Source organism: Lepisma saccharinum, chromosome 26 (assembly GCF_977018435.1).
Source record: "Lepisma saccharinum chromosome 26, izLepSacc3.1, whole genome shotgun sequence".
Taxonomy (NCBI): Eukaryota; Metazoa; Arthropoda; class Insecta; order Zygentoma; family Lepismatidae; genus Lepisma; species Lepisma saccharinum.
Window position 1 is genome coordinate 46,375,698 of NC_139254.1, and position 72,089 is coordinate 46,447,786.

General features: G+C 36.8%; 1 protein-coding gene across 2 annotated transcripts; it reads left to right on the forward strand.

Moving 5' to 3' along the window:
- Window positions 1–230: 230 nt before the first annotated feature.
- On the forward strand, window positions 231–40,252 carry LOC145979441 (alpha-tocopherol transfer protein-like). 2 transcript variants are annotated; one of them, XM_083112342.1, is made up of 8 exons: window positions 231–439; window positions 5,375–5,561; window positions 13,552–13,711; window positions 17,007–17,259; window positions 33,617–33,727; window positions 35,371–35,479; window positions 38,418–38,584; window positions 39,919–40,252. In XM_083112342.1, the coding sequence occupies exons 2-7, from the start codon at window positions 5,414–5,416 to the stop codon at window positions 38,567–38,569; spliced, it is 933 nt and encodes a 310-aa protein (XP_082968468.1). In that variant the 5' UTR covers window positions 231–439; window positions 5,375–5,413; the 3' UTR covers window positions 38,570–38,584; window positions 39,919–40,252. The 2 variants fall into 2 exon arrangements, with proteins under 2 accessions (XP_082968468.1, XP_082968467.1); XM_083112341.1 differs by having other exon boundaries at window positions 38,418–40,252.
- The last annotated feature ends 31,837 nt before the right edge of the window (window positions 40,253–72,089 follow it).

Consider the following 72,089-nt stretch of genomic DNA (forward strand, 5'->3'; position numbering starts at 1 on the left):
AATATGGTATTTGGCAATTTCCCAGTGAGAAGGAAATATCTTCATATATTGATATATTTACCAAGTAGGTAAAATTTAGAACCAATACGGGAATTTCCCTCATTTCCATTCAAGCAACATCCCCTTGGAAACAACCTTGGAGATGCGGCCTTGAGGAGCTGAAAAACCGACATTATATAACAATGGTGAGAGAAAATCTCTGTGTATCGTTACGGAATAAGGTTAGAAATATCGTTTTCGAACATAAAGGATTCATAATAATTATCAAAACGTTCTCACCGTGTCAGCCAGGAAACTTAAATTACGTGTACATAATTATCTGTCCAAGACATGTTATGTAATTTACAAGTTCCTCTACATTGAAAAGAAACAAATTCTGATTGCAGAGAAGCAGTTCTTGAACTAGAGTGATCTCGGTGATATCATTTTAACATTTCAGGTAAGTCTTGTTTCACTTCTAACAATTTGATTGTTGTAAATATTGGGATATCTAGTTTTCCTTGCCAAATTAACTCTAGCTTACTAGTGTCATACAAAAAAACTTAACTATACCCTGTCCCAGCTAACTGTGGAGCAGAGCCGCGAATAGTGGAAAAGAAAGAGGAGGGAAATCGAGTGGCGAGGAACAGCGTTGCCAACCCTACTGTGATTACCGTACATGTGTGGAAATTTCATGGCATGTACGTACTTACGTTCCATACTTTGTACGCTTAATGTTCTGTTTGTCAAAATTTGCACTTTTATTGATTGATTGATTTGGTGTATAAAGTCCACTTTATGCACAGTAAGGCTAATCGGGAATGGACCTACAGTTTAAAGTGGGATCCGAACAACTATGTGCCTCCACCGGGTATCGAACCCGGGACCCCTTGATTACAAGGTGACGACGCTACCACCAAAATTTGCCCTTATTTATTTATTTATTAATTGAACTCCATATAGTCTCACGCCACCCTGGGTATTGCGAGAACGGCTGTAAATAGGAAGAAATGGCGTAACACGTATTCCATGATGTTCAGGGGGTAACGTTTTGAAGCCAACCATTCCCTACCCGGGGAAGGTTGGAGTCGAATTTTTTTAAATAGCAAGGGGGTCGAAGAATATGTCGTTTGAGAGGTCTTAACATAACAACAATAATACGTAGCTCCAATTGACAATGGAGGGAAATCAACGAGGAACATGACCAGCATTGGACAGGACTCCAACTCCTACAGTAGTAATCCTAGACAACAGTGGAAGCTGGAAATATGTTCCTACACTGTAGCATGATTCGGAGATATTCTAGCGGTGTCTACAAATACGTAACCCCCCACAAGAGATGGCAAGCGTCCGTACACAAAACCGCATTTCATCGCGCTTCCTGAGATTGCTACCAGGAGAACAAGGACCGACATGTATAATCGCAACTCAAGTCAAATGGTGAAGGAGGCACGTAGTTACATGTACAATGTCAACTGAATGCAAGTGGGAGGGGGTGGGGTACAAGGTGTTACAACACGTGCACCACTAAAAGTCAAATTGAGCTTATTTACTATTTACAGAAGACGTTCGAAATGAGCCATATTCACTTGTTTGCAGGAGAATGCAGACGGAGTATCGAACCAGACCAAGTAATCAGTGTTACCACCGCGATGAAGATTTAACAGGACTATTCTGCTTGTGTTCTCCTAAGCAAACAGACCGGACCGCAAAAGTTCGAAGTGACTTTGAAATACTGGACGTACAAGAGTTGGAGAGTCGTACACACTGTGTTCTACTAACGTGTTTCCTGTATCTTCCGTTACCGTGGTTTTATTTGTGTGTGTGTATTGGTGGTTAAAGTGTTTACAACTACGAGAAAAATGAATGTTGCCGGTAGGGGGCGTTCCGGTGCAGACAAAGTGTATTTTTTTTCTTTTCGGTGAATGTGGCAGAAAGTACTGTGCCACTGCTAGACGATTTAACGAATTGTATCCCCACGACCTACAGTAGTGTTAACCATAAGTATATTTCAGACCTTGTGAAAATATTCCGTGAAACGCAAAGCGCCAATGACAGTTCATGTCCAGGACGACTCACATCAAGCAGACAACAGTGTTGGAAGTTATAGGACGCCTGACTATAAACCCTGAAACGTCTCTCAGACAAATAAAAGAACCAAGTAACATTCCACGTAGTACAATCAGTAAGGTGTTAAAATTACACAAATTTTATTCTTACAAAATGCAAATAAAGCAAGAACTAGGAGATGATGATTTCGATAGAGGAATTGAGTTTTACGAAATTATGTGCGACAGGATTGCTAACAACGAGAACTTCTTACACAACATCTGTCTCAGTGACGAAAGTTCTTTGTTCCTAAATTTCCTAAATGGCTGTGTTAATAAACACAATGTTCGAGTACGGGGAGATGTTAATCCCCATGTTGTGAGGGAAGACCATACACAAAGACCTGAGAAGGTTAATGTGTGTGCAGGTATTTTAGGAAACCACAAAATTTGACCCCTATTTCTTAATGGAAATTTAAACGGTAATCTATACCTGCAAATTCTACGTGACACAGTGGATCCCTTGGTAACGAACCTTGTAGAAAACTCAGTCGATGTCAACGGTGTGCCCGGAATTTCATGCGAACAATATCGTTTTTCAGCAAGATGGATGTTCTGCACACTGATGTCCTGTACGTGAGTATTTGAACGAACATTATCCCAATAGGTAGATACGCCGGCGTGGTACCATCGAATGGCCTGCAAGATCGCCTGATTTGTCTCCGAACAATTTTACCTTTGGGGACACCTTAAATCTGTTGTGTTCAAAACAGAACTTAGTAGTCTTGCTGATCTGCAACAAAGAATAAAAGCAGCCTGTAGAGACATTTCAGCAGACACGTTCAGCAAAATTCGACGTGCATTTCATACTCGTCTCTTGTACTGCCAAGAAATGAATGGGGCTCATTTCGAACATCTTCTGTAAATAGTAGGTAAGGTCAATTTGACTTTTAGTGGTGTACGTGTTGTAAGATCTTATAACAGCCCCCCCCCCCCATTTGCCTTTGCCTTGAGTTGTCATTGTACATGTACCTACGTACCTCCTTCACCATTTGACTCGAGTTGCGATTGTGAATGTCGGTTCTCGTCCTCCTGGTAGCAATCTAAGGGAACGCGATGATATGCGGTTTTGTGTACGAACGCTTGCCATCGCTTGGGGGGGGGGGGGTTGTACGTATTTGTAGATACTGCTAGGATAACTCCGAATCATGCTACAGTGTAGGAACATTTTTCCAGCTCTCACTGTTGTCTAGGTTTAGTACTGTAGGAGTTGGAGTCCTGTCCAATGCTGGTCTGTTCGACATTTGATTTGACGCCATTGTCAGTTGGAGCTACGTATAGACTCCTGATTTGCTGTATTATTGTTGTTATGATAAGACCTTTCAAACGACATATTCTTCGACCCATCTTGCTATTTCAAAAATTAAGTCGACCCCGCCTACCCCCTTGTTGCGGGCCGGGTAGAGAATGGTTGGTCTCAAAACGTTTCCCCCTGAACATCATGGAATACGTGTTTCGCCATTTTTTCCCATTTACAGCCGTTCTCACAATACCCAGGGTGGGGTGAGACTTTATGGACACCCTGTATATACATGCACATACACATACACATACACACATACATAAATATATTTAAAATGTATTTAAAATTATTATTTTATTAGGAAATTATATGATAAAGGTCAGGACATTGTGTTAATAGTGGCTTTACTGAGGTCCCTTAGCTTCATACAAAATATGTCAATGGTATTATTCTTGATTAGCAATTTATTATAACTGGTGCACATTCTCCACAATGGAGATTTCTTTTTAATTTCTGATATAGCCTTCTTTACAAGAAACACTTCATTCTTAAGTCTAGTTTTCCACGACGGGATTTGAAAATGTATCTGGCAGAGTAGATGTTCAACATCAACTTCGTGATTTAAAAACCTCCACAAGAATACTATTTCATATAACGTTATTCTGTGACACAGTTTTGTAAACCGACATTCATATATTAGGTTGTCGTAGTGTTCAAATGTGGGGTAAACTTTCTGAAATTTGTATTCTAAAAATCTAAGAAATATTGATTGGACTCTTTCGATTGCTTCACTGTATTTGCTGTGTCTGTATTCCATATAACAGATGCATATTCGAGTTTTGATCTTACATATGAATAACACAAACTTATAGTCTCTCTATACTCTTGAAATTCCTCCCCATTGTAAGAATAAACCCAAGGTTCTTGAACACTGCACTAATTATTTGTTCTACGTGTTTATTAAAGGTAAGATTTGAATGAAAGAAACCCCTAAATCCTTGACTATACAATTTCTTGCTAGAGTATGGTTGTATATTTGATTCTGAAATTCAACTGGGTTTTTCGTTCGAGTATATATTACAAAATGGCATTTATTGATATTTATTGTTAGTGTTGTATCCCTGCTACATTAAAATGTTTACTGTGAACGTAATTTCAGCAAAACAAATCTGATAAAATTGAAGAACAGGAACCTCTTTCCATATCGTATGCTTGTTACTCAGTGCATCGAAATTGACTCTATATGCGTGGACTTTGTTCAATATGCGGTTTTAAGTTCACTTTATACACAGGAAGTCTTATCGGTACAGGGCCTACTGTTTAAACTGGGATTCCAACCAATCTGCCATTTATCTCCACCGGGTTTTGAAACCAGTGTTGCAAAAAAGGTAGGATAAACAATTAAAAATCAAAATCGATACCTTTTATTTGCCTTGAAAGGGATTTCTAAAATACTAGGTCATTCAAATATTACAGGGACTGATTTTTAAAAATAACTTGCCAAGCGCAGCAGTTGTGCACCTTGGTTGAGTAGAACCCCAACCACCACCCTCTTTCCTGCGCAGGTTAGAACCTGCTCAGTTGTGTCTAAGTGTTGCTAGAGTGATGAGCGAACAGAAGGTGCTGCGGAGCGTGGAACAATGCATTGTGATCAAATTTCTCGTTGGAGAAAACGTCCAGTCATCTGAAATTTTGCACAGACTCAAACAACAGTATGGGGAAGAGTGTCTCTCACGAACCAATGTGTTTGAGTAGTGTAAGTACTTCAGTCCCGGTCATATTTGAATAACCTAGTATATATAAATCTTAACGTATGTTTTGCATTCTTTGAGGGTTCATAATGTGATTTCATATGCTTAGAATTTACATTATAGTCATATAGTCACACCCAACTGTATGATTTTCGTATCAATGATCGTTCAAAAATGGCTGTTTTTTCACCAAAAGCAACGTTGTAACGATCAATCCTTTATGTAATGATTGTGGATCAGAATCATTTAAAGTTGATATAACTGTCGCACTAAAATTTTTGTTTCATTTTCAGCGAAGTAACACTCATATTAGCTTATCCAGGAAAGGGACAATGGATAAACTAGTGTACGCAGACCTAACTGAAGAAGAGGAGAAACGCCTCCGGAGTCTATTCAAAGAAGACCCGGAGCAAATCCGGAAGGACTTGGAGTATCTGAGGGAGTGGTTGCAGAAGCAGCCTCACTTGCCACACGACATGGGTAACATTTTCGATAGTTTATTTACTAAAATAAACAAACACGATATCTATAAGATAAGAAATTCACCATAACCATGGAAACCTGTAACAGTGATTTATGTAACTTGCCTTCAATAAATAAATTTGTTAGGATTACATGGAGGAAAGAATGTTTATTTTTTCTGTGGCGAAAAGATGATAAAGTGATCGTGAAAATGCGAATGTGGTAAATTAGTCGAAAACCTAAGAAGGTGTGTATATATATATATATATATATATATATATATATATATATATATATATATAGATAGGTGTCAAGTCGTGCATTTACCCGAGGATACGCAGCAGGCCATTTCCATACAGAATAAAAATAAGGTATTTACGTGTATTGTCATCGGCAAATACAATATTAGAAATATTTGTAAGTTGATAATTTTGTTTTATTTTACAATAATGCGTAAAAGTGCATGACTAGGGGTATGACTCAATAATTATATGCCGAGTATTATAAATATTTGGGCATAATATAGAGCCATGCCAAATGTATCGATATTTATGGAAGTGATTTATGTTCAGAACTGAAAGTGTTCCGTGATCTCTTACTTCAGGAAATTAAAACAACAGAACGTGACCTACAATACACTCGGTATCTTTAAACTTCCATTCCAAACATTTAGAATTTTGCTAACAATAGCTGTTAATGTCGCTAGTGCTGAGAGAAGTTTTTCAAGGATTAAATTTATCCAAATTTACTTGAGATCAAGTACGTCGCATTGAGAAGAGAATTTCCTCGTCTACATATTACGGAGAACTCAGTGAAAACTTTGCATCGAAGAAGACAACAAAAGTTGGATTTGGTAGACAAACTAATAGATAATGCATACTGAAAATAGAAGTCATAAATGTTACTAGTTTCACATTACACAGAATATGTAATACATATCTGTCTATTACATAGGGAATCGACTTTCAGAATGTAAAAGAGTAAGATTTTGGGTTGTAAAATGATAAAACTTGCACCAAAATTTTAATACATTATTCTGTGTGAAAAATATAATGGAGGGATATATAAATCACTTAGATCTCGAAATGAACAAATTTCGTTATAGGCCCTGCGATTGTTATGTGCCCTAGACCCAGCATCTTTTGCCACAAAACCTTATCAGAAGGTTATAACGTATCCATTTATTGTATCAGTAGCTGAAATATGTTACATTTCAATGAGCGAAAGTATAGTAGAGCGTGAAATTCGAATTTTAGATGTTTAGGGTGGAGCTTAAGGAACCTTATACATTGCACATGGAACTAATGACGGAATGGGGAAGCAATGCTCGAAAGAGTTCACTGATTGTGATATTTTGTGATCACTGATAGGTTGAGGGTGACATACGGTGTTGCCTTGTGGGGAATGGTTAAGGACATGGCGTACCCCTCACAACCGATAGACATAGCGTGATTGAGACTCATTGGGTGAGCTGCATCTTGCGGCATCCTGAATTAAAGTGAATAAATATAGTGTGAACTTGTGTGCTGCTACGTACGTTGTAACATGATTCCATTGAAATGTTTAAAAAAAGACTATATAAATGTCTATGAGCATAGCCGTAACTTGTCGGACCAAGGGCGGTGCCCCCCCCCCCCCCGCAACCAAAATTTTCAGGTTCATGAAAATTTACGAGTTAATGGTAATTTCGTTAACCTCCTGGAACCTGATGTAAGAAGTATTTTTTTTTCAAATGTAACAGTTATATTTATCAAAATAGTCGTGGATGATATTTTTATGGGATTGAAAACTTTTAGATTCTGAAAAACTAAATATGCTGACCAAGGCAGTAATTTATTTTATTAAACACATAAACTAAACGTAACGTTTCAACTTTCTAGTAAGGTCTTCTTCAGACTCTGTATCAAGTACAAAAGTACAAAACTTTTTCATAATCATGGAAACAAGGCTTAATGTTGTTAAAATTTTAGATTCTGCCCTCCAATGTTAACAATATTTGGTCCCAAGTTTTCTTCTGCCCCCCACCTCCCAATTTAGACCACAAGCTACGCCTATGTCTATGAGAGTTACAAAAAGGCATGAGAATATCGTGAAATTAAACATATTCATCGGAATCGAAGAGTTCTCTTGCTTTCTGTAGGAATTTGCACAATCGTGGACGTGGCAATATCCATGTGTCAATACACATATCAAGCCAATTGACCGGCAGGAGCATATGCTAGTGCAACATAACTACGTAGTTTCCCTTCGTTTTGTAGTGGCAGCGTACTGCATGAAACATACTGTGTGGTGCCGGTGGTTCAACGATTGTACCTTGGTTAAGATGCTCTCACTGTGTCCATCTCCATATTACTGGATCTCACTTGCTAGTTGATAAAGATTTCTATTGTTACACTTGAGTGGCCGCGGTGGCTGAGTCGGTAACGCGTCTGACTACCATGCTCAAGGTCCCGGGTTCGATCCCCGGCCGGTTCAAATCCGGGAACTTTTCTAACGGTGGAAGCGTCGAATAACATGGGTACCTGGGGGAAATCCTGGGGGGTAAAGGCGGTCAGGGGCGTGATGCTGATCACATCACCCCCACTCACGACCGGATCAAGAAAGTGTGGGGCGTTACCCCCACACCCCCTATACGCCTTCATGGCGTGGTGCTATGCATAGGGCAACACTTTACTTCTTTACTTTACTTTATTGTTACACTTGTATGTGTGTGGGAAAATAAGAGTGAACTGACAATCTGAAGGTCCCTGGCTGATCAAGGTGGAAAGCACTTCGCTTCAATCAGCAGACTTTCACAGCATCAGCAGCTGCTTCGTTTCTTTGTATGCTTACTCTGAAAGAGATGACTTAACCGTCGAAAAATTTCACCTCACTGAATGGTGTCCGGAAGATAGAGCACCTTGAAGGAATTTGAATAATAAATTTCTTTCATAATAAATTTTCTTTATTCAGCGGGCAAGGTACAGCCAAGGGCTGCTCTGCCAGATCAATCAATCTCACATATCGGATTATATTCAAATCACAATATGTATTGTCTTGTTAAAGTCACCACAGCTCATATGCAACACCTTTTTTTCCACGCGCTTCTCGTCCATCGGTGTTCTCAGCAGGCAAAGCTGGCTGGATACCCTAGGTCGCTCTTCTTCCGACTGACCAGTTTCCAGGTAGAAACGGCCGCCCAAAAGAAAAGGAAGATTTCTAACTCTACCTCCCTTAACCCCTCTCCCCGCTGCAATGGTTGAAAGCCAGTGCTTTCAGGTCCCGCAGTCTATCTCCTATAGGACAGATAGGGGATTGGTGCCTCATAGATTTTTTTGTAAATCCTCTAAAGAACTCAGGGTAAAATTTTCTGCAGTTCTCTGTATTTACACAATATTTTACACGTTGTACAATATGTATGTACTATAATATGGGATGTAGTTTTATTATTTATGAAATGTGAACGAGTGTGTTCAGATGGAATATATAATGATTAAATTACAAATATGTGCTCGGGCTCTCTCTCACTCTCGTTTTAGTTGTGTTTTATTTAAATATACTACTCTTGTCCTCTAACAGTCATAAATACGGATGTATTTATTTGGGCAAGAGAACGCGCGTTCATATTGTTGTTGGATTGGTTAATTTACTTCGCTTTTCTGCCACATTTGGTTATTGCGAAAATGAGGATGAGTGATGATATGATGAAATTAATGAAGGGACCTCATATGAACAATCCAGGCCAGGATTCTAACCGTGATGAGTGCGCATTCTTGTCCTATGTGTTGTACTCTGCAGTGAATAATGAAATAATTTGTAATGAAAAATGTATCTCAGAACTCAAAAAGCCAAATGAATATTATTGAAGAAACTTCAAGAAAGTGTGTTTTGTTTCCTGTTTTGTTTCTCTGTGCATAAAGTGGACTTAAAACACCAGATCAACCAACTGTGCGGGAGTGGTTATCACAGAATACTACGACACCAGGAGTTCCGGGTTCGAACCCCGTGTGGGCATGGGTGTTCTTTGTGTTTGTACCTTCATTAATTTTATCGTATCATCTTCGCAATTAACCAAATGTAACAAAAAAGCGACGCTAAGTAACAAGAATGAAATGAAATCTTTGATTGATTGCTTGATTCGGTTTATTTTATTTCGTTTTCCCGCCACTTTTGGCTAATCACGAAGATGATACGATAAAATTGATGAAGGGTCATACAAAGAATACCCATGGCCAAGCTGAGATTCTAACCCAGGATCTCTGGCTTAGTAGTCAAATCAAATCGTTTTTTATTTTCGAATGTGGGTGAGGTTTACGTGTACTTTTTTTTTAGTAATCATTCATCATTTTGTAATATTTTCCTTTTATTGACATTCTTTTTTTAGGAATACTGGGCCCTAAAGTGGGGAGGGGTGTGACCCCCCCTTGAGCACGCCACTGACTGCTACCCCAATTGTCGACGTCAAAGCACGTCACTGCACCTAACCCTTGTCAATATGATAATATATATGAGATGAAATGAACTTATGGAGCTGTAAGCTAAACGAAAAAAAAACAGAGTTACAGAATGAATGAGGACTCTCAGCAAAGAGTGAAATTCAGCGAAGTACAGCGTTCTGCCATGTAGATGGAACAATAAAAGTGTAAAGGAAAGCTGCTTGCAGCAGGGATAGCGGCCGAACGGCCGTGCTTTGTTCGGAAACAGGAAGAGAGGGGAGGTGAGTATGGGGGTGAGTTCTGTATAGCTTTGCATGTATGCGTGTTGATTCAGTAGTTGGGGAGGGTGTGGAAGGAATTTGCTGGAAATTGTTCTGTGGACATGATGTAGCTGCAGGCGAAGTCAAACCTGGGAATGCGAACTGCATGTACATTGTTTGCGTGGTAGTGGGAAAAGTTGAAGGGGATGTAAAGTACAAAGACTGCAGATATTTAGCGTGACTGAATGCTTGCTCTAATCCATTCTGGTCTTCCGTCCTTCGTGTCTAAATAAGGGATTCTTGTCTGTACAAAAGTTTTATTGGATAGGCAAGCAATATATTTCGATCTCAATTCTGATATAACGTAATGTGGCCTGGGGAATTGTTGTAAAGCCATCTGTTTCTTGGAAATAACGTAAGCCTAAGTCGGTTCAGTCAACGTTTGTTTACGTTCAAGTAACATTTGCACCGGCTGACTTGGCATATAAGATCCCATAAAAAGATTACATATTTCTGTTTTGATCTGGTCAAAGGTCAAAGTGTTAAAGTTTTGTCTAGTCCGTATGTCTTGGAAAGAAGTTAATGTAATGTCAGACAAAAATAAAGGTAGCATTTTTTTATGATCTTCATTCCAGTTCAAGGTCGCTTTACTCGTAATTCTAGCAAAAAAAGTTTTCTACGTCACTAGGATTTTGACCACTGAAGGAGCTGGTGTAAAAGGCTTGTGGAATGGTAACCGACATTGTAAGGGTGCGTTTAATTTGTCTTACTTCTGGAGTATTGGTGAAAGGGTCGAGTGGTTTACGGGATCTTTTAGGAGTTGTAAGTTTTTGTACAAATTGGGGGTATGCAAGTTGTGGTGCTCGTGAGCGAGTTATACGGGGTGAAACATCCGGGGGGGGGGATTGGGGGGGTTCAATAAAAGCGGAAGCTAGTTCTAATATGTGATCTAAGGATTGGTCAAGGTCGTCATGTAAACTGAGTTGCGAACTATTCATGCGCGTTGATTTCTTTCGTTTTCAATTTCAACAAAAAAAGGAGAGAAATAAAAAAATAAGGGGGATTTAATACAAAGAAAAACACCTGCGCCAAACAAACTTCAGACTATTTACTCTAGTTTCAGCATTTTATGATCAGCTTAAAGTGGTGTTGGGCGGTTTTATTAATTAAAAACAGTAAAAAGTTTCATAGGTTGGGACATAAAAATGTTAGTATTATGTACGGAAGGGTACAAAAGCTACACTATATTCAACATTTCCATCATGAAGTCGTTGAAGAGCTATTTAAAAGCCCGTATCTTTACCATGAAATGTTAGTCGGGGGACTAAAATTTATAAGCAAACTATGAAGTGTGGGGTATTATTTTAAACCTTTTGACAGAGTGGGTGGGAGGGAGGGATTACAATTTTGGTAACCTAAACGGTAATCGTGTCTCCGCCATGAAATGTTTGTTGCGGGTTGAAATTTCTAGGTAATTTGTCCTGGAGTGTACACAATTATGATTTAGCCCAAAGCATCTGCACCATGAAGTAAGACTCAATTTATGCTAGGGAATCTTAGAGTCACAAGGGATGTAACTAATTATGCAATTCGAGAGGTTTCATTTTACAATGTTGATTTGCCTTATTTTGCCAGGAAGAAGAAAGAAGAGGAATGACAGAACTGATTTCTCTCCACACTTACCTAGATCCATGTAATGTCCTTCATTCGAGGTTCAACTTACTGAGGTGTCTCGCACCAAAAGTTATACGCGCCTCTAACTATAACGATCCCACACTCACTGTACTCGATTAATTCTTAATACCAACTGAGACTGAGTATTCCCTTGCAGGAGTTTTTACTCCCTCCCATAACCTTTGTTCTTACCTCTCGATGACAGGACAACGCCTCTATACCCACAGGAAACCAGGCTGGAATTGCATATATAGCGGTATGCGGCTGGAATCAATGAAGCAAGCTATTCCTTGTGGAATGCGACATTGTCAATGAGTGGTCGGATCGTTTGTTAGAAGCGGAGATATGGAAAAGCATATATTTTACAGATTCGGCTCTGCATCTCTCTTCAATATATACTATATTCTAACATATGGTGTATGTATGTTCTGAATTTCTGATAGCACTGTAATGAGCAGTGGATGCAAAAGACAACAAATCTGAATTAACATTGCACATATCACTTGTTGAACACAACATTGCTTAATTTTGCAAGCTAAAATCACAATTCGCATCTCTGTAATATTTCTATCCCGAGCTATATGGAGAAAGACGTGCTACTTCAAATAAAATTACACCGTCTTGAGCCTGAAATTAGAGGATGTGAATTAAATCTGTAAAAATTTTGGGCACAAGAAGGACACGAGAGCTCGAAAAGACTTCCGTTAGGCACATCAGAAACTTCAAGAAAGCATGATGAAGAAAATAGGGAGGGACAGTTTTTATTTAGATTTCTAGGACTTTGTTTGTCAGTGTGAAAGAGTAAGTAATATATAAATAAACATATAGATTAGATAGATAGATAAAGATAGAGGGAGAGAGAGAGATAAAATGAAAGAAAGCGCCGAAGGGAAACTTTACATGATGCAAAAATATGATCTCTGTCAGAAACATGCCTGGGGAAGAAACATGATCATCCTAGGTATTGTACATACCAGGATGTTTTTTCTTGCATCTGAAAAGCACATTTTAAAACGTCAGAGAAGAAACCTGATGTAATCCAGTTGAATTTCAATTTAATTACTCGAGCATCTATTTATATCCAAATAATGTCTTAACAAATATCAAATATGTCCAAATGCAAAAAAAATGTAATTTCACATACGAACAAATTAAAACACAAAACAGAAGACATTATATTACAGCGAAAACATCAAAATGTGGTGTCTCTTGGAAAGACGTAAGTATGTCTAATGTACTTACCAGATATTTCTTCATGTCTGCTGGATATTTTGAACTTCGACACGAGCATCCGAGATAGTACTTTTACAGGATAGCGCTGGAGATTCTGCTTTAAATGATGAGTAATGTAACTTTCAAAATGGAATGAGGAATGCTGGAAGTGTGACATATTGAAATCTATATCTATAGAGTTGTTATTTTTAAAAATCGGTGTTGTTTTAAGTTGTGTCTAATATTCCAAATTCCTAATCGTGTATCATTTTACTCGATCAAAATTTGATTAGTATGTTTGTTAGATTTTCGTGAGTGTTCTGATTATACTTTTGGATGGCAATGTCATAAAGTCTTTGCCATTGATATGGATAATTACGTGACTTACTAATAAAGACAGAAACATTTAATATTATTGTGTTTGTAATTCAATTAGTGCATTTCCAGATAACACCATGTTATTAAACTTCCTTCGTTGTCGAAAATACAGCTTAGAGGACACCAAAGAGAAAATAGATGCATTTTACACTTGCAAAGGAATGGTGCCTGAAATGTGTGCGAACATGGATCCTCTGTCACCCGACATGAAACTTTCAGTGAATAATATGTGAGTATTAAACACTATTAAATAATACGTACTATTCCCAAATATTAAAATATTCCTTCTTCATTGTTCTGCCATAGTCTCATCCTGGTCATTGGTAAATTATTACCTGCTACCATAGCGCTTGTAAGTTTAATAGTCCATTCAACCAAGGACAAAAAACGTCAAATGTATAGAATAATTCCGTAAAAGTCCCACCCCTCCCCGCGGTGTTTCCCCCAGTGACCCCAAACATGATTTTCGCAGATTCTCAGTTATTTACCTACATATTTGTAACAAATGATCGTAGGCAGGTAATATTTTTTCTTCAGTTTTAAGAGACATTATTTTGAAAATCTAAAAAAGAGTGATATTTCGATAGTTGTATTTTTTGATCACAGTGATTTTTTTATATATTGAAGTAGGCAATGAGAAATTAATATTGTGCAAATTTGAGACTGAAAAAAATTCCCTCCCCTGTAGCAAATGTTGAAATTCGAGATCATACATATCCTTCATTATTCATGCAATGTGAAACATGAATAAGTTCGGAGTGTTGTATTATTGGAAGGCAACAACACCCCGAACTTTTGTTTTAATATACTGTTAGTATAAACCTCCCTGCTTGCATACATTCAATTGTTTTGATAGGGCATTGTTGCTTTCCATTGTTATGTGGCAACAAAGAGGGTCCAAAATGCAGTTTTAATCTGTTTTCTGTTTTCTTCAGTTTTAAGAGACATTATTTTGAAAATCTAAAAAAAAGTGATATTTCGATAGTTGTATTTTTTGATCACAGTGATTTTTTTATATGTTGAAGTAGGCAATGAGAAATTAATATTGTGCAAATTTGAGACTGAAAAAATTTCCCTCCCCTGTAGCAAATGTTGAAATTCGAGATCATACATATCCTTCATTATTCATGCAATGTGAAACATGAATAAGTTCGGAGTGTTGTATTTTTGGAAGGCAACAACACCCCGAACTTTTGTTTTAATATACTGTTAGTATAAGCCTCCCTGCTTGCATACATTCAATTGTTTTGATAGGCCATTGTTGCTTTCCATTGTTATGTGGCAACAAAGAGGGTCCAAAATGCAGTTTTAATCTGTTTTCAACCCTTTATCTTGGTTAAGCAAGAGTATCCTAAAGATTTGTTAACTGGTCATGAAGCTCACTATTAGGACACGCTACCTGATACAGCACATTAACTTTAAATCAATGCACATGGTTTCTGTTTTTACTGGTAATAATCAGTGTTAATAACAACATTAATAATTAACTATATAATGATTGATTAATTGATTTGGTGCTTAAGTCCACTTTGTGCACAGTAAGGCTAATCGGGACTGGACCTACAGTTTAAAATGGGATCCCAACCACTTGTACCTCCATCAGGTATCGAACCCGGGACCCCTTGATTACAAGGCGACGACGATACCACTGCGTCATCGGGGAGGCCCAACTATGTAATGAAAAAAGGTGTGTATTGTGGATTTGTGGGAGATAAAGCATGAGATATTTTCTGCACGGCGTTGGACATGCAAAGGCAATTATCTTTATTTTCATTCTATTATTAGCAGTGATTCTCTATTTTCATTGTCTCTATAAAAAACACTCATAGAAACTAATTCCATTTTTTCTTCTACCACATCTGTCGCTGCTTTTTTTGTTTAATTCCCCTTTATGCATTGACGTTGATAGATAATAACTTTTGAATTTTACATGGAATTGAAACATAAAATGTTGCCGCCTTTGAAGGAGTCGAACCTGCGACCCCCCTTTAATGACAAAGCGATAGTGTCGGCCATCTTGCTTATCTTGCCTATTCTTTATACATTAAAGCTAATCCGTACTGGGGCCCACACGGCAAAACAACTTTTCTTTATACATTAGTGGTGAAGTCTTTGCATTATAATCAAAGGGTTCAAGGTTCGATATCCGTTGAAACATCTTTATGCATTACGGTTAATCGGGACTGCGTTAAGGAAACACCAACATTAGTCCCCAGTGAAAATAGAAGCTTCGACCTCTTGGTTGCAAAACTCCAAAGTCAGCCATTTTCTCTTTGTGTATCAAGGTTAATCGGTAATAATAACTCACTTTTTAAAGAAATCAATGTTATTCTTCAATTTGAAACTCGAACCCAAAATATCTTCAACACTAAACAACTTTTTGAATATCTGTTCGTGAATAAATACTACTCGGTACTGATAACACACTTCTTTTTTATTTAAACAGAAAATCAATATTAGGCAATTTGACAACATTTGGAATTGAACCCGGGACCTCTAAATTACACCATAAAGACCCCCTATTTTCAATTTTGTTCATTTCCTCTTTGTGCACAAAAGCTAATCAGGACTTTTAACCAAATAGAATTGAATTCTCAATTTTTCCAATATTGGGAATCGAACCCGGAACCATTTGATTAAAACATCAACTTTAACCATTTTATATTTAAACTCTTATCTATATCACGTGGGCGGAAAACATTGTTCGCGGCGCGCCCGCGACTACGCCGCCGCCGCACACAAAACACGGCCGCCATATTGTTTTATGAGAATACTATTTATGCACTGATGGGCTAATATGGACCTAAAATGTTGGCAAATAACAATTGACTCCATACGACTGCGTACAGAATAGAATCCGGGACCTCTTTATTCTGAGGCGACAACGTAACCACTAACACAACTCCATTTTCGAACACTATCATCTTGTTGGGTTTATTTACACATAGGCTAATCGAGACATTTCAATATTGACGTCGCCGCCTTGTAATCAAAGGGTCTCGGGTCCGATACCCGGTGGAGGCACATAGTGCCCACTTTAAACTGTAAGTCCAGTCCCGACTAGCCTTGCTGTGCATAAAGTGCTCTTAAAAACCACCAAATCAATAAATATTGACTCTACCAGGAATCAAACCCTCGACTCCCTTGTTTAGAGAGCAAAAATCTTAGCCGCTAGGCTTTCGGCTTACAGCGCCACCTTGAAATCAAGTTTCTTCATGTTCCTGCATCTTACACGCTGGGTGCGCTCGCATATCCTCCACACACACACACAAGTATACGCATGTGTTAGGTTAGCATACACCAAGATACAACATCACAGGTTTATTACCCCTTCCCGCTTCCGACGTCTTCAAGGTGAACAGACACGTCAACTTTCTGCTGACTCAACAATATAGCCGCTCATTCAGGGCTGTCACGGGATGTAACATAACACCAGACACATCGGATTTCTGCTGACGTTTAGGAATGAAGTGCTGCCATTCTACTTGTTCAATATTTTAATTGAATTTTTAATATTATTTCAGGGTCGCTTGCGCTATTCCCGGGTACACTCCAGATGGATATAGAGTGTTATTGTACTCTTTACAAAATGTCGATCCCAAAATCTACGATTATGACGTAATTGCAAAACGCTCAGTTTGCAGTTATCTCATTATGTTGGCTTCGGACACTCTACAGAGAGGACTCATAATATTAGTGGATATCAGTGCAATGAAAGCTGCCCATGCGGTGAAGATATCCATGGCACAAATTAGGAAGAGCTTGGTAGTAGCTCAGGTAGGTTTTATTTTATTTAACATGCAATGTGGAATGTTTTGTAAATACCAGAAAAACGATGATGAGATTTGAAGTCAGTCATTTATATCCCTGAAGATGAGAGTGACGTCAGCTCTCGAAAACTCGGAATTCTATCCGGAAATCACCTGGATGGTTGCTGGAGAAAACTTCTTCATCACTCGTCGCCAGGAAAGCTTCAAGAATTATGCCAGAAAAAGATTTCCAAAATTTTAGCATATTTCTACATGAAAACTACCGATGGTTATAAAAATAGTGGAAACACCCATGATCAGCAAGAAGGCATCTTTGTGGGCTGGCAACACTGTTCAGTTTGTACAGCTCGCGTTGGACTGTGAGTGTAGAAACAGGTTGGTCGACATGCTGATTGATTTCTGACGTCACTTGTATCAGAGTAGCTCGACGGTTCTTTGAGACATTCTCTTCAATGTTCAGTGGTCCGGATCACGGAGGATGCGTTTTCGTCCACTATTTTCCTTCGTTGACGATGTCTTGGCAAGAGTTGTGTATATTGTCATTCCTTTGGACACTGTTGCTCTAGATGCACATACACAAATGGCCATATTCATTACATTTGCGTCAACTAACCGCGCTCTAACAATCTTTCATCATTGAAAATCGAAGAAGTTCTTCATTTGACTCTCCATTCCGCTCTTTTTCTGTGTTATTGACTCATTAAAGTTGGACTTAAGAGCCACTAAACTTTCCGCACTATCCTTGACAAACTTCAGTAACAACGATTTCTCTGACTTCATAGAATTTGTGCGATGAGTCCAGCTCTTTCGTTCATAATGAAACCTGAAGTCAACATTCGCTGCTAGCAAACGTAAGATGTAAGAGATACTGAATTAATCAAATCAAACACACCCTTTTTTTCTTTGCTTTGAGAGTCTGACAGTTTCATGCATATTAAACTCCAGTTTTCATCACAAGCCTTAAGACAAGTTATCATTTCTGGCTTTTCCTTGGAATATACTTTCTATTTAACCAGCTCAGCTCCAAAATACCGCAAATGGGCCTACAACTTGTTCCTTGACGTTTCACTGAAAATGACGCTGTGACAGAGTTATATTTCATGATTTTGTTTAACACGGATTTTTCACAGATTTCAAATATTTCGGAAATTGTCCAGCAAGTCACTGGAAGAGCGATGTAACTGTGCAATATGTAATTCAGCATTCGATAACATGAATGAATCACTTAACCCTAGGATGCATGACACTTTTTTTTTTTTTTTTTTTTACAACTTTACATATGTGGGGTCAATTTGACCCCAATGCAATTATGCATTGAAATAAGTACGACAGAGTAAATAGTTCAGCTAATATGGTTTATTGATCAATAATTTATCTGAATATAACATAGGAAACAATTACCCTTTCTTTATTATTATAATTGTATTGACAATTCACTGTTCTACATATTAATGGTAGTGGGGTGAAAGGGGTGCTCCTTCCACGTAGTGCACCCAATAGTCAACCTCACTTCCACGTAGTACACCCTGGACTGCAGACTAACGAGGCTCTGGCGACTGGCCCCATGGCCAGTATAATTTTGTTTGTGTTGTCCTGTGTTTTGTCCTTCTTTGTGCTGAGTGCTCCTTTACATCCTCAGCTTTTAACGAAAGTCAGAAGATTTTAATATTTTATGATTTTAGTTATGCAACGTTAGAGTTGTTGTGTAACGATAAGGGGCTGGACCCCGTATAATGTGACGGGTGCAAAATAGCCTTAGTGCTGACGCACCCAAAATTTTAAATTCAAAATCAAAATCAAATTAATATTAATGGTAGTTACACTTCGCTCGCAATTATCAGAACTTCAGTTGACCGACCTGAGAAACAGTATTTTAGAGATAACACAATACAGCACTAAATACGATTTTATGTAGAAGATATAAATTTATAAAAAAAAATAAAAAAATAATAAAAAAGAAATAAATAGAAGAATGTGCCGGCCTCTCATGGCAATTAAATACACCTCACTCGCATTCTGAGCACACCACAATCACACTTCTGTGGAGCTTGCAAACAGGTTTCCCACACCTTCTGCAATGTTCCGTCGTCATCCTGTCCTCTCGTCTTGTGCAGACCTGGCATCGTACTCTTTTCTTTGAAGATCTATCCCCCAGTCTCTGTGTCTGCCTTACTTTCATTGCCTCGGTTACTGGTTTCTTCAGGTTCAAGCTTTGGCACCTCCCCCACATGTGAGGAAGAATCAAAACATTCGCCAACTCGATAAGGAACATACGGCGTCTGTGACTGACGCCCGAATGGTAATTAGAATGCTGTGACAAGTAGCATGTGTATGCATTGATAACGACTACGTTGATTACATTATAGAAGAGGGCCATTGGCCATCGACGTTTCTGTCTTCTGCAGGTGTATGTTTGAACCAGTTTGTCCATGGCGTCCACTCCACTCTTTGTTTGGTTGTAAAACTTTATGATTTCTGGCTTCTTCATCAATGTGTATGTCATGGTGCATGGTGCTCAGTAGAATGACATTCTTGTTTTTCTTCGGCGCGTAGCTTACCAAGGTCTCATTTTCATGGAAGGCGAATTCTGATGTGCAACGCTGTCTTGTCTTTATATTGGTGAGTGCAGGTGGAATTTCACGTTTGTTTTTCTATACTGTTCCAACAATGGATACATTTTGTAACAGGAGATCGATAGTCAAGTCATGACTTGTGAAAAATTGGTCAGTTGTGATATTTCTTCCAAAGTTCCGCAGTGTGTAGCACAGTTTCTTCACGACGTTGCTGACAAGGTTCTTTTGAACTTGCTCTCGTGGCTGTCGTCCCAAGTAGATTAGACCGTCTTTGGCGTCAAAGTTATCAGCATCGCACAACCAGAAGCTCTTGATGCCGTATTTGGCCGGCTTACTTGGCATGTATTGCACGAACTTGCATCTCCCACGGAAAGGCACTAACTGTTTATCAATCGTAAGAAAGGCGCCAGGTCCCATGATTCTGCGACAGTTTTTGATAAAAAGTGACCAGATATATCGAAATGCAGCCATGTGATCAGTCTCCAGACGTGCAGCGCCAGTATGTTTGTCATCAGATCAGAGCAATCTTCTGATGTCTTCGAAACGATTTACTCCAAAGGTTGCTTTGTACTTCGGGTTGGAGAATTTGTTGAGAAAAATCTCACGAACAGGAGCTCTCAGTTGGTCTCGATCCGCGCCAAATACATCTGCGCATGCGCACTTTGCAATGAGTCATGGCAGGGTGGGTGGTTGACCTTGAGATGATTGCGTTTAGTTTGGGCATAATTGAACATAATATGTAGGATCAATTTCCCTTTATGAATGTTTTCCTGCTGTTTTCAGGCTGGGGTCAAAATGACCCCACACATGGAAAGGAGGGATATTGTTACAAAAACGTTAAAAGTATAATTTAGAATAAATTGTAAGAAATTTATTTATACCTGTTCCTATAGCTGAAGTAGCATGGTAAGATGTCACAGAAAATCAGAATTATTTATTTAGATTTTATTATAATACCAGGAAATAAACAGACAGTGGGGTCAAAATGACCCCACACATGCATCCGAGGGTTAAAATATAGAAATACCGATATACAATATCAATACTATTGTCGATTTGCAAAATACTTCGTAAAAACGTCCTCCCCGGCTCTGCTGATATTAATGAACCAGGAGAATAATAATATTGGTGTACACGAAGGAAGCCGCTCAAACTATCACATGGAAGAAATCAGTTGTAATCTATTTAGCCGTTGATTATTTCTAATGACATCCTGATCGAACCAAGCAAATCAAGCGAAATCAAGAGAATAACAAATATTTTGAAAAAAATACGGTACACACTAATTCAACAATGCCCTACTTCCTACTTCAGAATTCTTCCATCCCTTCCTTCGTGCTCACATATTACCGCAGTCACTGCACGCTTTGTAGCAAACATCCCTTCAAAAATTCAAACTAACTCTCTAGCCTTCTTAAACCCGAAGGTTCATGGCTGCAGCAACACAGGCCTTCCATGTTTCCCTATCTTGAGCAAGTTCTATATACTCTTTTCCATCCCTACCGATCTCCCTTAGGTCCATCTCACATCTCAACGTTGACCCTCCATCTTCGTCTTGGCCTTCCTACAGGTCTCTTACCTTCAGTTTTCCCAACAAGAATCCTGTAAACTCCTCTTTCCTCTCCCATTCGTGCCACATGGCCTGCCCACCTAAGTCTTCTTGATTTAATTATTCTAATAATAGCTGGACATGAATACAAATTATGTAGTTCTAAATTATGTAACCTTCTCCACTCACCTGTCTCCTCATCCCTTTTAGGTCCAAAGATTTTCCTAAGGATCTTATTTTCAAATACTCTCAATTTATGTTCCTCTTTCAATGTAGGGGACCAAGTTTCACATCCATATAATACTACAGGCAAAATTACTGTTTTGTATATTTTAACTTTTAGTTTCTTAGATATTAAACGAGAAATCAAGAGTTTATGAAGAGAGAAGTAACATGCATTTCCTGAATTAAGCCTACTTTTTATTTCCTCTTTAATATAATTTTCATTTCTTAATATTACTCCTAAGTATTTGAATTTGGAAACTGGTTCAAACGAGTTGTTATCAATAATTAGATTTTGATTCTTACCTAACATTTGGTTTCGGCCTCTAAGCATATATTTAGTTTTCTCTTTGTTAACTTCCAAACCTATCTCTTTAGCAGTTTTGAAAAATATTTTAGCATTATTCTTAATTGTATTCACATCATCCTCCAGTAAGTCTACATCATCTGCATATGCTAACAACTGAGTCACACCATTTAATTTTAGTCCTTCTTTAGTTTCTTTTACCTTCCCTACAGCATATTCTAAGGCAAAATTAAAGAGCAATGGAGACAATGCATCTACTTGTTTTAACCCATCATGAATTGTAAATTTGTCAGACATATTAATACCCACACGAATTTTACTTTCTGTTTCACTAGTGCATATTTTTATCATACTAACAAGCTTCTTAGGTATTCCAAACTCTACTAATATATTATATAATTTATCTCTTTTGACCGAATCATATGCTTTTTTGAAATCAATGAATAGCTGATGGACATTTTGATTATATTCCCACTTTTTCTCAAGTGTCTGTCTGATGTGAAAAATTTGATCTGTAGTTAAACTGTTACGTTTAAATCCACATTGATAATCACTTATAATTTCATTAGAATATGGGGTTAGTCTTGTTAAAAGAATGTTAGATAATATTTTGTATGTTGTTGAGAGTAGAGTAATTCCACGGTAATTATTGCAGTTCATTTTATCACCTTTTTTAAACACAGGAACAATTATGGATTATTTCCACTGTTGAGAGATTTCTTCTTTATTCCATATTAAACAAATTAATTTATGAATTTGACATATTAACGAATTTCCACCATATTTAATTAACTCAGCTGGTATTAAATCAATTCCAGGTGCTTTGTTATTCTTTAGCCTTTTAATAGCATCTTTAACTTCAGTCAAGTTAGGTTCTGGAACTAAAGGTTCTGCTGTGTGTACTTCATTTACTTCTGATTTATCTCCTACATGGACATTTAAAAGGTCATTAAAGTAGTTCTTCCATCTATTTAGAATATCGCTTGGGTCAGCTAGAAAATCACCGTCTCTACCTTTTATCAAGTTTTCTTTAGGTTGCCACCCCTTTCTAAACTCATTTACACCTTTATATAAATCTCTGATATTTTTATTTTTGCTGTTTGTTTCAATTTAGTTAATTTTGCTTTTCAAGTAATCTCTTTTTTTACTTCTAAACGTGCGGTCAACTTCTCGCTTTATTTATTTTATATTTATTTCAAAAATTCAACAACGTTAAATATTATGTCGCCGCTTTCGCTATGTATAATTTTCCAATTCATTATGAAATGAAACACTTAGCACTGAAACAGGAACGACTTTTTGAGAGCGCTAAACAATTTCGCAACGCAATAACAGCCACAAAAAAAACAAACAAAAAAAACAGCTGACTGATTGATGTACTCTCTCTCGCTCGGGTTGATAATTCGGCTACTGCGCCACAAGGACCGTTTATATTGGCCAAGATACACTACGCAAAGGCAAAATCATGCAAGTTTAAAACAATTTTTTGCTCTCAGTTGCCCTCCTCCCCTTCTCCTCTTGCTTGTCCACGACCCCCCGTGACCGACTCTCTCTGATTGGCTTAAACGAACCACGAAATAGAAGTGCATCCTCGACTCCAATCAGGGTATCCACCTGCTTCTGGTAAAAGCAAAGGTGCGAAGCAGAGGCCGGGCGGATCTGGGACTGGCGCCCCAGGGGGTGGGTAGCCGCCATCAGGAGATTTTAAAGTGGTGTCGACGACTATTCTGCGTTCTCTCGAGGTGAATTAAAGTGTTGGACAGAAAGCCATATTGAGATATTTGAATTGTTAATTGTCGTTGTGTTTATCAAATGTGAAGTCAAACGTGAAGTCCTGTGTTGTGTCGCACTTGTCCTTTGTATCATCTTGCACAAATACGACCTAACGAATGTACAATATGGCTAGCAAGTTACAATCTAGCAGGATTCAGGTGGAGTAGTAGGTTGTTGCAATTGCAACGGATTTATGAAATGCTAACGGTGGGTTTAGAAGAGGCTAGAGCGTCAAGAGCAAGACCATGTGTTATGTGTTATTGGTATAAAATGTAAAGGATAGGATTAACTCCGATAAAAGCAAAAGAATTGGAACAAATTCTGAAAGATCCAGCCTAGAAAACCCATTGAGATAGAGAAGAATGGATGAGACGGAAGAAGATTAGGTGAAAATTTAAGGACAAACGATGATGAAGAAACCGAAAGTGAGAGGAAAGTGGGAACATCTCGATTTTACATAAATGAAATACAAGCTGGAATTGCTCGAGAGAACGTCTCTGCTACGACAAAGACATTATTGATAGAATTAGTAGGGAAGATAGCAGCAGCATATGAAGATCTTAACACTGAGAACCAAATTATCCACGTGTGAACTAAGAACTAAGACGTATCTTAGTGTATCTAAAAGAGGAAGTTAGAGCAATAAGAGAATCTAAGCATGATAGTCTAAAAAATGCAAATAATACATAAGCGGATAAGTTAAAACAAGTATCAGTTGAAGTTCCTAAACCATCAAGGCAAATAAAACCAACTCTGTTTGTCAAGTCAGGGGGGAAAAACCCCAAAGAAATACAGAAGATAACACTGGTCTACGTCCATTTTGCTGACTGGAGTCTGATGGTTGTTCTTTAGTAATTCGAGGGTGGTAAATCCAAAACCGAAATCCGTTTTTTTCTATCACGTCAGGTTTCGGAGGAAAATAGAAAATTATCTAATATTAGGGATGTATATTTAGAGCAATGAAACAACGTAGTCCGTAAAGAGGTCACAAGATGGCAGCACATGGAACATTATAGTGATTATTATTTAAATCAGTTATTCGAACATTGTTAACCTCAAAACAAAGGACAAATATTACTAACTTAGTAAGGAAAGCGTATAATGCATATTTCGGGATTAAATTGGGTGACCAAGGTAAATCCTGGGCACCTCATAAAGTATGCAGGACCTGTGTAGAAAAGAAGGAAAGAAATATGTTAGCGTCTGGAACAACCTTCATGTATCTGGACAGAGATAGGCATGTATTAAGATATTTTCAAAGGGACGAAGAATATGTGTATTGTACAGATGTGAAGGGACTAATTGAAGCTATGGGATGTACGTATAATGCAGAAGAATGGAGGCTTTTTATTGATAGCAAGAGGAGTTTGAAGTGTGTGTTGATACATAATGGCAATAAGTTAGCATCCATTCCTGTTGGCCACTCCGTACATTTGAAGGAAAGCTACGAAACAATGAAAGAACTGCTTCGAAAGAAAAAGGTATGCAAATGACAGTTGGCTTGTGTGTGAAGATCTCAAGGTCATTTCAATGTTACTTGGTCAACAAGCAGGTTTCACGAAATATCCATGCTTTTTGTATTTATGGGACAGTCGAGCAAGGAACGAACATCGGGTACGAAGACTGTGGCCTGCCAGGAAAAGCTTTGAAGTCGGGGCGAAAAACATCCAGAACAAGCCGCTTGTTGATCCTAAGGAAGTGTTACTTGCTCCACTGCACATTAAGTTGGAATTAATGAAGCAGTATGTAAAAGCTCTGGATAAGAATGGGGCTTGCTTTAAATACATTTGCTCAAAATGTCCTGCATTGACGCATGAGAAAGTAAAAGCAGGTATTTTGATGGTCCTCAGATAAGGATGCTAATGGAAGATGAAGAATTCTTACAAACAATTAACCACACAAAGAAAGATGTATGCTGTGCATTTTCTGATGTCATTACAAACTTTCTTGGAAACTTCAGGGCGCACAACTACGAGGTTCTAGTTGAAAATTTGTTGGTGACGTTTCAAAAGTTAGGTATGCATGTTGTGCTATTCTGTGGTGTATGTTAAGTTTAGCATAAGTACAGGCATCAGGTGCTGACTGTATGTGCTCGTGAAACAAATTGATCAATTTGCCGGAATTACCTAAACTTTTTGTTCATTAAGAACTCCCTATTGAGAAAATAGAAACGTATGTTTGTTAAACAACGTGACGTGATACTCTGATTGAACATCTGACTACGTCGCATTCTCTTTGCAAGTGCTGTTGGAATGTAGCCGGATATAATTTTCTGAAAATTTTGAAATGTGACTTGTCAAACAATGCAACTTAATACCTGTTATCAGCTCCGCCACCTTATGTATAGTCCTATAATTTCATTATGTGCAGATATCTATATGGAAAATTGTTGGAGTTTAGCCCAGTATTATAATATTGTGAAAATTTTCAAATGTGATTTGTGAAAAATTGTGACGTGATACACTTTTTCTGACTACATATTTGGAATCAGCGACCTCAAATTATATAGAATCAGTTATAATATGTAAGTCAGCAGAAAAAGAAATTTCATTATGTGCAGATATCTATATGGAAAATTGTTGGAGTTTAGCCCAGTATTATAATATTGTGAAAATTTTCAAATGTGATTTGTGAAAAATTGTGACGTGATACACATTTTCTGACTACATATTTGGAATCAGCGACATCAAATTATATAGAATCAGTTAAAATATCTAAGTCAACAGAAAAAGAAATTTCATTATGTGCAGATAGCTATATGAAAAATTGTTGGAGTTTAGCCCAGTATTATAATATTGTGAAAATTTTCAAATGTGATTTGTGAAAAATTGTGACGTGATACACATTTTCTGACTACATATTTGGAATCAGCGACCTCAAATTATATAGAATCAGTTAAAATATCTAAGTCAGCAGAAATCTTTTTTTCATATGTAGACCAGTGTAATTACTGAAAATGTCAATCCAACAAATGACAAAATCAGAATTACGAATATGAAGACAACAGAGAAGTTACTCATTGTAGAATTTGCAACAAATGAGGAGTTACAAGAAATAAGAATAACCCAATCTTGCAAACTAAAGGGTTATTAATGGAAACCACAAAAAAGAAAAATCCTCAAATAATGTTATATGACGTGCCAAAGACATAAAAAGACGAATACCTTAAGGAAGACATCTATCAATTAAATTTAGATGATGTAATGACAAAAGAAGAAATGGAAAATAACTTTAAAATTGCCTTTAAAACGGGACGGCGGAACGACTCAACAATGAATGTCGAATTGGAAACAACCCCTACAATAAGGAACATCCTGACTAAGAAAGAAAAACTCTATCTACCGTTCAAGGTAATAAGGCTTAAAGGCTATATAGCGCTTCCTAGATGCTTTAAGTGTAATGACCTCGGCCACGTCAGTAAGCATTTCAGAAACGAAACCACCTGCAGGAAATGTGGAGAATTGCATAATGATCAGAATTGTAACTTGGGTAATATTAAAATATGTTTACCATGTAAATTTAGCAAGAGAAACTGTAATAAGAATGTATGTCCAACTTATCAAGATCTAATGGACAGGGAAATATCTAAAATAAATTATGGATAACATAAAAAAAAAACAATTACAAGAAATTCAAACCAGATAAGAGTAATACAACATAATGCCCAAGGTGTCAAGCTGGCAATGCAAGAAATTATACATTACTTTACAAACAATAACATCGATATTGCGATGATACAGGAACCCTACCATATCAAAGGGAAGATTGTTGGACTTCCTGTATCTACTAAGTGCTTCGCTTACTCCAAGACACCAAAAGCAGTTACTTTAGTAACAAATGAGGGTATCCAAATTACCTGGAGAAAATCCTGCTCAACATCACACTGTGTGCTGATAAATGCTGAGATGGGCGGTAAAATCTCGAGTCTAATAAATATTTAGTGTCAGTTTAAAGACAGAATATCGCCATATACAGGGTGACTGGTAATTAGATGTATTCCCTGAAAGGGGTTAAAGTAGAGACAATTTGCAATAAATTTGACCATGTGATACCCCGTCCGAAAATTAGTAGTTTTCGAGATAATCGAGTTTCATGCCTTGCGACTTTTACATTTGGAGCCACATGACAAGACACCCGTAAACTCGCAAGAAGAGCTCAGGGAGAGGATCTTAACAGCTGGTCAACACGTCAAGGCCACCATCACATCACGAGTTACAAGACCAAATGACCCGTAAAAACCTGCGTGCCTGCATTCGTAACGGAGGTGCCCACTTTGAGCAAGACATGTAATGTTCTTTAATTGTATTGTTCATTGATTCCATTCACATGAAGATGAATGAAGTATTATTTCTTGTACACAAATGTGTATGTTAGCAACATTTGTACCTTGTTGGATAGCAGATGTCACAAGGAAGTAATTTACGTAATTTGTACGCTTCGTGTCATACCATTTTTGTTATTAATACGTTGCCAAGTAAACTAAGTGTGCATTTTTTTATCATCACTTGTAAGTTTAGACCCACCCGTTACTTACATGTGATTGTTATTTGGGAAAGACTTTTTTTCAATGAAGCACTTATTTGTTAGCTATCAGAAAACGCTGAAATAAGTTCCATACAATGAGCAGTTTTTTCTCAATTCATCTTTTTATGTGGAAAATTGTTTTTTTTTAAAAAAAACAATTGAAACTCGATTATCTCGAAAACTACTAATTTTCGGACGAGGTATCATATGGTCAAATTTATTGCAAATTGTCTCTACTTTAACCCCTTTCAGGGAATACATCTAATTACCAGTCACCCTGTATACAAATGATGGAGAGAGCAATTAGGCACCAAAATGGTTTACATTCACATGTCCTGATAAGTGCAGATGCCAATGCCAAATCTCCATTATGGTATAACTAGGAACTTGATAACAGGGGCAAGGAAATGGAAGACCTTATTGCAAGTAACAACCTTCATATTGCAAATAGAAAATCCTCAGTACCAACCTTTTGTAATAATAATGGTGGTAAATCGAACATAGATATTACTTTAGTGGATTACGAAGGCCGGCAGTTCATTAATAACTGGTGGGTTAAAGATGTGACCACCAGTGACAAGATAATGTCATGACAATAACATCAACATTGGCAACACCAGTTAACCAATTTTCAAGATAGAGCTCAGGAAAGAAAAATACAAGTGTGGCGTATGTATATCTTGAGAAGAAGAGCGATCACAAGGAAATTGCGCAAGAACTACCAGAGAGCAATTGATCCTAGAATAAACAAACCTATTTGGAAAAATATAGGAAATCCAAATGGAATTATCAAGACCTGTTGAAACAATACAAAATTAAACAATGGGCAAGATTACTCAAGAATCAGATCGTTAAAGATCCATGGAGTATCGCGTATAAAGTGGTAACTGAGAAACTAAGACAGGCATATACACCCACAACCTTAAAACGTCAAGATAATACGTACACAATCTCATGGAAGGATAGTCTGCTGTACTTAATGAAAAGGTTTCTACCACTTCACAGTGAAGCTGAAGACTCTGATATTCAAAGATACATTAGATATGAACTGCAGGAGACTTACGAGAATGATACATTAGTTGTACCATTTTGCTAAGGAGGAAATTGTCCTGACAATAGACCAACTTCAATTTAAGAAAGTCCCAGGGCCTGATGGACTGGTAAATGAAGTCATCAAAATAACTAAGAATGAGTTATTGGGAAGTCTGCAACAAGTTTACAACCAGTGTCTGGCAATTGGTAAGTTCTCAGAGGACTGGTAACTGGCCAATCTGATTGTCTTGATGAAAGACAAAGATAGAGATCCTGAAGAGCCGAAATCCTTTCGACCCATCTGCCTGTTGGATACAATGGGTAAAATATTAGATAAATTAATAGTTAAGCGATTGAACTAGAGAAGAGCATTAACTGGGGTGTCTGAAAAACAGTATGGATTCACCCATGGACGTTCAATAGAGGATGCAATACAACTCGTACAGACATTCGCCAAAGAGAATTCACATAAATATGTACTGGCCATCATACTTGATATAAGCGGCGCTTTCGATAATGTGTGGTGGCCGTACATATTGAAAATTGTAAGAGAGGCTCAAACACCCGGACCATTGAGCAACTTTATAAGGGACTACTTAGATGGCAGATCTGTCCAGTTTAAAGGACCTCAACAGACAGTTAAAAGAGAAATAAATAAAGGATGCCCACAGGGATCTGTTCTGGGCCCGGTTCTTTGGAACCTTACTTTGGAACCATTATTATACTCTCTTGAAGAATCCAAGGATGTGGCAGAAGTAACGGCATATGCCGATGAAATCCTGATTCTCATAGAAGCAAACAATCGCAGAGAGATAGAAGTCCATGCAGGGGAAACCCTAAGACTAGTGAAGAAATGGACCCTAACATCAAAAATGAAGATAGCAAGAGAAAAATCGCATCATGTTCTCCTAAGAGGGAAACTTCAAAGACCAGCTATTATTAAGGGAGCTAATAGAATTGTTAAAGTAGCTCCGCATATTAAATACCTAGGCATAACTTTGAAATCCCAATTTAAGCTAAGAATTCACGTTGAAAATGTAGTTGGGAAAGCAAAGTTTCTGCTTCACAATATCCTCAGTATGGGGAATCAAGCTTACAAACTTCCACAAGAAATATCGATGACATATTATAGATAGATCTTCTTGAGTATAATATGCTATTCAGCATCGGTATGGGTCCATCTCACTGACCAACAACAGGTGATTAATATATTGAGATTCTCACAACGGAATGTATTGATGAGAATATTCGGAGCCTTTAAAACCATATTCCTAACATCAATCATAGCGATTGCAGGAGTGCTTCCTATCGACTTGGAGGTTAAATGGAATTCCTTGAGGTATTGGTGGAAAAAAGGAAATCGCATGAAGACCAAACGAATTCTGGGTACCCAGATTAATACCCTTGCTGAAATAGACTCATGTTTATGGGATAAGTGGCAGGCAGAATGGAGTCAACAGCAAATCTCAGACCACAGGAGAAAATATCTTCCTGATGTGAGGATAATGAATAAGTTTTTCAAACCAACAAAGGGCATGGTCCATTTGATTTCTGGCCATGGACCATACAAGTCTTACGTGAAGCGATTTAACTTAAGTCACAATGACCAATGTTTGAAATGTGGCGTTGAAGATACTCCGGAGCATGCAATTGTTAACTGCACTAAGCATTCTAGTAATGAAATTGAGAGTCTAAGGCAAGGTCTTCTATAAGAGACCTTGGCAGCTTTCATCTGGAGACCTGAAAGGTTTCCAAGAATCAATAGGTTGGCAGAGAAAATCTCAACCTTAGAAGAGGAGAGCTACATCCCAGAATTGAGAGTGAAATGTAATGAAGACACAATTCAACTCACTCTATCAAGAAGGAAGAGTAGCAGTATCTTGGAAAAGAAATCCCAAGATCAAGAATTGGAAGTGTCTGAAGAATCCAGTGAAGTGAAATTTAATGAACTGGGCCCTACAGAATTAAACAGAAGGTAATTCTATGTAAAATCACTACGAGGGACTATATCAGAAGACTCAACATAGTAACTCTGGCTGGTGTTGGTAGACATAACAACCAAGGAACCGTAATGGCCGTTGTGGACCTCAATGGATAGTGTATTAGTGGAAGACTGTATGAGTATCCCAAAGTGAAGATTTGAAAGTAAAGTTTGGTAAGTTGGTCCTGAGTGTGATCACTCCAAGAAGCCTGGAAATGGACCATGGACTGGTGAAACTTCATCCACGGATCTGTCATGAACTTTACATTCAGCCATTGGATGACGTCCAGGAACCACAGATGTGGAAGACTAAATCCAAGTCGAAGAAAGGAGACTGAACAAGAAGACATCATCCGGTCTAGTAACTCCTCTCAATTTGGGAGGCTAAAGGATCTAAGGATCCACAGTATTAATCTTAATTACATATCAGTGTTCTGTGCTTAGTATACTGTATTATAATTCTTATATAATCATCATATTATTTATTCTATTTTATATCATATCAGATTCTATTATATGTTGCTAAGCAAGGACAAGGGATTCTAAATTGTTATTGTGATGTCTTAAATACTTTCACTAGAGCAAACATCATCGGAATTGGTCTGAGGACAATGACTGAATAAGTCAACCATTTCTGACATATCACTTTAATTATTATTTTCTAAATTATTTATATATGTTGTTTGAATTTATTCATAGTATTTATTATTTAATTCATTCTTATCTTTGTTCTGACACAAAAATTATACATAGAGAAAACATCCAAACAGTAAACACACCTTGGTCTTTTTAAGATAGGCACAAAGGTTAATTATCTCTCCACCATCACCTCCATCCTCCGTTCATCCTTTCCGTTGGGACAATACCGCTCCAGGTAAGATTATAGCTAGATTAACAATCGACGCCAATTACACCAGGAGAGAGGGTGATACGTGTGAGTGGCTAGAGGAGGCTGGAGGACATCGTCCCTCGGTGTCCCTATCCTGTTCCTATCATGCTCGAGACAGAATGAAACGGACAATATACCATTGAAATTTCCCTTTCCAAAAAGAATTTGATTGATTGATTGATTTAGTTTATTTTACTTCGCGTTTTGTGTCTCTTGGCTAATTTGCGAAGATGGGGATGAGTGATGAAATGATGAAATTGATGAATGGACATTCACAAACAACCAAGCCCGACCGGGATTCGAACCCGGGACCCTTGGCGTCGCAGCGCGATGTGCTAACCACTCAGCCACAGGGTTGGGCTTTCCAAAAAGAAGATACTCAATTTGCCATGATGTATGGGTTCCCTCGACTCCTTCACAAGATCTCCAATGGAATGGGTTTGCAACACTACATTTGCTAACACAACGACAGCTGTGTTCATGGGATTCCAAAGTGACGCAAGATACCCAGGCACTTCGTCAAAACCAGAAGACCCATTCAGCGTTCTGTAAGAGACTGCTTTAACAGCGTCAAAGGAACCAAACTCGCATTGTGCTAGGGCTGCTCGGTTGATATCACTGATCGCACGCTTCTCCACTACCCCTCTTGTTGAAGCCACGTGGGAACACTTGATGTTTCGAAGGAGTTCAATAAATAAATGGAATAATACTAATTTGCCTTACTGATTTATTTTGGGCGTGGACGTGCGGATGTGCGAACAGGCAGAAGCCACTACTGTCACGCACACGTTTTGTCAATGATTTCTTGATGGGCAGCTTGCTTGTACTGCACTGTAGAACCTTGCAGTGTTTGACTTTCTAGGTTTTGGTCAATAGTTGTTGCATTATTAGCTTCTGTGAGCATTGTAAACTTTCTGTCCGAATTGTTGATAGGAAAAAGTTTGGATTGAATTCAATGGGACACTTCAACTCCAGAATCCCCCTCCCCCTCGCGCCTCACTTGTACAAGAAATGTACACACAAATTTGAAACAACAAACTGAGTTATAGATAAATTTTTTCTTCACAATCAGTCCCCTAAGTTTGTTTTCATGAAGCATTGATTCCAGCTGAGGTTTTGAAGCAATGCCGCTCTTGCAGGATTTTTTATCCCGTGTTGTGTTTCATTGTACGTACACTTGTACACGTATCTTATCTTACTAGTAAAATGAATAAACATATTTGAAACCTAAGAACTAATGCAAGATAAGGTTTCTGCTTTATATTTTATAACAGCATGGTATTAATACATGCCAATCTGTTTCATACTTTATATAGCATATAGCAGGTATGGAAATTTTTGAGTGCTTTGAGAAAACCCTAAATATTTTTCTATTGCCACAAAATTTTTCAGAGATAATGTGTAGATCTAATGGGACAAAATTAGCAACTATGCGTTGAAATCGCAGAGAAAATATTGTCTGTGTTACTATGGACCACTCTAATATACAAGTAATTGATTTGTAATATTTCTAGGAAGGATTTCCACAGCAAACGAAGAAAGTATTTGTGTTGGGTTTGAGTTCTATTTCTGTGAGATTCGCAAATATATTTCTGCAATTTCTGAAAGAGGAAATGAGGAAAAGGGTAAGTTAAAATTGCCTATAAAATTATTGAATACGTGCGTACTTTAATGGGTATATATATATATCGCCTATGTTTTCAACACATTTTTGAAACAAAAAATATTTCTGACACATGTGCTTTAATCATTATAACTAGAGGTACGTACCTTCGTCATGAGTATTTCTTAGTTCCTTCCACAAATGTTTAATTTGTGATTGAAATTACAAAACTCTGAAAGAGTTCATTCTTTAATAAGCAGAAATTTCTGTCACATAAGATATTTCTGGAGATTAGAAAAAAATTCTGGAGAAATATATGAGTGGTGAGTATGAAAGTTGTCGAATTGCTGTCGAAAGGGACTCTTTTATGATGATGTGGATGTTAACTATTTGTTATCCTATGCACTCCTCTTAACTAAAACGTATCAACTAACATATCGCAGCAACAACATGTAAACCAAAAGAAGAAAGCGCTTCGTCAATTAGGTTAGTACAGATTAGGCACGTCTTGGTCATGATTTTATCTATTTTCTCTATTTAAACCTTAAAAAATCACACTTTTTTCCTCTATAAATATCTCAATCGCATTATACTGAGAGTCCAAGAGAGGATTGGTCACAAATCCACGACTGGTAGAACCAAGAATATACGCGGGTTGGAAAATGAACAGTGGCAACACTGTTGTATTAACGCCATGAAACGGAACCGGTGTTTTTCACTTATACCATTTATACCTTTCAGTAAATGGACCCAACCTTCCAACACTAGGAACGTGCGCAGTGGCGAGAGGAATAGAGTATCGTTGGAGTTGGCGGTCTAAAGTTGTGTAGTTAGAACCCCACTAATGTGAATATTCTGGTGATTTTCGTCCTACCTCCAGGACAGACCGTCAATGCGCAGTTTTACCACAGAACAAGGTAATGTTATTAACTTATTAACTTGTGTGTTGTATTAGTGTTCAATTTTGGAAGATAGCCTGCGACTTGCATTGCGAAAGAAGAGGACACTTTCTGCTGAACCCTTCATTCATTTTGCAGGACAATGCTCGGGCGCATGTAGCTCAACCTGTGGCTGATTTCTTACCTCGATTGAACTGGCAGATACTCTACCATCCGCCATACTTCGAAGACTTAAGCCACTGTGACTTTGATATGATCCCTAAGATGAAGCTTCCGAACTGTTCCAGAGAGTCTTGAGATAATAGACCGTTCCATTTAAACCATGAACAGGACAGGCGATGTTAGAGAAATACTTCGACTTCAATATCAGTGGCAACGGTTGAACACAATGCTGGTGACTATATCAATTGGCTGAAAAAGTTTCACAGAGTTATCTCCTTCACATCAATTGTAAATTAATAGTTGCCACTATTAAATTTCCAACCCACGTATTTGCATATTTTGTTATTTGAAGCAGGTTCGTTTTATTTTACAGTTAATATTTATTAAAAAGAATCAATACAAAATATTTTTTCTATGCAGTGATGTATCCGGTAATTTCATTGAATACTAAGGGATAGTCCACTTTTGCAGATACAACAGTAACCCGGAGGAGCATTTGTATGTTTGTATGTAAGCTATTATATTCTAGCTACGTTAAGTTTGCGTTTAATTTAATTTAATTTTAAAATATAACTGCATACGTACGAATATTATTTATTTGCAGGTTGTATTTCTTGAGGCGAATAAGATAGAGGACATGTACAAAGTAATTCCGAAGGAAATGCTTCCCAATGAATATGGAGGATCTGCTGGACCAAGTTTTGATATAAATGGTAAATTTTCTCGTAAATGCAGTATATATAAGTACAATTAATATACAGTATTACAAATGTACAATCCGTACAATACTTTGAACCACATGAATCCGTCATTTCTTGTTATCAGATGTGAAAGTATACATTGCCATATTTACTATTCTCTCTCTGTGAATACGGATTAATCGATTCTCATCATAATATTATGTATCAAATTTTCATATACAACATAATTGAATGAGTGTTGCCTGAATGGTACCTTTAAGTGAACAGTTTCTAGGCAAAATGTGAAAGTAAAAAATAATTAGCATTCTAACTGAGAAAAATATTTGTTTGAGCTCAAATCGAACAGCGGTATAAATGATGGGGTGATAACTAATTTCTCTTCCCCACTCCCTGACAATAAAACCTAATGGAAAGACAAGAACATAAGTTACAAACATTGCACAGAACAGTTCCTTCCAATAGGTTAGACTACAAAGTGCGTTTGTGGTAGACATTTATTGTAAACAATGAGATGTTATTTGGTTTGTAGTTGCTTGTAAAAATATCAGTAATAGATCAAGCTGGCTGAAGAGATTTCACTAGTCTGTAAGAAGGCATATTGCATGTTCGTGTTTCATCAAAAATTCTCTCAAAGTATTTCACATTTTAGCTGGAGACACATCAATTGACCTTTTATATTTTGAAAATCATAATGAATATATAGATTTCCTTTATGCTTGCTAATGTAATTCACACTAATTTTTAATAGACAGATGATTTTTCATAATATATTTTGTACTCTATATATATGCAAAATGTTCTATCAAATTATATATTATTTACAGAAACACACATTTTTATTACTTATCAATAATACGAATCTAAATGTATATTTGATATTTCCAAAAGTAGTATCAAGTCACTATCCGATATTTTAAGATGACCGATCATGTGGAAATCGTGTATTAAATTTATATACAATGTTAATTTGCAACGTGTGCAGTAGAGTTAATTGTCAAGTCTGCCTAAAAGTGTCTTTATATTACTCCAATTTCATTCTTTATTCTCAAGAACATACGCCGTTACGAAAAATAAATATATGCATGAAATATCTTTCCTCTTTAGGTCAAACAACTCATTGCCCTTCAAATTAATTTATAATAATTAATTGAATTGATACTTAGTATCTTGACTGAAGTTAAAGTTGCTATTAAAAGGCTTAAGAATAACAAAGCACCTGGCATTGATTTAATACCAGCTGAGTTAATTAAATATGGTGGAAATTAATTAATATGTCAAATTTATAAATTAATTTGTTTAATATGGAATAAAGAAGAAATCCCTCAACAGTGGAAAGAATCCATAATTGTTCCTGTGTTTAAAAAAGGTGATAAAATGAACTGCAATAATTACCGTGGAATTTCTCTACTCTCAACAACATACAAAATATTGTCTAACATTCTTTTAACAAGACTAACCCCATATGCTAATGAAATTATAGGTGATTATCAATTTGGATTTAAACGTAACAGATCAACTACAGATCAAATTTTTCACATCAGACAGACACTTGAAAAAAAGTGGGAATATAATCAAAATGTCCATCAGCTATTCATTGATTTCAAAAAAGCATATGATTCGGTCAAAAGAGATAAATTATATAATATATTAGTAGAGTTTGGAATACCTAAGAAGCTTGTTAGTATGATAAAAATATGCACCAGTGAAACAGAAAGTAAAATTCGTGTGGGTAATAATATGTCTGACAAATTTATAATTCACGATGGGTTAAAACAAGGAGATGCATTATCTCCATTGCTCTTTAATTTTGCCTTAGAATATGCTGTAAGGAAGGTAAAAGAAACTAAAGAAGGACTAAAATTAAATGGTGTGACTCAGTTATTAGCATATGCAGATGATGTAGACTTACTGGAGGATGATATAAATACTATTAAGAATAATGCTAAAATATTTTTCAAAACTGCTAAAGAGATAGGTTTGGAAGTTAACAAAGAGAAAACTAAATATATGCTTAGAGGCCGAAACCAAGTGTTAGGTAATAATCAAAATCTAATTATTGATAACAACTCGTTTGAACCAGTTTCCAAATTCAAATACTTAGGAGTAATATTAAGAAATGAAAATTATATTAAAGAGGAAATAAAAAGTAGGCTTAATTCAGGAAATGCATGTTACTTCTCTCTTCATAAACTTTTGTCTTCTCGTTTAATATCTAAGAAACTAAAAGTTAAAATATACAAAACAGTAATTTTGCCTGTAGTATTATATGGATGTGAAACTTGGTCCCTTACATTGAAAGAGGAACATAAATTGAGAGTATTTGAAAATAAGATCCTTAGGAAAATCTTTGGACCTAAAAGGGATGAGGAGACAGGTGAGTGGAGAAGGTTACATAATTTAGAACTACATAATTTGTAATCATGTCCAGCTATTATTAGAATAATTAAATCAAGAAGACTTAGGTTGGCAGGCCATGTGGCACGAATGGGAGAGGAAAGAGGAGTTTACAGGATTCTTGCTGGGAAACCTGATGGTAAGAGACCTGTAGGAAGGCCAAGACGAAGATGTAGGGACAACGTTGAGATGGACCTAAAGGAAATCGGTAGGGATGGAAAAGAGTATATAGATCTTGCTCAAGATAGGGACAGATGGAAGGCCTGTGTTGCTGCAGCCATGAACCTTCGGGTTTAAGAAGGCTAGAGAGTTAGTTAGTTAGTTCTTAGTATAAGACACTAAAATGAAGATTTTAGGCACTATAGCCGCCAAGAATATATTCTCTTGGTGTTCGCAAAAACGATAATAATAAAAATATTTCACTCCTATTCCTGATATCTCCAAGTCCTGAAAGCTTTCGAAACCTCGTTTCGTTTGTGATTTGAAATCATCACTTTACGTCACGTCACAATTTCTTGTACGAAATCTATTTCTTATTTACTTTAATTCTTTGCAGAGCGTTGGAACAAGGAACTGATCTCAAGAAGAGAGTTCCTGACCGAAATGGGAAAGAAGAAATCTGATGAATCTAGGAGACCAGGGAAACCAAAAAACGCGAGTGATATTCTGGGAATTGAGGGCTCCTTCAGGCAACTCGCTGTGGACTGATACACTCAATAAACAGTAAACATTACAAATAAAACATTAGTATTTTCCTTTCTCGCCACATCTTTGAATAATAAACATAAGTAAATTCACCAACAACATTCATGCATGTACCAAATGCAGTGGGTTTTTTATTATTAATTTAAAATTCACGTGGAACAGTTACTTTGACTCTATTTATTTCGTCATTAATTAAAGTGGGGCCAAATAGAGTAGTTTTCCGATGGAAGACGCTACATAATCACACATTAACAGACACCAATACATATTTGGGCCAGATTTCGTAACGAAAGAAATTGAGAAGATGGAAAATATCACATGAAAACTATGGAAAAATAATTTTCATCTACCCCTACCCATATTCGCATTTAAAAATGTTTTGGAGAATGTACTGCACACATTAAGGTCGAAAAAAGAATTTTCTTCGGAAATCTAAACATATAGAGCAAATAATTTGCATTATGATCTCATAATCGCACACAGAAAAAAAGTTTAAAATGAAATTATTTCAAGCCGAAACTTACTGGCGTGTAATTTTTCTGTGTTTTGATATTTTACCAACACCTCAATAACTGAACAATTTATATTTTTTTCTGTTCTATAACACTGTAAACACACAAATGTCATACAGTTATACTATTCTAAAATCTTCATTGAAATATAATTTTGTTAAAATAATTTCATTGAGTGTACTTTAATCACGAATTCCTCTGGTTTTATTCAGTATTATATTAACTTACCGCTGCTAAGGAGCCAATTGTTTCATAGAGTGTTTGACGAAATGGAATACTTCCAAATATTTGTTTAATGTAAATGTGATAAAAATAGCTTAGAAAGGTATAAGCTGTGTGTAAACCTACACCTCCAAGAGCTCACCGTGGACAGGGACGGCCTATGGACCGGGCGACTTGGACAACAGCCGGATGCCGCCTTTGATTAACCGCAAAAACCTTATTTCTGAATACATAAACTTGTTTATTTGTTTGAATTAATTTTTAAGTACACTTGATGCAAAGAAAGGCTAATCGGGACTGAACCTACAACTCAAAATGCTATACGAACCACTACGTGCCTTCACTGGGTGCATTTCTACTTTTTTGAAAAGGATTTGGATTTGATGTTGGCAAGTAAGTCAAGTTACTGCTGGATAATATAAGTATATTGCAAAATCATGTAGCAATTAAATAAAGGGATTACTGTTATTTTTTGGTCATTATATAGGTATTAAATAGACACATACCTACTACAAAACGTGTTCTTGACGAGTAACACTTGAAATTTTTGAAAACAAGGCTGTTCTTTTTCGTCATTAAAAAGTTAAATATATAATACAGTTATGTTTTTTATTGTAGGAAGGTGGAATGTACTGGCACCAGGGTAGTAGTTTGGAAGGGGCGCTGTGCAAAATAGGGAGTGTCAAAAATCCACCTCGCCCGAGTGAAACTTTTATCTTGAGCTTCCCCTAACAGTGGAGAGGTAAACACTAGAGTTCGATACCACCAATATCATTTCAGTGCTGTTACGTATCATAAAATAATATTTCACTAATATTTTATTCTTATACCATATAATTGTAAGTTCACTATTCTGTGCGCTAGGGAGAGATGAATGTAGTCATGTAATTGTATATGTCGAAAAACTATTGTTCGATGTGCTTAGATGAGTTAATAAATGATTTATTATGAAGTTCTTCTTTTAATATGTACGAGTATGTATATTTCATTCTCTGATGGAGCTAGTGATATCAGAAACACACTACCCTTCACATCACATACATATTTATTTAGTTTTTTGAGTAATGCCTTGAAGTTGCTTTTGGTAGTTTGTTATTTCTCTTTCAATAGTGACTTTTGTGAATGTCTGCTGCTTAGCTTCGATATGCAACGTAAGTTCACAAAATTCGCTCCCCCCTTTTCAGCATCTATAAATATTTGCGGCTTTACTTCGAATATAAGTATTGAACATTTATTATACTTTACATATTTCACACTCTACTAAATGTTATTCAATTTGAATAGCATATATGAATTCTGCTAGTGAGATAATGGTTTCGTAATTATGAATGAGGTAATGAAATTTGTTCGAATTTCGTTCATTCATTCTCATCTTCGGGATTAGAAAAAAGTAGCAGAAAAATAAAAAAAATAAAAATCTCCGTAGATGTCATTTTTTCTCTTTTTTCTTTGTATTTGTAACTCTCTCATCAATTTATTTGGTCCACCATCTAGCATTTAAATTACAAAATAAATTGAAGATTCTTTTGTGAACAGTAATTCTAATTTAAACAGTTCTCAATACGTCAGTAATGCTATTGTCTGCTGTTATAATGTATAAATATATGTAAAAATTATATTGCCTCATTTCTATTTCTGTTTTTTAATAAATGCAATGAAAGTTTCTGTATAGGGCCAAATGTTTGCACATAACAACAATCTCAATACAATTTCAGAGCGCAGAAACTCCTCTCAGGCATGGACAAAATTAAGAACTATGCTAAGTCGTATATGTCGCACATCAATAACTCAGTTCACGAAAACAGACTTAGTGTTCCCTGAATTCATTTTTCCATTACACAAAACAAAATGCAGTGCAGTGGATGATAGCCCATTACACTGATAAACAAGCTGTAGATATCTGACATGATGTTTACATTTTCTAATGCAACTTTTCATGCTGATTTTAAATCTGAAAACCGTTTTGCTCTATGACGTCAGGTTTGAAGATATCGACAAAATTTTATTTTTCATGGAATACCGTTCGTCGAAAATATTTTCGGCGTTTTTCGATATTTTTCATGCAACACCGAAATTATTTTCGTCTTTTGTTAAAACAGTTATACTTATACAGCGAAATATTTTCGATATCGCATTACTTTACTTTAATTTGTTTCTTTTTTATTGCGCGGCCAAGAAGTACTGCTGCTTCTTCTGCGAGTAGGATAGCAGAGATAGCAAGTTGCATGCACATGTCAAACAGATGAACTGTGGTGCCCACGACTTACCACTATCCACCTTCGAATCAAAGTATAGTTCATATGCTTTCTTCAGAAACGGTGTAAAAGAATTCCGATGGGATTTTTTTCACTCTCAATGGCGACCAAATCTCATGAAACATCGATAAAGGATGCGCTTTCTATTGAAAATATAATTACTTTTAAACATGGAATGCGTGATATTCTCGAAAAACTCAACCACCCTCCGACCCTTCAAGAATTCAAATCCTGTTAAATCAAACAAAAAAAATCAACACGGACAACAAACAATCATTACGAGAAATAATATCATATGCACTAACGATAATTTTTTTAACAAACCTATTTCGTTTAATTAACAAATTATAAATTTAATATCTAATGAAAGCACATGCCACTATAAAAACTATAAAAATACAATCCCTGGCATAAAATGAACTTTAAAAAAATGAAACTTATTCCCATGTAAAGAACCTCATCCTACAGAATTGTAATTTTTTTTATTCTGCAGTATTTAAATGAAACAGACTTAAATAAGAATTGCGAGCACGTACATAATAGAATAGAATCAACAGTTAAATAATATATAAACCAAGAAAAAGTAAGCAATGGTTGGCATAATCTAATAGAAGTAGACTTAGGTGGTTAAAGAACAGCATGTTTAGAAGTAACAAAAAAGAGATTACTTGAAATGTAAAATTAACGCAATTTAAATAAAAGTATCAGAGGTGCAAATTAATTTAGAAAGTTGTGGCAACCTAAAAAATGGCTGACTCAAGCGATATTTTAAGTAGATAGAAGAATTACTTTAATGAAATTTTAAATGTTCATGTAGGAGATAAATCAGAAATAAATTAAGTACGCACAGCAGAACCTATAGTTCAGAAACTAACTTGATGGAAGTTAAAGATGCTAAAGAGATAAATTATTCGAATTTGGAATACCTAAGAATCTTGTTAATATGTGTGACAAATGTACAATTCATGATGGATTAAAGAAAAAAGAAGATGCATTATCTCCATTGTTCTTTAATTTTGCCTTAGAATATGCTGTTAGGAAGGTAAAAGAAACTGACGAAGTACTAAAATTAAAAGGTTAGCATATGCAAATGATGTAGACTTACGGGGAATGATGTAAATACAATTATGAATAATGCTAAAATATTTTTTAAGCAGCTAAAGATAAGTTGGAAGTTAGCAATGAGAAATCTAAAAATATGTGCTTACAGGCCGAAACCAAGTGATAACAACATGTTTGAACCAGTTTTCCAATTTCAAATACTTAGGAGTAATAGTAACAAAAGAAAAATGATATTAAAGAGGAAATGAAAGGAAGGCTTAATTCTTGTTAGTTTTGTATATCTTCTCGTTTCATATCTAAGGGACTAAAAAATAATATATATATAAATATATATATATATATATATATAGATCTTGTTCAGGATAAGGACAAATTGAACTGTGGCAAAATTACTATCTACTGCGTGGATCTGCGGCGTGTTCATCGTCGAACTAGGTGGCGTGTGGAGAGTGAACACATTTCATTCCTCCTCCTCTCCCTCATGTGACTAACCGTCGGGGTTAAAGATGAGCCGTCTCTTTTGTAATCTCCACCGATGCGTCGTAGAGTAGGTAGTTAGACATGATATTGCCTTGTCGAAGGCGTTCTTGAATCGTTCTTGAAACTTTCTTTTCCGGAAAACTTTTGCAGCTGTTATCATCGGCTAGGTTGGGTGTCAGCTGGTAACACAACATGAAGTATCCGTTTGCAAACATCTCCGTGGTGATCATGTGTCCTTTGCCGGCGTGGTGGATGTCCGTCCCCTTGAAGAGTTTCTCGTAGGCTTGGGTGAGCGCTCCATGCTGTCCACAATCGAAATCGAGTTCCAGCGGCTGTGTCTGAACGAGCTGCGCTCTGACATAGAGAGCAAAGTACTTGATAGACTCCGGAATCAGATTAAACGGGTTCGTGTGGGGGGTCCCAACGAACGAGTAGTTAGGCACCATCGTGAAGAACAGGAATGTCGGTATGGTTCCGTTTGTGAGTTTTTCAACGTCAAGGATTTTCCACCCGAGGGCACAGTGAAGGTTTTCATTTCCGAAAGTTTGAAGAAATATTTTCCGTTGTTCTTCTCTAACGCCATGCTGTGCACCAACAGGTATTTTGAATGGATAGTAAAGTGAGTCACATGAAGAGCAGCTTTCAAGATCTGGATTTTCACAGGTAAAGTCGTCGCATCTTCCCAAAGGTAGAAATCGTTCTTCGACCTGGTCATCACCACCTTCTTGTCCACGTTGTTCAGAAGATATTTCTCCTGATTGAAAAAGTCCACATTCAGTCTCGAGATCACTTCAACCTCATTCTGGATGTCGCCGGTGTCTGTGTCTCCGGTGCTCCCACCTTGGAAGGACTCCCAGCGTTTCTTGAATCCTTCGTTGGTTGTCATGTCGGCTTCATTTTTAGTGTCCAGGTAGAAACAACTCGACTTGAGATGGGTGTTGAGAGCGTCCTTTCCGTAGATAACCAGGTTTGGGAAATTATACTTGTAGTGGTAGTTGGTGTTCGAACCGGTCACCAACGTATCGTTCAAGTAGGCGCTCATTGACTGATGAACGAGTGCAACAGGTTGTTCACCACACTAGATCGTTATGTTTCGGCTGTGTTGTATTTCAACAACGACCCTTCCTGTTTTGTCATCCGTAACGTAAGACCGAGACGTATTGACTGCATCCATCTGTAGCAATTGCTAGGCCCTTTGCTCAGAAACTGCAGGATGGTCATATTGTCCATCGATGAGATGGTGTGGCATATTTCCTCGTGGTTCCCCACAATCCCTATCTGGAGGCATGGTTCTTGGAACAGATCCAGGGTCGATGTCATCCTCATCATGGTCTACGGTGTGTGTCCGTCGTCGTTTCAGCTCCATATGCAGAGCGATTCACGTCGAGTAGCATTAACCACACAACTGGATACTCCTACTTCACGACCGTATTTTTATAATGGATTTACTCGATGGTCGAACTAATCACCAACGTGTTGTTCGGTTAGAGCGAGTGCACCAAACCATCCCAATAGTTTGTTTCGACTGTTTTGGTTCCAGCATCAGTAGCGTAAGACTCAGACGTATCGTATGAAGGCATGGTTCTTCTTCGGTCAATGTCATTTTCCCCAAGGACTATGGTGGTCGTCTGTCTTCAGCGCAAACCGCTCGACCGGGGTCTCCGTGGCTCTTCTTCTAGGACGCGGAGAAAAATCTGTGTAGGTTTCTTGCACAAGGTTTGGCCTCTTCCGATATGATGTTTTTATCCTCCTCTGCGTCTTTTGTGTGCTCATTTTCCCACCACGTGGGTTGTTTTTTTCTCGTCTTCGTGGTTTGGTTGCATGACTGTTCAACCGCTTCGTTTGCTACCCGAACCAGTTATCTGCTTGACTTTAGCCTCCGCCTTGATCAGGAGATTCGTTCTCGATTCTTGCAGTCGCTTCCGTATAATGTCGCGGACTGGTCCTTGCGACGTGGCGACGTCGCCTAAAATATTCGCTCCTGTACGCAGAGCCTCCCTGCCCATAGCTTTAGCGCCAGAAACAAAGAGTGGTTTCACCGCACGGAACAACCAGGGAAAAAAGGATCCCAAGATGCCGTGCCCATGTTGGTATCTTCGTCTTTCGTAGTACGGACCCACGCCACGACCTGTCTGAGCCTGAAAGTTGTAGTCGTCGACGATCGACTTGGTCATCGTGATGGACTTCCTCCGAATGTCCAATTCTACTTGCGTATCGATCTTTTATGGATCTCTCTCTCGTTGTCTTGGTCGAAAGTAAAGCACCAGCAGAGATTGTATGTTGTTGGCGCGAAACGGTAAGCGGTCGTTTTTATCGTTCCGGAACTCGATGTCGATGGTTTCGAAGGAGTATTTATCGAGCGGGTGATAGTACACTCTGTCAAACTTGTGATGTGCCACACTCCAGGTACCCAACTCCGAGAAATCATGGGAAATCACTAGCAACAGTTGGGATCTGACGTCCATGAAGAATTGGTATTCGATAACCGTTGACCGTATTTGGAAACCGACGCAGCCAGAACAATCAATCGATAACGTCATTGATCATCAATACCTAGCCACGCCCTTTCATAGCAATCAATCAATGTCAATATTTAGAAATCGTTGTTTACAAAAAAAACAATAACAAATAAAAATAAAATAAAAATATAAAAAAATAAAAAAAATACAAAAAATTAAAAACAGTTAAAAAATTATTGATCAGTTATGATTATTGGAAATCGATTAAGGTAATCGATACTGATTGTCTTTTGGCTATGCCTTAACTACTCATTCATCACTAGAGGTTTAAATTCACAGTTTATTAACGTAATTTAGTATATTTATACTTTCTGTTCATGGAGTTAGCGAGTTGAAGATATTTTATATGGATCCACTTGATAAATCAATGAACGCGACTCTAATGTTTGATTTTGTATTAAAAATGCATTAGTTGTGATATTAACGCATTCACATTTGCGTATTACCCATAGGATAATACATCATTATGCAGATGCTTGAGTGTTGAAATTGCGAATGTCTAAAAATTGGATCATTCGTTGCGAGATACCTTACCAAAGAAACAATTGGTTAAAAATTTACATTTTTCTCTGTGGTGCGGTTACATTTCTGGCCCAACCATAATTTAGTCTTGTTTCCAAGCATGATGTTACAATTTCTGATAATGAAACTGGATCTGAAATTTGAGTAATTTTCTAAAGTGATCCGTATGGCCATCTCTATCAAGAATTAAACTTTAGATAACCTACACGATAAATATTGTTTGAAGTAAACCATTTTAATTGAAAATGAAAGTTCGTTTTGAAAAACATGAACATGTCAGAAACAATATTTCTGTTGAATGAAAAGCAAAATATTTTAACATCATTACATGATATTAAATAAGAGGAAAATTGAAAATTTGTGAACAAATATTTCTTTTGGAAATAGAAAATTTCTTCTAAGTAAATTTATTCATTTTCCTGCCAGGATTAATTATAGTTCATTATTTTCCCGTTCTCGCAACGTGAATGTTTTTTGCATGCGCTTCTAATTGTCTAATTTCAATGTTGACTTTTCGCAGTCTTCCAAGCATTATAAACATTTTGATTCCTTTCTTACTTGTGAGTTAACTTTTTCCTCGTCAGATGAGTAATCCAGATTATAGTAGGTTATCTTCATCATTTATTGGTTCATTTATTCTTCAACGTTCACATTTCCCCTCAATCCACAATCTCTTACTTGTTGTCTGTACTTTCTTAGATTTTAATCAATCAAGATTTTTTAATGGTTTCATGGTCGTGAAATCGTGGAAAGCCATTTATTTGTACGTTTCTTGCACAATTTAGCACAAAACGGGGCCAAATCAATCATTATTGTAGAAGTACAACTGTAAACATAAAGTTCGTGTTTTTACTCTTGAGATAGAAGAGCGATATAACTTACTGTTTGCCTCGACTATTTAAAAAAAGATATAACCAGTGTCAATTTTGATTCAACACACCATAACGTACAGGCTGCACCTAGGAAGAACTCACCAGGGGGTGCTCGTTCCTATGTGCAGTAAGTATTCGCAGTCGTCCGTGGATGCATTACGTCATCTGGGAGGAATTTGATTTGGTGAGGAGGCCATTCAGCTACTAACACGTCGCGAAAATCGTAACAAGCATGTTGTTGATTTTGTAGCGCTCGATTTATTTTTATTGTATTTTTGTACTTGTAGATTCCAATCATGTCTAATTGTGCTGTAGCAAGCTATGAAATCTATAACCAGAAAACTAAAGGAACTGACATAAAATATCATAGAACTGAACGGTCTTTTTCTGCAATAAGACGTCTGAAAACATGGCTAAGGACAACCATGAGGCAAGGCACTTTTGAACTTATAAAGGAAAATTGTAGCGGATCGCAAATAATTCTTCAGGAATTTATACAGGCCTTCCAGCATTACCATGAAAACTGGATAACCCAATAATAACACACTTAAATTACACCTTCTCTTCCCAAAGAAGAAATGTGTTCTTTAATCAATTTGCAACCATCTATAATAATGTAGCCTATTTATTCCTTTCGTAAAAGAGACATTCGAGATAAGTACAATTCCCTTTTTCATAAGATGGTGCGGCGATCACCTGTTTCCTAGGGAAAATTGCCACTATGGATTAAAGCATGAATAATTGATTGATTGATTTGAGTTGGTGCTTTAATCCCACTTTATGCACAGCACGGCTAATCGAGACTGGACCTACAGTTTAAAGTGGGATCCGAACCACTGTGTGGCTCCACCGGATATTGAACCCGGGACTCTTTGATTACAAGGAGACGAGGCTACCACTGCGTCATCGAGAGACCCAAAAGCATGAACAATGTTAGCTCCATTTAGTTCCCCAAGTTGACGGACGAGATTTCACCTATGGCTGACGCTCTGAAACCCCCATGAAATACTTGCTTCACCAATAGAAAATGTGTTCCTTGGATCAATCATTTATGTAGTGTTTTTGTTGTAGACGCAAATAATATATAAATTAATTCAAATTTCTAACAAAATCTTTGTCTTCATCTAGAGTGATGGCATATTCCATGTTATCCAGTAAAGAGACAATGGATAAATTAGTGTACACAGATCTCACCAAAAAAGACGTGGAACACCCCAGAAGTCTATTTAACGAAGACGACGCTGAACATATTCAGAAGGACTTGGAGTATCTTAGGGATTGGGTGCAGAAACAACCACACTTGCCACATGATATGGGTAACATTTTCAATATTTAATTTACTAAAATTTAAACACAGTAAATCTACAATATAAGAAATTCACAATAGACATCTAAACCTGTACGTAACGTAACGTTTACGTAACTTATCTTCACTATGTACACTTGTTAGGTTTGAATGGAGGACAGGCTGTCTTGTTGTTGCTATGGTCAAAATACGATAAAAGGGATATTTCAAAGAGGTTCTATGTGGTCAAGAGAAGGTGAATGTGGTATGCCTTGTAGGAAAGTTTTTTTTTTGTTTTTTTTAATTATAGTGATGAAAACATTTCAAAATTTTTATAGGGTCACTTTAACCTCATATAACCTATGCGGTACAAGGCCTACAATTTCAAAAAGAATTTCAATCACTGTCCAATAAGTCTCTACCGGAAATCAAGATGTGGCCACTTTATGCAAACAATCCAAAATCGTAGCAAGTTATTTTGAAAGTAGCTTCGTGAAAGTTTAGCTAACGAACCTGCCATCAGCAAAAAGCATAGATACAAGAGTGCTGGAGAAAGAGCATTTCCTCGAGCGCAAATTGTTCACTGCATTGGGACTGTTAAATCAGTTATTTTTTTTCTTCAAGTTTTCTTAAAGGAATTCTGTTTTTAAAAACGCAGTGCAAGAAAACCAGGAAAACACCGTAACATATTCAAGGTCTTGTAACAAGATGAACAAAAGAGGATCAATATAAGTAGCGTGGCTTGTCGAATTGTTAGTGAATTGTTAATTCACTAATTATATAAACTACGGACCTTACAATGTACTAGTAGAAGAGAAATATTTCAGCAAGCTCTTCAGTTTCTTCACTGTGTAATCTGTGGGGAGCTTGAAACATCTTCAGTTGTTCTAAACCAAATTGTTTTCATGCAGTGCAAGATTATGATGGGCACCTCAAAAGAGGTACTGTGATCATGTCAGTATTCTAAACGAGGTATTAAAAAAATGCTCCCCCTAACCATGGGAAGTCCGCAATTTTTTTCCATGAGGCATATTACCGCGGTAATAGTGTTGCTCCCACAAAAAAACACTTGAAACGGCATCCCCATTATCATTATTAATGTAAATTACTGTAACTGAAATCAAAATTATACTTTTAGATTGACATTCAATTTCTAAGGTGGGTGTGTGGCCATTCTTGTGCCCCTTCCAAGTAGTGTAAAATACAATATTATAAACCCGAGAAAGTATGAACCCCCCTCATGCAGATTTGGCTACACTTAAAACAAGCTCAACATGCCCATATGAGTTTTTTGCTCAAGTGTGGAACCCCGTCTAATCCAAGATTTTTGTAAAAATACCCTCGGGAATTTCCTGAGAAAGTATGACCCCCTCAGATTGATTTGCCTACACTTATAAAAGGCACTTCTGTGAGATTGTTGTCCATAAATTTGTTAAAAATATGCCCCTCTTGATATTTTTTTTTGGCCATACTTAAAACTAAGCCACACACACACACACACACACACCCACACCCACCCATACATATTTATTTCCGGTCCATTTCCGGTTTAAGTTCAATTGGATACCAGGTTCAATTTGTTTATCTATTATTAAAACAATGTATTGTGCAGAGCTCCTCTAGAATTGTTCTGTGACTCTCTCATTTCTTACATCATAAACATATGATTTTTCCCCTATGAGAATAACACTACATATGGTGTCATCAGGTAATGCCTCATGGAATTCACAGATAATTTTAATATTTGTCCTGTCATTCACCACAACTTGTTTTCTTTTTGAAGTGTTGAATACAAACATGGGTCTCTGTGCTTTGAATTCATCTGGTGTGTAATACATGTCAGTATTGCCAGTAGTGACCCTTTTGTATGCTGTAAATGCTTCATATAATTTAAGGAAATCATCCTTGGAAATGTCTAAATTATAATTTTCTCTAGGGAATACCTCATTTCTGCCATTTTTAAGATATATGTTCTTGATCAAATCTACTTGAATTTTTTTCCTGATTATTGTGTCTTCCAGTCTGAAACAGAACCACCACAAAATCCGGCATGTCATATTGTATACTGGAGAATGAATTTGTAGCATCAAACTCATAATAAGTACCAGTTGCGGGCTCTGTACACATTGATATGTATAAAATTGTAAAGGAATCTGTGGATTTTTTATTATATTTGCTTTGTATTTAAGAGCATAACTGGCCTCATATTCAACAACTGGGATTCTTAGCTCCATAGTCTGAATAATGCATTTGCCTTCATCAGGTAGGGTATTAGGCAGAGCTTCCCCTGTAGAGTTTAATGTGCTGTACCTCATCAAGGCATTATTATCATTGGCAGCTCTTCTAAATGTGATTCTTAAACCATCCTTCCACATAATATCTTTGTAATCTGAGAAGAATCCTGGCAACAGGCGCATTGGGAACAGCACTGTGTGGCTCTTAGATATAATTTTATCACCAGCCTCAAATCCACCTATTTTGTAGTAAGAAGCCTCGGTTTTGGATAATTTTAGTGTGGCCAAAGCTGTGGAGGTAATGCCGGGATAATCCACTCTGTTTATAACAACACCATGCTTTCTGATCTCAATTTCAGAGAACAGATGCGGTACAAAATTATCTACCAATCTTATATTTGAATTTGCCGGATAATCTGTTCCATCGAGCTTTACAACATCAAATTTGATGTATAGATCTGCTCTGTGGGGGTGTATAAAGCCATCCCCTACATCAAGATCAACCTCAATCTCTGTGTTGGGTTGATTTAAATTTGCAAATGTCCTCCTGTTTGGGGGGAATGATTGTAGCTCATAACTCTCAATATTTTCCATTTTTTTGTATGTATTTTTATTTAAATATTAATCTCTATGATTGCAGTTGTTGTGGCTCCAGCAAAATCAACTAATTCTTCTTTTTCATTAGTGACCATCAATTCAATATTATCTAATCTGTTATGACACACAGGAAAATATAATGTTGGGGATGGAGTGTAGATGATTGGCTCCATAAATTCAGAATTAGGTTTGAATGTTGCAATGATGCCAGTTTGTTTGTTTGTTTGTGAGCGCCTATGCCATTTGATTTGGTGATCATACCCTCAGCCACATTACAGTGAATATTCAGAGTCTCTATGGCTAAGAATTTAGGTATATTAATAGCAGTGTGTTTGATGGCCGGTTCAAGTTTTGTGTTGTTCTCAAAGCCTAACAGCTCTCCTATAGTACCCAGATCCACTGTTTCTGTAGCAGATACAATCTCTACTCTGTGAGTGACAGAATTTTTACTTAACACTACACCTCTGGGTAATTGAGCATTTAGAGTGGACAGATTATACTGCCCTGGAGTGATGACAATTTTTTGATCCCCTACTGCAATTGTATTGTTGTGGTGTGTAATATTAGGGATCAAGTACATGCCATAAAATGCTCTGAGAGCTATTGTTTTGGGATACACTATGTCATCATGTAATTTGAGTTTCAATATTGAATTTTGGCTGGTGAGATGGAATACCCCCATGATGTTTTAAATACCACAGGGCCTTTTGAAAATTTTCAATTGATGGTTTATTTATTTGAGAGATATATCTAAGAACAGATAAACACAAATGTCCGCAATTAACATCTTTGAAGTTTTGAACACGGGCATTATTGTAATAAAGAGTAGCTGAATTTAGATATTTTATTAAATTTTCAGGTGGAACACCTCCAAATGAATCAAACACAAATGCCTCATTGTTTAAATATTTAAGATAGCAAATCCAGTGAGTGCCCTGATTTTTGTACTTATCCAAATTAACAATGCCACACTCTTTGTTGAGTGGTTGTTCTGGTAAAGAATCAGACATGTACACACCTCTAAAATTTTTGATGCCCAGTGGCTTGATTAAAGCTTCAATATCTTGGTTTGTAAGCGGCTCTTGTTTTTTTTAAACTTATTCATGGCTCTCTTAACACCTTTGCCCTGTTTCTCCATTGCCAGGTTATGGCGCCTCTGCTCATCTAATTCTGCCTTATTTTTCTTGGCATCTGTTACTGTTTTTGCTATGGCAGCTGATCCCCCAGCCAAGCTCCCAACAGCCCCGAGAGCAGCTAAGATGGCAGGGATAGTAAATATGAAACCCCCCACATGTGATTTTTTTCTTGATTGCTGTAATTTTTTTAATTGGGGGGTACTAAACAACAATTTCATACCATGTCCCTTTGCAATACAAGAATTTTTTTTCTTGCGCTGCTTTTTGGTCAAAAGGCTATCAATAGTTTTAAGAGATTTGAGACCTGCATAAGGTATTTGATACATAACACCCTTGGCCTTCATTGTAGGTTTATTATATACATATTCACAACCCCCACCCCAGTTTTTGTTTGGTGCTCATAGCTATGGTGGTTCCCAATGCTGCTATTTTTTCACTTAAAGAAGCATCTTTGCTTACAAATCTAGCAAATGCAGCCTCTTCTAATTTCTTGTCTGCAACATGTCTCTTGTCAAGATCAGAATGTGTGTTGTATGCTATGTCATGGTCTCTACAAGCAGCATCTAGAGGATTAACATCAGGATCACCCCTGTTTAATCTATGGTCCAATTTTGTACCGGGACCACAATACTGATAGCCTGGAATATGTAGTTCAAATGGCAGCTTGTTTATAATGTCATTAACCAGGCCCCGACCCTCAGAAATATTCCAAAATTTAGGTGGTAGAGTATTAATAATTTTTATGAGATATCCAATCCCCTTAGTGTCATTCACTATAAAATTAGATAATTTGGTGCTTATCATGTCCATAATTCCAACCTTTTCATTGTAGAAATTGTGGTTCCCAGCATTTTCCTCCCCAGCTATCACCAATAACCTATCTACAAGTTTCCTGACATCATCAACCCACACAAATTCTTTAGGCAGGGTGTTGTATTGTTTGATTCCACTGCCAGTCTTGATCTGTGACCATATGGGCTTGATTAAATTATTGTATTTTGCCCCACTGCTAGACTTGACTCTTTTTTGTGTGGGATCATTGTTCTGGTATAGAGCATCTGATTTTATTAATATTTCTTTGTAATATTCATAATCTTGATCTGTACAGCTGCCAGGCCTTTTCCTAGTCATCAGTTCCCACAACCCAGGTGTGCCGGGATATTTAACAAAACCACCTCTTTGTCCAAGATGAGATTCTGAATAAACAATTATATCATCTCCCATAAATGTTACTCTGAAATTGCCAATTCTCTGTATGATGCTACCATCACGCTCTGTGTCAGCATATAAGCCAAAGACCTCATCTTTGTTGTCTTTAGGTGTGCTTAAATATTTTTGAGCAAGAAGACCCAATTCAATAGGATCCTGTGTAGCTTCAATTCTTCGAGGAGCATCAGGACTAGGTGTATGAATACTGGAAAGTGGGATGATTGGATAATCTAATATGTTCCTTGCAGCTACAGGTACAAGCTCTGTGATCAAATTTTGATTTTGCTCTGTAACAGTTTGGATATTTTTACCTAATTCACTAATAGCATCAATAATAGGCTGTTCTGTTTGTTTGTGTTGTTCATAAATTCCTCGGTTCTGTTATTTCCATCCCTTAAATCTTTTTACAAGATAATCTTTTAATTTAAGATCATCAATGATTGGCCTTTTCATGGTTATTTATATATGTTTCAATGTCTAGAAAATTGTTGATTTTATTTCTGTATTTGCCACTACTGGGTTTTCTTGTCATATCAATTGTGACAAACCCATAACTGTTATGATTCCAGCACCTACTGCAAAACTTGGAAAAGTCATTGTAGCTCAAGTCCCCACCTACATATTCATCATGTATGTGTTTGAGGTTGGTATGATCTTGATGAAACACACATATAAAATTGCTGTTGTCTCGGATCAGCTGCTTCGGTGTTTTTGAAAAAGTCTGTGCCAGGTAGAAGCAATCAATGTTTTTGTGTCGGCCCTGTGTAAAGAAATTTCTAACCTTGTTTTGATTATCCAGTATAATGTCATCAAACACAACAACAGAATTATCGAGACATTCATGAAGTGGCTTAACATCTGATTCAAAAGTGGCAATATCCAATCCATCATATAGCTTCATCAGCTGCTGATATTTTAATTGTTCCAAGCTCTTAGAAAAAACATACAAGTGCCTGTTTTCCAGTCTAACGAGTTGGGTGCCAATAAAAAATTATCAACCATTAGTGTAGTTTTACCACAAGCAGATGGCCCAACAATAAGACACCTAATATTATCAGGCAGCAAGTTGCCATTTCTCTTATTCTGTTGTTCAGGTTCTGGCAGCCTTTTTATAACATCCCAGGTGCTCATATTATCACTTTGTCTGCATCGATCCAGCTGTGTTCTGGAAGTCCTAGCCATTTGACAAATAACTTGTTGCCTTTTCTGCGGATGATTTTTTCTATGAGATATGTGTCAGGCTGTTTAGTTTTGTTGAGTTCTTCTTCATAGAATCTGCCTTTGAGAATTTCTCCTCGGTGATCTTTTATTATATATGTGTTAAGGGTCCCAGGTTTAATTTGAACCACTGTAAATAATTCAGTGCTCCAGTTTCTTGTAAAGCCTCTTTTGAATAAGTGCTTATATTTGCTGATTCTTACTTGATCACCCACCTTGTATTTGGCTTTTCTTGTTGTTGGCTGGTATCTAGGATAATAAACAGTGCTGATCAATTTTTGCTCATCAGATGAAGTTACTTCAGAGGGTTTCATGTTGATTGTGGAATGGACCGAGTTGTTATATTTATGTAGAAGTTCTGGAAGAATATTAATCCATTTATAATTACCTTGGAGGGTAAATTGTTTATACATAACATTTTTTAGGGTTCTGTTGAATCTCTCTACAATTGAGGCCTTGAGATCACTGTAACTCGAATAATGTTGTATTGCCTGGCTTTTAATAAATTGTTGAAACACTGAATTATAAAATTCTTTGCCATTATCTGTTTGCAAATAGCGCGGTGATCTTCCACTCTGATTGATGATTGTTCTGATGGCTTCTGTAACACATGTTCCAGTCTTGGATTTGAGTGGCACAGCCCAGGCAAATTTTGAAAATGTATCTATTACAGTGAGTAGATACTTGTAGCCCTTGTTGATTTTGTCTAAGTTTTTCAACTGTCCACTTGCCATTTCAATCAAGTCCCCTTGCCATAAATCATCTATGCCTTTTGTGACTACTGGCAGTCTCTTAAAATTATGTCTGGCTTGTCTGTGTAGTTCATCAACAATAATTACTGTATGTTTTGGATTCTCGATTATGCCTGTTATTTATTTTTCTGCTGTAAGCAATCTGCTTGTTACAGATTCAAGGTGCTCATTGATGGTCCTAACAACATCATCATGGCCTGGCTTGATTTTTATGTCCACAACAAGTTTCTTGTATTGTTGCACAATTTCTTGAAGCTGGGTGGCAAAAACAGACAGAGCATTTGCTTGATTGGATTCCATGGTTCCTAGCTGTTGCTTGATATTAGCTACAATTTGTTGCAAATTTTCAACAACTGCCAATTTTGAATTTTGAGCAGTAAGATCATGGACCTGTCTTCTGATATCCTCAAACAGTGCATGCAGTTCATTAATATGTTGATTGGTTGGTAGAGTGGCCACTGTCTGATTGAGATGTTTGATCTCTGCTTGGATATTCTTGATATCTTCTGATTTCAATATCCTATTCACTGCCCTCTTAATATTTTTAAGTTCCTGTGATGTAGGAAGATTTGATACTGTATTTTGCAAAGATTCAAGTGCCAATTTTAAATTGTTTACTTAAGAAGCATCAGCCACATTTTGCATAGCATTTTGGAGCAGGGCTATATCTGCCTGAGTGGGTGTGGATTGTTGTAAAATTTCAAGTTTTGTTTGAATATCATCAATCAAATGATGAAAATGAGATAGTTCAGATTCAGTGTTGAGGTTTTCAAGCTTTGTGATTTGGTGCTGGACACTAACAAGAGTATCTACAATACCGGGCAGGCGAGATTCTAGAGTTTCTTGTACATTTGCCAAATCACTTTGCACTGCTGCTATTGTACCTTCAAGATGGGTTATGGTACTTTGAATTATTCCAAAATCTTCATATGTTTCAAGTTGCAGCTTAATATTTGCTACACTCCGAGTTATTGCACTCAAAGCATCAGAAGATGGCAAATTGTTCATAAAATGTTCAAGTGTCTCAATTTTTTCTTTAACCTCGGCTATGGCATTGTGTAGAGGATCCAGATTAGGTATTTGGAGTGATTGAATCTGTTCTTTTAGAGTGGAAATCACTAGATCAAAATCTTCTTGTTATTTTATGCTTTTGACAATTGTTTGGAGCTGTGCCTGGACATTATTTATTTGCTCTTCCAATTGTTGCTTCAATTGCTCAGAATTGGTGGCCTGGGTCTTAAATTTGGCTTGAAGAGCTGCTACAGCTTGTTCTAAACTCTAAAATTATCCAATGTGGCCAGATCAGTATATTTTTGAAGCAACAATTTGAGTTCAGAATCAATTTTAAGAAGAGGGTCCATGCATTGTGATTGTAAATTTGTAATTTCTAATTGAAGACTGGCATTGAGTGTGGTTTGTAAAGCTTGTAAATCACTTCTTAATTTCTTGACTCTGACATCAAGCATCAGAATCTCATCACTGTGATCTTCATGCCTTGTATGGCCAAATATATCATTAGGCATTTTTGTTTTAGTGGTTATTTATTATAGAGTATCTGATTCTTAATTCTATAAAAAAGGGTATAAGCTTGTCATATGATCCCGGGACCTCAATATATAAGCAGTCACCAGCAGAAACAGTATAAACAGTGCCAGAAATCATGTTTGAGTGCTTAATTCTATAAATATTTCTCCCTATTGAAATCTTGACATTGCCCTCAGGGGTTGTAATAAATTGTAATTGCCCACCTACAGGTAATTGGTAATGATTTAAATTATTGTTAAATATGTACAATGTTTTGCCCGTTTCATCATCAACATCTGTAAGTATGCTGTTCAGATGAATAATTAAGAAACCACTCAGTTTAGATATCATATCAGAAGAGGGTTGTGGTGTCGGCAGGTCCAAAATACCTTGTTTTTTAAACCCAAATAAGTTCATAGGCATGTTTATTTATTTCAAATCATGCTCTGTGTTTAGGCATTGATTGCCATTTTTCAAATCACAATGCCCCCATGGTAGAGTATGTATGCCACATGATAAAATGCATCTCTTATCATCATGTGGGTCCAGAGCCACTTTTCTTACAATATTGCTAGTCAATAAGTGATCCACACTCTGAATTCTGGATTCTGATGTTTTGATTGGGCTACATGATTTGAGACAATTTTTATAATCTTCAAATTGGAGCTCTTTTTCAACAGTTACTCTGCCAATGCCCTTGGCTTTTTTGGCAACAGCACCACTACATGTTTCAAAACTGTACATCTTGGCTCTTAACCCAGCAAATGCCACAATAACATCACCAAGTGTCTCATCTTTTAACTTGCCAGGCACCTTTTTGTTGTGGTGTTGAATCTTTGTATGATCACTGGTATCAAAATATTCAAGCAATGCAGGCTGTGCCATATCTTTATAAACATCTTCTGTTTTAATATCAAGAACAAAACTATCTGTATCCATGTACATCAATTTTACACAATCACCATAAAAAGGTTTCAACACATCATAATACAATTTTAACATGTGTAATTTGGCCAATTCCAATATTACAGCCCCTACATAAATAGGTTTATCAAACTTAATTTTTGTTTTTTTCATGTTGAAAAGTGCCATATTTTCATCATAAATTCTTCTATAATTGAAATTAGGCTTTGCAACCAATTTTTTGCTCAGGCTGGGGTCAGTAATTATTTTAACATCGGTATGTTTTCTGACATTTTCAATAGTTTTGCCATATACAGAATTGACCATCAATTTAAACAAGGCCTTATCAAATTGGCTCATTGCAGATGTTCGAAGCTCTGTATTTGTATGAATATATGGCTTCAACCATTTTAAGTGCCTGAACCTCAAAACTTTTCCAACTTTGGTCACTTGAACACCATGATGCATCAGGAACTGGAGGTTTTTGTAATATATAACATAACCCTGTTTTGGCTCCAGTGTCATCATGAGCTTCTTCTGTTTAGAGCCAGGTGAGCACTGAACCTCGGGAATGGGGGGGCAGATCAGAAAATTTGTTGTGTAAATTATCTGGAATTGTCAGATCAACCTCTAAGAAGAGGCCATAGTCACTGTCATCAAAATCCTTAACATTCTCAATATTGAAATCTTCAACCCATTCAAGCCCTGAATATGGCAGTTTATCCATCATGGCATAACCATACAGGCTGTTTGCATCTACATGCAGTATATAATTTGATGGCAGTGCTGGATTATAATCGCGAATATATTTATTATTTGCTCTGGCATATCTCTGAGAACATTGCACCATGCCCCCTCTTATACATTGCTCCATAAACAGATACATATCTTGATCCTGGATCAGATCCAATTGCATTTTAGTGTTTAAAAACATTGCAGACCATGCTAGGCCCGGGGCACTGTAAAAATATATTGGATCTAGTTCATAATTTTGCATGGAAGATTTTCTAAATGCCTGCAATATATCAGCTAAGAGGGTCACATCAAGTTTTAAATATGCCTTGTGATAATCACCAAATGTCTTGCATTTTAAATTGTTCCACATCAATTGGGCATGGTGATAATCATCATCAGTGATTCCAGATGCTCTGATTTTGCTGTAAAACTCTTGTTGTGGTGGCAGAGAACACTCATCAAATTTAGAAAAATCTGTAACATAATCATATGGATATACACCCTTCCGCCTAATTAATTTCAGGTCCTGATTTGGAAACAAAGCACATGTGATTTTGAATTGATCATCAGATAATTGAGTGGCCAGTGTAGCCAGGCTAGCCGATAAAATTCTGTAGGAATCAAGAAATCTTAAGTGAATAGAAACACCATTAACTTTAATTATTTTGTTAATGGAAATATATTTCTCATTATTTTCAGCTAAAATATTTAAATTCTGCTTGTCAAACCCCTCGTACCTGATCAAATGATGAAAATCATAATTGGATGCACCATGGCAAAATATAGGGACAAATTTTTGTCTCTGGATCTGAATATTGCAGCTATTACACAGGGCCATTAAGAATTTACCATCTGTATGAGAATGGTGTTTCACCTTAATATTTGTATCTGAAAATTCAGAATCACATACCAGGCATTTTTCTGCATTGTTGAAATCTTCAATCTGTTTCTCTGTTAAAGGCAACATGGGTTTTGATTTTAATAAAATATTAGATGCTATGTCATGGCACTCATTTTCTATTCTATGTGCAAATTCTTTGATGGCATCTGCTCCCATGTATAAATTTTCTTTACTAACAACACCATCCTGTACAACCACATAATAAAAACTGGAAGGTGCATGTAACTGGTATGGTGTAATTGAAGATTCTTCAGGATCTGGATTGCAGAATGCAAGAGGTTTGAGGTTTGATTCAAAATCACAGACAATATATGCTGGGTGTTCCAACAAGGCTTCAAACTTTTTGAATTTTGTTTTTTCACTTGGCTTAGGCATAAGCATATGAACAGGTTTATGATTCCCACAGTATTTCAGATGCTCAATTAACTTGTTTTTAGCAATTTCTGCATTCTTTTCACAAACACCATTCACCATTTTTTGACCATCAAATACAGACAAACATCTTCTGCACAACTTGAATATTCTATGAGTTTTGTCTAGTTGTGTTCTGACTAAAGCTTCAAGATTATGTATCAGAGTGTAATGATTTGTGCCATCCTTTTCAATTAAGAGCAGATCAATCGGAACAGCAGATTCATCATCAAGTGTACTGATTCTGAGAGGATCTATCAAGCAATTGTCACGGCCACTAGAACAAGTAAATACATTAATAGATAATTGTTTGCCATTGATGTGCCTGGCCTTTTTTTCAAATTTATCAATATTATGGACAGACATTGGATATTCTAAACCCTCCATTGCCTCATCAAAATCATTTTCATGTTGTTTATAATAAGTTATTCTCTCAGGATTCCTTGAAACTGGATACAAAGCAGCTAAAATACACCACAAAAAGCATTTATCATCATTATTTTTTATATTAACCACGGCTGTTTTGTTTTTGATATTGGCAGGTAATGGCACATAAGTGGAACCTTGTAATGGGTTGAATTCAGAAATATTAACATATAACTTGTGTGGAGAACCGCATAGGCTCCATCCAGACTCTTTTGCTGCAAATTCAGAGTGTTTAATATTTAATTGATCTATCAAACTGCTTATTATTTTGTCTGAATTTGCATTTGAGTATACAGGTACAGTTTCTGTTATGTGGGGCTTATAAGAGCCATTTTGTGCATTTAGAATTGCCTGCACATCAGGATTTACACTGTTCAAAAAATTCTTAATACCACATCTTGGCTCTGATACAAACCGATAATCCCTTAATTGGCCATTAAAACTGCTATGGATGGGTTCATAGCGTGGCTGCTTTGCCGGTGAAGCATTAACAGGTGTTTCATGCTTCCTTTTCAGACCAGATGTAGATGGTTGTGGGGGCAATGTTGATGACTGTGCAGAGCAAGTACCTTTATGTTTATATGTGAAATATTCCAGATTATATTTTCTATGGCATTTAGGGCATATTTTTGTGGGAGTTTTGCATTTGTCTGGATTACAAATCTTTTGATGCTTAGCCCAATTGGGACTGGATATATTCTTTTTGCATTGATTACAATATTTTTGATTTGGCATTTTTGTTGTTGTTTATTATATACAATTTCCTGGGGTCCAAATCAAAATTCTATGCTTAATAAAAAATATCAGTTGGGTTCAGCAGTGTGATTTGTATATTTTGTGTGTGTGTGTATGTGTGTTAATATTTTTGGCTTTGGTATTTATATAAAATTTCTTGGGGTCCAAATCAAAACTTTATACTTAATAAACCTATGACAGGTTGTCAAAAATTCTGTATATTAAATCAAATAGATTTGTAATTCAATTTATACAAATCTGCAATATTTTTGTGTTTAAAAAATATGAGCAGCACTGCAACAACACATCTGTACTCTTCAACAACTTTTTCAATACTGGCTGATATGCAATGCAAAATCTCTTTATGTACCCTAAGCACGGACCGCATTGAAAACATCTGAAACAATAAGCCAATCAGAATATAACACATCATCACATTATGTCATAACCAACCAATCAGAAAACAACACATCTAATGCATAATATTGGGTAATAATTTGTTGCAAAACATGATGCAATATAAATAAACCAGAAATAGGCCACAAGTGGACCGGAAGTAAATATGTGTGGGTGGGTGTGGGTGGGTGTGTGTGTGGGTGTGTATGTGGGTGGGTGTGGGTGGGTGTGGGTGGGTGTGGGTGTGTGTGTGTGTGTGTGTGTGGGTGGGTGGGTGTGGGTGGGTGGGTGTGTGTGTGTGTGTGTGTGTGTGGCTTAGTTTTAAGTGTGGCCAAAAAAAATATCAAGAGGGGCATATTTTTAACAAATTTATGGACAACAATCTCACAGAAGTGCCTTTTATAAGTGTAGGCAAATCAATCTGAGGGGGGTCATACTTTCTCAGGAAATTCCCGAGGGTATTTTTACAAAAATCTTGGATTAGACGGGGTTCCACACTTGAGCAAAAAACTCATATGGGCATGTTGAGCTTGTTTTAAGTGTAGCCAAATCTGCATGAGGGGGGTTCATACTTTCTCGAAATGGTGGTAGCATAAATTACACTACTCTTCCAAATGTTCATTCCCCTGTATTATACTTTCACCTAGAAATTTAGTGTAGAGGAATCTTATTGCCCTTATTAAACGATATTATATTTTCAAGCTGATGAAAGTTCAAAGCGAGTACGGGTAAAGGGGGTGCAGTGGACGGAAATCAATTCTAGGGGGTGGAGGCAAACATTTAAGTAAAATAAAGCAAGGAAGAGTAGCAGGACAAAAGGGCACTGAAGATGGTATTAGTTTTTACGTCCTTCTTGCCTTATTTCTTCCAGACGGCCAAGAGAACCTGCAGTGGGCCACAGAGGGGTAATGTTTTTTAATTTATTTATATACAAGTATATATATATATATCTACATATATGTGTGTGTGTGTGTGTGTATGTATGCATGGGCGTATATATATTGCCCACTCAAATTTAAATTTTGTCTGGAGTTGGCCATGGCGCCCCATGAAATTTCTTGTGCCCTATTAAATAAATATTGTTTTCGGTTTGCAAAAATTTGGATGAGAAATTTTTCTAGCTCGCTTCGCTCGCGTTCTCCTTATTTTCTGTAAACCATTGCAAATTACTAGGAAGAGAGAGAGAAACAGAAATAATAACAACGAAGAACTTCAGACTGTTGCTGCTCAACAATTAGCACATCGCGCTTCTGCACCAGGGGTCCCGGGTTCGAAACCTGGCCTGGGCATGGATGTTGTGAGTGACCATTCATCAATTTCATTATATCACCACTCATTCGCATCTTCGCAAATTAGCCAAAAGTGGCACACAAAGCGAAGTAAAATAATACAAATCAATCAATCAATCAATTGTTCGGAGGTAAAGGTGCGCGCACATTTTAGAGACAAATTATATCATTTTTACTGTTGATTTGTTATGGGGAGGATAAATTGATTATGTAATGTATTTAAATAATCTGTATAATGTTTATATATACATACACACACACACCCTACATGCAATAAAACTAAAAGAGTGACCTAAAATGAGGTATTTCTTTCCAGACTGAACTTTCATCAAGGCTTTTGTTCCTCCATAATCAGAGGGTCTGCGCACGCCTATGTCATTGATATACTTCGAAATAGATTTCTGTTCCTTTTTAAGAAGTGTAGAGAATATGATAATGGATATGTACATACACACAACTTTGTCGGGTCCAGCACCCCACCCCACCCCCACCCCCGCTCCCCAAGAAGCTTCAGCTCAGCTGCGTCCCGGATTTTCACTTATGAAATATAGGAACCCTAATCATACCAAAATTGAACTTTCCACCCTTACGTGAACTATATATACGCCCATGCATACATACACACACACACACATATATATATATACTTGTATATAAATAAATTTAAAAAAACTGATGTAATCCAGTTGAATTTTCAAACTGAATACTTAAATGTCTATATATATGCAAAAAATTATTTTACAAATTACCAAAAATATTCAGATCTGAATCAAACCATTTATTATTTCATGCGCCAACATATCTAATGAAAAGAAAGGGCGTTCAAATGACGACCCATTCTCGTATACAACATAGCAACTATGCTACAAAAATATACAAAAGTGCAGACCTCCATGACCGAGTGGTTAGCACAGCGCACTACGGCGCCAATGGTCCTGGTTCAAATTCCGGCATGGGCATGGGTGTCCTTTGTGAGTGTTCAAATCATCAATTCCATTATATTACCACTCATCCTCATAGTCCTGATGAACCAAGTAAAAAAGCGATGCTAAGTAACACAAATTTTCAAAAATCCATACCCGGAATTGATACACAGACCATCTATTGAACGTCATTGTTGAATATTCAATGTGTATCTTCTGGCAGAACAGGAGAATACCAGATGTACTTATTGGATATTTATTGATATTTGTTGAATATCCAGAATTTCACAAAGATCATAAATGTAACCTTTACAGAATAGCGACTGCAGATTTAAGTACATTATACAGGGCTATTCTAAATGATCTTCCCGATTTCAAAGTTTAATATATCACGTTTATTTAGTCACAATGACATGCAAATTATTTTACATGAAAGAAAAACTCAAAAAGTTTTAGTGTCTGCCAAAGCTGATGTTTAGTTACGCATCATGCTGCTAGGGCGACAGTAAATCAAGATGGCTGGAAACGAAGACAAGAGAGCATTTTGTGTCCTGGAATTTCATGTACAACAGTCAGTTATTTGTGTCCAACGAAGTTTTAGGACGAAGTTTGGGTTAGATCCACCAAGCGGGCACTCAATTCGGAAGTGGTATAGACAATTTAAAGAAAGTGAGTGTATCTACAAGAGGAAATCAACAGGCAGGCCAGGAGTTAGTGATGAAACAGTTGATTGGGTGCGTGCGACTTTCGTCAGAAGCCCAACAAATCAACGGTTCGTGCAAGCAGAGAATTGAACTTGAAGCAGACAACAGTGTGGCACCAGGATGTCAGGAGGGAACTCAACAGAAGGTTACCAAATCAATGGATAGAACGAGCTAGTCGTGAGGATCAGGTTCTGCTTCCTTGGCCACCCCGTTCGCCAGATATCACCCCGTGCGACTTTTTTTTTGTGGGGTTATGTTAAAAACCAAGTGTATGAGCCTTCCCTACCTAACAACATACCTGAACTTTGAGTACGCATCCAAGAAACAGTTGCGTCCATTGACTCTGAGATGTTGGGAAGAGTGTGGCAAGAATTTGACTATCGGCTTGATGTGTGCCGAATTACAAAAGGCACTCATATTGAGCACCTTTGATGTGGAACATAACACGTATGTATGTAAATAAAACTTTTTGAGTTTTTCTTTCATTTAAAATAATTTGCATGTCATTGTGACTAAATAAACGTGAGATATTAAACTTTAAAATCGGGAAGATAATTTAGAATAGCCCTGTATATATTGCAAATAAAAATTACAGAATATGGAATGATGGACATTGCAACGTATTGAAATTATTTCTGTACAATTAGTAAGTTTATAATAAAATATGTTTTAAATAGTGTATAATACTCCGATTTCTAATCGAATATTATCTTACTAAATAAAAATGTGTAATTTTTTAATTTTAATTAATGCTATGTAGTCACTTTCTGATGAAACTGGCTTAAATTCTTCCCTGGTAGTATTTCAGGCAAGTTTAATTTGATACACAATATGTAAGGTTTGGTAAACACCAGACAATTGTTTCCTAACTCTTGTGCATAGTTCTATCACAACGATATCTTATATATTCTTTGCATTTCGATCAATGCGGCTCTAATTCGATTACTGGTGGAAGTAAATCTCAAAGGTTCTACTTTCAATATTAATCAAGTTATTATATTGTCATATTTAGATTTGACAAGGTTAGGCTACAGCGCCTTGAATAACGTAGTGTGGAAAACGGCAAGGCACGGTTCTAGGCTCTCTGGCTGGTTCCACTCGAACATGATACCACTAGAGGCGCTGGTGTTGGTCTCGGTGCATGGTATTCGTCTGCTTATAATGGAAGTAAATGGAGTTTTTGCTACAACGTCTGATTCTTTTACGTATTTCTATGATATTATAATTGATATGATATTTAGTACAGTGGTCGCGAAGATATTAACGAACATTCTATACAGTCGACCACGTCCTGTTATCGTTATACTTTCATTAATAATACAGGAGAAAAATACGAGTGGAATGCTCTTGGTAACTAAGTTTTTTTGTATGAATTAGGTTCATAATTATTACCATCATCATCATTTATTTTAAACACATACACACTGAAGCATTTATATTTTATATATTTACTGTCTCTTCTCTTCCGCTTTAAACTAATCGCGGCAATGTGATAATGATGATTGCATGAAACGACAAGGGGAAACCCACAAAACGTCCCTAATGCCACCGACATGATTGTAAGGAAATTTTCAGACAAATGGGACAAGCGACACGGGATGTTTACACTGATGTGACTAGTGACACAGACACTTCCATACTGTAAAATAGAATTCATTGCGCATGAGGGTCGAAAGAGCAAACGACACATTCATATGTCGTATTCGCATGCTACTTGTTACTTCGGTCGGACAGCTCTTTAAAGGAAGGGTGCTCAGACTCAAGCGATGCGCTACAGGGGAAGTTCCTAACTAATTGACAAGCGACAGCCTTGAAGCGGCACTTCAGTATATTAGCAAACGTTTGCTGCCAATTGTGCGAACAACAGATCTAGGCGACACGATAAGCCACACGTGTCGCTCAAACTGTGCCATTTCCTCAATAGCTTGCAACGTGTTGCTGTGGTTTGTTGTTCGCGCATGCGCGATTCAATGAGTGTCTTGCTTTAGGGATATTGCGCACCAAAGCGCCGTGCGACACTTATCGATTGAGGATTGCACCAACCCAACACTGGCCTGTGCTGTACGTCATGTCTTTACAATATCAAATGTTGCTCTTGATTGGCTCCTTTCCAAGCGACATGTGGTGCGACTCGCTTCGGTATGAAAGTTGCCTTAGACCGAAGAACGCGTGTGACTTTGGTGTGAAATCGTCGTATCGTTTGTCGCGTGTCGCTTTGGTCTAAAATGTCCTTGAGGAAACGGTGCAGCCAGAGCTTGTGTCCCTACGGTTGGAAAGCCTGCAATGATTACCAACTGCTCGCTTTGAAGCGACACTTGTGGTTTGTTGCCTCGGTATGGAATAGATACTAATTATATTCTAATAACATAGAAAAATAAACTCTAATACACAGTCAAAAACCTGAAATCCGGAATCACATTGCGATGTTTCTTCTTGTGTTACGCACGCTTGTTATTTATTTATTAATTCCATTTTACTTTTCTTTCAAAATAAATGCCGTTTCGTGACTGCAAATCACTTCACAAATATACGTGTTTCCATCAATTCACGTACCGCCTTTCACGACAAACAAATCTACATAATATATTCCAAAAACTAACTAAGCCGCATTACTTTCATAAGAAAATTAGCACCGATACTGATCGCACTGCCATCTATATTCTCATCCATCTCTGAAACCAGTTTGGGTCATTTTCCACACTACGTTATTCAAGGCGCTGTAGTTAGTTTCAGTTCATAGTTCCACATTCTTAGAATAATAATAAGAGTTTTTGTTATACTATGATTACTCTAAAAATATTCATTTAACGCAATCAAAACTGTTCAAAATTGCAGTTTGAATTAATTTGAATAAATATGATTGCCAACCCTCGTGACGGAATGGTTAGCACATCGCGCTACGACACCAGGGATCCCGAGTTCGATATCCGGCCTAGGCATGGAAGTTTGTGAGTATCCGTTAATCAATTTCATCATGTCATCACTCATCCCCATCTTCGCAAATTAGTCAAGAGTGGCTATAAAAGCGAAGTAAAATAAATCAAATCAATCAATCAATGAATAAATATCATTTCTTGAAAAATCAAATTTGTATACCAGGACAAAATTATAAATTGTGCAATAATTTTAATAATAGTTATTTATTGACTGATAATGTCAGAAAAGAATATCTTCAAACATTATACGCGTTCTTTCAAAGAAACAAGTTGAGGAACATTCGAATTGAAATTAAATTTATGGAAATTGTGTACATTTGCATTGATTGCATCAAGATTTATATACAAAGGTCAATCTCTAATATTGTTCAGTGAATAAAAATGATATATTTCTTGGTATTTTGTAACAAGATTCAAAAAACGGTAATTGTAATTGCTAGATAAGAATATAGTGTTATTCATAGATTGCAAAATAACTGAAACAGAGCAAATATGTACATTTACTTCACAAACATCAAGGCTGTAAGGCACTTAGTAATCAAATTATGAAAAACAATTGAAGATCATATATGCTAAAATCACTCTGTAACTAGCTGTTTGTGAACACTGAACGAAATGTGTTGATGGAATAAGACAAATACCAATGTAGTAGCTTTGAATTGTAAGAATGTTTTAAAATATTATACTATTGTCCTCATGAAGAAAATCGCAGGGGGTGATATCGGGGGACCTAAGGGGCCACTTCATCAACTTCACTCGCACCCGGCCTACCACCTCCTTTCTTCGCACATAAGCACCCAGCGTTAACAACTTTTCTGTACAAATTGAGGATCGCCTTTCTGGTAGTAGGTTCTTTCCCATACTTGGCACTAAATTTCCGTTGGATATATGTAGACTTTTTGATTTCTCAAGTTGTATCACACAAAATACCTTCTCAGCTAGGTGAGAAAGCGCCATGATGAATCTGGCACTCTCTAGCGGCAGAAAATGGAACTACCAGAAACACCTACAATACAAAAACAAAATCAATATCACTCTTTCAAATAATCTACTTTGTTACTCGATAGTGCTAACATTCTACAATATTTTTTTCAAAGTGGGTCCTGAGTTTATGTACATACTGTATATATATATAAAAATATTATACTATTATAATATTCCAATACGGTGGATGCTTCTTTTGTGGCCAGGATCCTGATATGGCCAACCCCCTATTGTGAGTTAGCTGAGAAAGGATCCACTAGATGGCATCAGCATCCAGTGAGGGCATCCCAATGTGTCACGTGACCATTTCTCATCCAGCCAGGTTGAGCAATATGGCGTGAGTTGCCTGTTTTTTTGTGATTTTCGTGTGACCTTCTTACTTTGGTAAGTCTGCTTTGTTTTATGCATGTTTTACAAATACTGTTTTCATGAAAACCATCGTGCTCTATTCAGTTTTTAATGCTTTTTCGATTTCGTTGATGGCGTATCTTTTACGAGTTGTTCATAATGACACGATTTTCGTGAAAGCTGACCTGCTGTCATGGTTGATATGGGCACATTGACCAACAACGAAACAGCAGTTGAACAACAAGCCAAAGAACAAACAGCAGCAACCAAGCAAGAAAAGGACTCAGAAAACCACAGAAGTTGAAAGTTGGTACTTCAGTCTTTATCAAGGACATACGACTCTACGTAGTCTGGGGGAATTTCTACCACGAAGAGCGTGTTGGCTTCACTGCCTGTGACAGAGACATTTTATTTGTCACAATTGCGAGCAGTAATTTGTTTTATCAATGTCATTTTTGTCTTGTACTCTTCTCTTGAATGATTTCACACTCTTGTTTTTTGAAATATGTAAATTCTAATGTCAATTTTGTAAACAACTTCATTTGAAATGGAAAATCCTGTTTTGAATCCACTTTTGAATTACAAAAAGGATTATTTAGTATCATGTTTATTCCGTTTACACCAAAATTATTTAATTTTAGCAGAACTGCACTATGAAACTGAAACAAATAACAATTTGTAGAACATGGAACAAGGGTGACCATGTCATGTGCACATGTTCCTGATATGGCCACTAGGTAGACTTTTGGAATTTCGTTTTTTTGGAACAGTAAAACTGTTTTCATGGAAATGTAATTTTTTTATGAAAGTCCATTAGCCTGAGAACGATTACAATAAAATGGTTTTGATTTTTCAAAATGGCGGCTAGAACAATTCTCACAGCTTACCATGTCCATATCAGGGTAAACCACTTTATATATACACATAAATATTCAGGGTGTCGCAAAACAACTTCAACATTGCCTCGGTTTTGGTAGATTAGTCTTACTGTGCATAAAGTGGACATAAAACACTAAATCAATCCAAATCAATCCAATCAATTTCTGTTTGTGTTCACAGACAACTAGCATCAGAGTGATTTTTGCACATATGATCTTTAATTGTTTTTCATAATTTGATTACTAAGTGCTTAACAGCCTCGATGTTTGTGATGTAAATGTACATATTTGTTCTGTTTCAGCTATTTTTCAATAAATATAACACTATATTTTTCAAGTTCAACATAAATATAGAATCCAGAGACCTTTTTCTCATGAATGGATATTGAGAGAACTTTGATCATTGCATAATCTTTAAAACAGATTGGGAACTTGTGGAATAACACAAATATGTATGAAAAACGCCATGTTTAATTTGAAACAATGAATTGATATCTATCTTCTTCGTCTTGTAAATCAAAGTTTTGAGTAATATGACTTAAAGTGATAGAAATATCATCTACATTTTGGATGTAATTTAACCAGATGTGCAATATTGAAAATTGAAGTATGGAGGCCATTTTGTAGAAAACCTGATTTAAGAAATTTATACATTCAGGATGCTCATATTAGAACTATTGCGTGCAAAAAGACTTTTGCGTATAGTTCTTCAAGAGGGAATTCTAAGACACATTTCCTTTATTTGAATTACATTAAGTTATATGTTAAATATGATAGTGTTATCCAATGCATAATATGATGTTGGTTTGACTCTCGTTTCTTCTTGGTTATATCAATATACTTTACATATACTTCTAACTGTTTCAGTATATAAAATGCTATTTCTTAGTAAAAGAAAGTTGGTATTTCATTTTCAATGTATAACCAGTAGCTTCCCGCTGTGTTAACACATTCATTTGGATTCTGATTGGTTAGTTTTACATATAACATTGCTGGTGGACTTCAGATGTAACCGAGTGATTCCTAGTGAGACTTAACCCATTATGTACCAGCGTCCTATAAATAGGACAGTTGATTTCTTAATTTTTATTAAATGTAAAACTAAGTTTATGAACAACCAATTGTTTTATTATTCAATAAAGCATATTAATAACTATGTTCATAAATAAAGATAACAATTTGGGTTGAGAACAGCATAAGTAAAAGTACAGTTAATTAAAGCAATATTTAGTACTATGTCATGCTATCAGTTTAATTCATCTAGTTTGCAAACAATATGCAGTGGGCGTGTAAAAATGCTATATATAACTTTGAAAGGGTGTCCATACGATTTATATGAATAATATCTCAAACCCACGAGGTTTTTGTCTTTGTGGAATGGTAATGAAGTTTGCTGTCCTATTTTTAGGACGCTGGAACTTAAAGGTATCAATTTCATCTTTTTCCTCACAGATGTCTCTAGCTTCGTTGCAACAGAAGACAAACGAGTAGTTGCGTATGCAAAGCCATTGTGATTTTTGCGTGTCAGGAGGTAACAGCTTGCATGTTACAGTGCCCGTTATTCATCATCTTACCTTTGTCGACATGTTTAGGAAGGGGCTTACAGCAAGTGAAATAAAGGATATTCTCCTTGATCCAGCCGTAGTTGACAACTCTGCAGAACTGAGTGTGGTGGTTCTGCCTCCCGATAATGACATCATCAGCGATGAAGATATTTTTGAAGATGATCAAATAAATGATGTGGAGGTTGCAGATGTTCCTGGTGAGTTACTTTTGCAAATTGTACCAAATGAAGAAAACACGGAGTCTTCTTCTTTGAATGTGGAAGAACCTGAAGAAATCCCTACACCTGGTTGCAGCAAAAGTAGAAAGTTACGAGGGGGAGTGAAGAAGAGGCAGCTATCAACATGTGATGTAAATTGGAGGAAATGTGACCCAGTGTACACCAAATTGCAAGTTGAAGGTCTTTGTGCAGAATCACAGGCAGCCGATATGGAAACTGCATTGGCAGGCAAATCTCCGCTTCAAGTTTTTGAAATGTTTTTCGATTGCGATGTTTTGAATTTGATTACTACACAGTCTGTGAAGTATGCAACAGAATTGAAAAACGAATTGCAGTTTTCTCTATCAGTTGATGAGTTAAAGCGATTCTTAGGGATTCTGTTACTATCAGGCTATCACAAGGTGCCCAGCGAGAAGCACTTTTGGAGTGATGATGATGATTTATGTGTAGATACTGTGAGAAAGGCCATGCCAAGAAATAAGTATCTCAAAATTAAGAGTTTTATACACTTCAATGATAACAGCAAAGTGAACGAATTCAAAGATGATCGAGGTTTCAAAATCCGTCCACTATTGGATGCTGTGAATGAGAAATTCCGAAGGTGGGGCATATTCGAGAAATATTTGTCAGTGGATGAAATGATAGTGAAATATTATGGCCGCCATGGACTGAAGCAATTCATTCGCGGAAAACCAATTCGATTTGGATATAAGATGTGGGCTTTGTGTGGTGAAAGTGGATACTGCTTTAATTTTGATCTATATTGTGGCAA

What these genes read in the sequence shown, in the direction of transcription:
- LOC145979441 (XM_083112341.1), top strand. Translation starts at nt 5,414, where the DNA reads ATGGATAAACTAGTGTACGCAGACCTAACTGAAGAAGAGGAGAAACGC. An exon ending in AAACTTTCAGTGAATAATAT is followed by an intron (nt 13,712 to 17,006) that starts GTGAGTATTAAA and finishes ATATTATTTCAG; the next exon opens with GGTCGCTTGCGCTATTCCCG. An exon ending in AGAGCTTGGTAGTAGCTCAG is followed by an intron (nt 17,260 to 33,616) that starts GTAGGTTTTATT and finishes TAATATTTCTAG; the next exon opens with GAAGGATTTCCACAGCAAAC.